The sequence below is a fragment of the Telopea speciosissima genome, chromosome 6, assembly GCF_018873765.1.
Source record: "Telopea speciosissima isolate NSW1024214 ecotype Mountain lineage chromosome 6, Tspe_v1, whole genome shotgun sequence".
Lineage (NCBI taxonomy): Eukaryota > Viridiplantae > Streptophyta > Magnoliopsida > Proteales > Proteaceae > Telopea > Telopea speciosissima.
This window is the reverse complement of record NC_057921.1, coordinates 59,316,888-59,374,397: the sequence shown is the minus strand read 5'-3', so window position 1 is coordinate 59,374,397 and position 57,510 is coordinate 59,316,888. Positions and strand designations below refer to the sequence as shown.

General features: G+C 39.1%; 3 protein-coding genes across 5 annotated transcripts; all 3 read right to left on the bottom strand.

The window, feature by feature from the left end:
• Window positions 1-943: 943 nt before the first annotated feature.
• Window positions 944-32,748, bottom strand: LOC122664361 (DNA mismatch repair protein MSH3). Of its 2 annotated transcripts, XM_043860139.1 has the most exons (12): window positions 31,727-32,748; window positions 30,967-31,158; window positions 30,627-30,791; window positions 27,440-27,538; window positions 27,117-27,365; window positions 20,998-21,252; window positions 20,750-20,881; window positions 14,810-15,070; window positions 14,621-14,692; window positions 6,292-6,441; window positions 5,175-5,669; window positions 944-1,303 (listed from the first exon to the last, which is right to left on the bottom strand). In XM_043860139.1, exons 1-12 carry the CDS (start codon window positions 32,714-32,716, stop codon window positions 965-967), a joined length of 3,399 nt encoding a protein of 1,132 aa, XP_043716074.1. In that variant the 5' UTR covers window positions 32,717-32,748; the 3' UTR covers window positions 944-964. The 2 variants fall into 2 exon arrangements, with proteins under 2 accessions (XP_043716074.1, XP_043716075.1); XM_043860140.1 differs by lacking the exon at window positions 27,117-27,365.
• An 816-nt stretch (window positions 32,749-33,564) lies between these two features.
• On the bottom strand, window positions 33,565-35,532 carry LOC122664363 (LIM domain-containing protein WLIM2b-like). Its single transcript, XM_043860141.1, has 5 exons — window positions 35,379-35,532; window positions 35,180-35,279; window positions 35,046-35,071; window positions 34,717-34,806; window positions 33,565-34,053 (listed from the first exon to the last, which is right to left on the bottom strand). The coding sequence occupies exons 1-5, from the start codon at window positions 35,514-35,516 to the stop codon at window positions 33,769-33,771; spliced, it is 639 nt and encodes a 212-aa protein (XP_043716076.1). The 5' UTR covers window positions 35,517-35,532; the 3' UTR covers window positions 33,565-33,768.
• Window positions 35,533-51,238: 15,706 nt separating this feature from the next.
• On the bottom strand, window positions 51,239-55,426 carry LOC122664364 (pre-mRNA cleavage factor Im 25 kDa subunit 2). 2 transcript variants are annotated; one of them, XM_043860142.1, is made up of 7 exons: window positions 55,242-55,424; window positions 54,521-54,566; window positions 52,917-53,010; window positions 52,766-52,839; window positions 52,469-52,555; window positions 52,264-52,374; window positions 51,239-51,476 (listed from the first exon to the last, which is right to left on the bottom strand). In XM_043860142.1, the coding sequence occupies exons 1-7, from the start codon at window positions 55,364-55,366 to the stop codon at window positions 51,405-51,407; spliced, it is 609 nt and encodes a 202-aa protein (XP_043716077.1). In that variant the 5' UTR covers window positions 55,367-55,424; the 3' UTR covers window positions 51,239-51,404. The 2 variants fall into 2 exon arrangements, with proteins under 2 accessions (XP_043716077.1, XP_043716078.1); XM_043860143.1 differs by lacking the exon at window positions 52,469-52,555 and having other exon boundaries at window positions 55,242-55,426.
• Between the last annotated feature and the right edge of the window lie 2,084 nt (window positions 55,427-57,510).

Below are 57,510 nucleotides of genomic sequence, written 5' to 3'. Positions count from 1 at the left end.
CTTGTGAACTTGAAATTCTTATGTCAAAGAAAACCCTTCTGTTGAGCTTCCCAGCAAATGGCATACACACGTGAGACTCAACAAATCTCGTTTCGTTTCGGTGTTCCGGTTTGATCAAAATTTTCGAGATACCGAAATTTTGTCAAAATATGATATTTTTCTGTGGGTGTAAAATGCCAAAATGACCGAGATTTCCAAAATTTTCGAAACGAGATTACTGAAATTACCAAGATTTTTGAAATTTCCGAAACGAGATGACCGAAATTTCTGAAATATTCGAAATATTGCACATGACACTTTTGGTGATTTTTTCAATATCTCGCGATATATAGTGAATCCACGATATTTCGTCGATATCTCACGAGATATCGTCAAAATATGGTATTTTTTCATTTTGGATTGATATCGTATCTCGGACAGCTCGAAATATACGAAATTTGACGAAATATCACCGAAATTTTGCGAGATTTTGAACTATGATTATAAACGGGAGATTAGAACACACCACCTTTATGGAGAATTGGATGAGACACAATCATGAGTCAGTTTGACTACAACAAACACAAGTAAAAGAGATCAGTGCAACAAGATGGATAACATGGCACACAGGAATTTTCAACCACAACACATGGGGGACAACTAATAGGTTGGGCATGCTCTATGGTCCCCATAATTAACGGTCGACACAGTCCATAAGCCAGCCATACCAACTGTATGGCTATCATTTACCAACGAGCGGTTATTTCGGGCTGCAAACTTCTTCCTCACATCAAAAGTCTAAGATATTACTTTCTTGTTCTCATCTGGAAAAGGGTTTGAATCCATTGGAGCAAGCATTTCTTTAAACATTTTAATACATGATGCAATTTTTCTCTTAGAGAAATTCAGAGAAGGATGAATTGATTCCAGATTTCCAGATCCTTAGCAAGTAAAACCACTAACTATTCCGAGGAAAATAACAATTTTACCTGTTTAATATACTCAAAGCAATGATTCTAGCACGCTTCAAAGATTGGTAACAATTCTCAGAGGCCACCTCAGCTACCGCAGATTTCAATTCAATAAAGAATTTATGATAAAGATCAGCCAATTCTTCCAAGCCCTCCATCCCATCCATTGAAGAACAAGCAGAAAATCCATTTCCATTCGAACAGTAGTTGGATGCGAAGAAATTTTCATGTGCTACAAGTTCTTCATGAACAGATGGTGTGCCCAGCAACAATTTATGTGCCATTCGGGTGCTTACCACTTCTTCCAACTTTGCAGCCATGACAGCAGCTCGTGAGATACACAGATAAGGTAACTGCAGAAAGATAGCATACGGTAACTCAGAGTGTCAAAAAAATTTACAAGCAGACTTCCCCACATAACAGAGTTCAGGAAACGATAGGGCAACTAAATTGCTTAGAATAGGAAGATAAGTGGAACTTCGAAACACAAATATCTTGTGAGTACAAAACTAAGCATGCATCAGCAACTATTTTCCTAGAAAAGACAGTTTGAACCTGGGAGACATGGACATTGTCAGGTTGGCAATCAAAGTCTCATCATTGCTTTCTCTAATTTTACCTCCTTTTAAAGAAGAAGAAACTACTTTGTGTTTAATTAACCACTAACCAGTTAACTAATACCCGATTAAAATGAGAAAATTCAAATTCATGGCCTGACTACTGAGCAGATGCATACACATTAGCAGCAGTTTCCAGTGACACAGATGAAACATACATCTAGCATCATCGGAATAACAATTTAAAACATCAGATTCAAAAATAATTGATGGAATATTTCCTAGTACAGAAAAAAAAAAAGAAAAAAAAAGAGCTAAACCTTACCAACCTTGAGGTTGGGTTTGCAAAATCATGGATGGAGGTTTTATCATGTTGAAGGTGGCAGAAAATCTCAGCCAAATCTTGTTTACTCACACTGATTTGTGGACAATCTAACTGGATTCATGTTGCTGGCTCCAAATAAGGCTTCAATAGTGCAATGATTTAAATCCCCCCCCCCTCCTAAAAAAATAATAATAATAATGAAAAGATGCAGTTAATAGGTCACACTGTCAAAACTAATGGAGTAAAAGTTGAAATAACCCTCCCAGCAAGATAAATTAGTTAATTAAGAAGGAAGAAGCTGTCCCACAGAAGCATCAAAGATTGCACAGTCAATGTCATAAACCAAAACAATTGTCATATTAAAGTTGTAAATTACCAATTAACCAAATAAAGTAGTTAATGCAGTGCTAATCTCGAACCAGCAAGATCCAGTGAGAGATCAGCTTGTGATAGGATTGCAGGGAAATAGGACAACCCAGATTAGGAGATATTTAAACAACTCAAAGAGAATTGCTCAAATTGGTGATGTAGTTCTAGGTAGGAATAGTCCCACTAGGAGCCAGGGTAATAGGATCACTTAACAAGGCTGGCAGATTGGGACAGCTTAGGCTAAATAGGGCAGAAATTAGGGTTAGGGTTAACTAATGGTAATGGGGTTTATAGGGTTTTAATATGCAGGTTTTAAAGGTCTTAATGAACTAGGTTTGGTTAGATTTGAATAAGTTTTTAAATTTCAGAAATTTTAGGTTTTGGGTTTTGGGAATGAAGGGGGAGATGAGATTTAGGGTTTAGAGCTGGAATTAGGGTTGGAGCTTAAGGTCGAGTGTTAAGGGCAGTGTAGGGGTGTTTCGGTTGTAATACGGGGCAGATTTGGATGGTTGGATTGGTCTGGGTGATTTTTAGGGGTTTAGGTTTTAATGGAGAAGGAAGGGGATTAGGGTTTTGAGTTGTAAGTTGGGGCTGGAATGGCAGTCGAGTGGAGGGTCTACTGTGAGGGGGTTGTGGTCAGATTTTGGATGAAAATTAATGAAGGATGAGGGCTGGACTGGTTTAAGAATAATTAGGGTTTATGAGAATTGATTGGCAGAGTGTAGGTCTAGGTTAGAAGGTGAGAAACAGCAAGGTAGTTGCAGGAAAAATAAATAACTTACTTGTTTTGCAGGGGATCTGAAAACAGCAAGTAGAATCAGCTTGTAGAAGAAAAAGGACCTCCCAATCTACAAGATGCAAGGAGTCACCGGAGTCCACCAGCCCTCACCCTTGATATGACTCACAAGGGCTCCTTGATATTACCCACAAGGAACACTCTCAAAGAGCAAGCAACAGCATTCATGGCAGCAGCATAAAGAAACGATTTTTTTAAACAATAATAGGTGGGGGAGCCTCTCCCACGATTTCTTATTAAATAAGAGGCCAAAGGCCTTATTCCTAAATCTATTACAAATCAAATCTCTCATTTAAATCGTGGAGAGGTGGACCAATTTAAAAATAACTTAAAAACTTAAAAGCAAAAGACTTATCTACCCCTAATGACTTAAGACAACTTAAATAAAAGAAGATTCCCTACTAGCCAATAGGATATATGAACCTCTTAGCCAATAGGATCACTTCACTTAAATTAGACCAATTGAACCAATTGGATGCAACCAATTTAAGCCGGTTCAATTAAAAACACAAAATAAAAACTAAGTATAGAGCTGAAATAAACTAAACTAAGGCTCCTACTAAAACCCTAGGCTTAGGGTGGCTTCTTCAATTCGAGGAGGCTAGGATCTGCATCAATTGGTCTGGACTTCAATAGCTCAGTCTTTCAGGTAGAATCAGACTGTAAAGTATGATCCAGATCTAAGGCTCTAAAGATATGGGGTTTTCTTAATATAACAAGGAAATTAGAAAGCAACCAGAAAATTCAAAATCGTTACAGGGAATTCTGGAGATTGAAACAGAACTCCAAACTGAGCTTCAGAACTGATTATACCAAGGAATTAGTATTAAACTCTAAACAGGAATCAGAATGTAAAGAAACCAGTATTGAAGTAATTGTGTTGAAATAGGATTGTTAAGATATACCACAGGGGTTGTTAGTCATTAACCACGATAGGGGGAGTGTCTCTATCGTGGTGTGTGTTATGGTAGAGTTTTGTCTTATGTTTAGTTCTGCTCAGTTGTTGGTGTTAAGGCTCGTTAGACTTCTACTTCCACAAGGATTGTAATTGTCAGTTATATACAATGGAAGGGGACTGCCGATAGACATATTAAAACTGACAAACCAGCAAGCAAACAGAACTAGAAACAAGATAAAACAGAAATAGAGAGGAAGATATGATCAAGAATCCACCTGATCGGTAGCCCTACCAAGAATCCTACCAGGGTTCACTACTGAATCTTACAACAGTGAAACACTCTTGAATCCCACAAGAGTAAAGACACCTGAATCCCACAGATGCAAGGCTAAATCCACAAGACCAAACAAAGCAAATTCCTTTCATTAATTCATCAAAATTCGTGGGTAGATAGCCCTTATCTCCAAGATATGAGATGAGGTAACACCTCTTCATCTTTTCCTTTTCAGTGTACTTTATCAACAATTAACCATGTTTAAGGCACCATGTAAGCCAATGACTGCCTGCCTAGGGATTTCTTAGGCAAGACCAAGGCAAGCGCTATTGCTCTTTCAATGAAGGGTGCAAGTGAAAAACACATCAGGATATGTGGGAACAAGATAAGATAATAAAGCCAAGTATTAACATGTAAATAAGACAAACTTTATGAACATAATTATAAAAACATCTACATGTCTACTATCTCATTGCGAAGAGCCCAATCAGGGCTTCTGTTGGTCCAAGACAGGGGTATTTGAATGAGGAGCAGCAGGCAGTGGCAACCAGCTATGCACATTCTCCTTGTCTTCCTCCATATCTCCCCTCTTTTTCTTTTTCCTCTGCCTCCTCCTGTATCTTTCTTTCTTTCTTTTTTTATTTTATTTTTAAAGTGAAGGAGGCACCTTGACGAGAAAGCAACCAAGTGTTTTTTCCCCCTGAAAGAGGATAAGTAAGATTGTATTGATTAAAGGCAACCAGATGCCTTGAGCATCAGGGGGAGTTTTGCCGACTATGCGTCACCTTCAAACTATTATGCACCTAATTCTTTGGGAACTAAATGCTAATACTCTGCAACATCTCAGGAAATGCACCCTTTGTTAATAGTTCATTAGAGTGCTGGGAAAAATGTGTCAACGGGGTTTTCCAGAACTGTGCTGACTTGACAATTCTTGGTAGTAGGATATTAAGAGACTGCATGTTAAATGAACTGCAACATAATGTCTGTATAACAGTGACTAACCTGAGCGAGCCTGGCAACATTAAGACCAAAACTCTTGTCTGATGTGCCAGGTACAACCTTATAAAGGAAAGTGAGATTGCCTTGGTCAAGATCCTCAACGTTCTGATCTGATTTCGAATCTGCAATTTCCACTGTCTTCTGTGATGTTAGATATGAAACATGGCATGACCCAACTGAGCCTGGAAATTCATCCTTGATATCCACAATTTTAGGGTAGTGAGTCACAAAGAGGACCATGCATCTTTTCTGTGCCACAAGGTGGTGCAATATTGCATAAGCAATTGCAATGCCATCATGCGTACTTGTGCCTCGCCCAAGTTCATCAATGATCACCAGTGAACGTGATGTGCAATTGTGGAATATATAAGAAGCCTCACTCAGTTCCTCTAAAAAAGTGCTCCTTCCTTGCTGAATATTGTCAGATGCCCCCATTCGGGTGTAAATTCCGTCTAACACATGCAACTTTACTGACGACGCTGGTACAAAGGAACCAACCTAGAGGGAATCAGACGATACAATTTATAAAGCATTATCCAAAAGAATGCTTACTCTTTTTTTCTAATGAGGAAATGTTAAACAGCAACAGGAACAGTAGGGACTTCCTGAACACAATTTAAACGCTTGGATTGGTAATGAAAAATGAATTACAAAAAAAAGCGATTTTCCTGCTACCAAATGAAGGTAAAAAATCCATTCTGAAGAAAGAACTATGTGGGATATAACTTCACATTCAAGGAAAGGATTCATTATACAAATCATGCATGTTTCCAAAATCTACAACTTTTTTTTTTGGATAAATGTAGGGAGATGGTTTTCCTAGACGGAATATCCATCATGGAATCCATGGGCAGCAAAAATAGTTACCACATGGCATGTTGGATAAGGCTGAAATTTTATGGACAGATAGACCCCAAGGTCCCCTGGTCATCTGTCAACTTTCAGCCCAAATGAAGTTGGCCAGTGGCAATATCAAGCTTTCAAAATCCAGCAGAGAAGTGAAACTTAATCAAAGTATTGATGGCTAAACATACAGGAGTATGCCAATACTTGGGAGGGTAAGATTGAATTTGTCCAAAATTTTACACATGGCCAATCCAGAAGAGAGCTCAGATTTTACCTGAGCCATGATAGCTATGAGAGCAACCTGGCGGATATAACAACTCTTTCCACCCATGTTTGGACCAGTAACAATCTGACAATACTCTCTATCTGCATGCAAATCAGTGTCGTTCGGGACAAAATTATCTTGTAATATTGCCTCCAGAACCTGGAAAAATAATGCAAACACAACATAAACAATGATAAACACCCCATTAACCACCAAAAGTCAAAACCAACATTAAAGAATTTACAATTAATTGTGGACAATCTTAAGTTGCCTTAATCAGTGCAAGAAACCTCACAAAAGTGTGATAGGTCCCAACTTTGATTGAGTTAAGGCCTAGCTAAACCAAGTTCACTTTTGTCTCATGTTATTAAGAAAAGCTTTTGAACATTCTTCTGAAATTGAGGTTATCAGCTATAACAACCATTCCATTCCCAACACAAGGGAGAAAACGACCATTTTATATCCTTACCTGAGACAGTTAGCTTTAGTTTGCAATGTATCTTCATAGAATCCTCCAATTAAGGATGACAAATCAACCAATGCTTTGAGAATTTCAATGGGTAGAGTAAATGACTCCTAAATTTAGAGTCATATTCTTGAAAGAGAAATAATATTCCATATAGTAATAGGATAGAATAACTCCTCAAAGTCTGAAAGGGATCTGACGCAAGGATTAAAGTATCAGTATCGGGTATCGTATTAGAAGGGTGATTTTAACATACATATCAGATTGAATCAGAGATACGTATTGTACGTGACAGATACGCATGGAAATGGTCAAGATTCACATGTAAATACACTTTTGGAATAAAAAGACAATATAAATAAGCAATATATAACATGTATAATGCATAAACACTAAAATGGAGAACAATGTATAACGAGACAAGAGTCTTTCATCGATTTGAGTACAAATCCGTGCAAATGATCAAGTTTAATGCATCAACAAACTTAGTTTTACGTAAATCTATTGATTTATAGCAAAAAAATAGGATTAAAAACCATGATTTAAACACAAATTCTGTAAAATCTCCTTTTTCTATGAAATCTCCTTCAATCTTTGATCTAAACAAAAAAAATCATAGTCTGATAGTCACATGGGCCTTTAATGACCGTATCAACGTGTATCGGTTGGTATCGACTATACTGGTATCATAGTTATCAAGGCGTCGCCGCGTCCAGACACCTTGGTCGCCTTGCCACCATGGCAGTGTCGCCTTGATTTTTGCCCCTCCAAAACGCCATGGTCGCCTTCCCGCCTTGATAACTATGATTAGTATGTATCGGTCTGTATCGAGCCGTATCGGCCGATACATACCAATACATATTGATACTCTCATAAAACCTTTAACGTATGTATCATAAGTAAGTATTGGTACGTATCGGTCCGTATCGGCCAATACAATACAATACCAATCGAAACATACTATTTTTTATAAAAAACATATCGGTATCGACCAATACCGATACATATCGGTCTTATTGTTTCGGCCGATACTTTAAACCATGATCTGACGGTCAGATCTGGAGTTGCCAATAGGATTCAGATTTAGGGTTTCTAGAACAGTAGACAAAATCAGACTTTTAAGGATCCAAACCAGTAATCAACAGATGAACAGATTAGTAACAGATCTCAGCGATAGCAATAGAATATCAATCTGAAACCTGAACTGACATCAGAGATCAGATCTGTAGATTCCAAAAGTTTGACTAAAAATAGGACTCTAAGGAATCAATGTCAAAATCAGATTCTGAACAAAGCAATAGATCAAGAACCTAATCCGATTGATAGATGTGAAATCAGAATTAAAAACGAGGTTTGAAATTTGAAGTTTTCAAAAAATCTTACTAGGGATGGATTCCTTGAAATCAATGTAAAATTAGAGTTTAAAATAGTGATTTGAAAACAGATCTTAACAATGACCAACTGAACTCAAATCTGTAGAGTCAGAATCAACCAGAAGTAAAATATGATATAAGAACAGAAATAGAAGGTATGCGCATAAACCAGAAATTCCAGAATACCAATCTAATCCGACAGAGAAATAATGAAGAAGGAGATGTGGAGGGGGGTAGGTAGGATGAACCCTACATTCAGGGTAAACACCTCTTGAACAAGATCCCAGGTAAAACCAAATCCGAAAATCAACCCAAAAGTCAACAGTCTCAGATGAAGGTCAAACTTTGACAATCAATCACAAATAAGTAGTACGGATACCCTTTAGAAGATGGTAATGACTTAACAGTCAGATTGAAAGTAATTAGAAAATTTCCAGATCTGAAACTGAAATCCAGAAAATAGGAAATTTCTAATTAATCAAAATGAGGAACTCAAATCAAGGTCAATTCAAGTAGAGTTTCACTGTTAGGAGGTTTAATCAATTCCCAAAATATAAATCAAATCTAGAGGTCTGATTGAAAATAATTTGGAAAACTCAGTTCTGAAATTGATTCTAGGCTGAAAACAAGAGATTTTTAATAACTCCCAGAAATAAAACTCAGAACAGGGAGACACCCTGGTCGAAGAACCCTCTTGAGTGGTCCTTGAATGCCTCCAAACCTCAACCCCAACCGATGAAGCATTCTGTCTCAGGTGAAGAAACAATCCTGAATAAAAGTACACCACAAACAGGGGGTGCCCGCAGGTGATTAATCAAAGCTACTCCGATATAGATCGCTACCAAACAGAATACTAGGGTTAGTAATAGACTGGTGAAGGATGATTTAACACAAAACAGAGAATAAATAAATAAAAAAGCAGCAAGTTCAATTGATGGAGATTCAAAACAGTACCTTATATGCAGGAAAAAAAAAAACCTAAGTATAAGAAAAAGAGGAAGGATAATAATGGCTTCCTGCCAACTGGATCAAAATCCCACCGTCCAAGGTTTCTCACCAACAGGATCAGAATCTCACTGTCCAAGGCTTCTCACCATGACTGAATTGCACAGCACTCATGAAGAAAACTTCAACTTTTATTCATCATAAATCATCCCTGAGCCAATGGCTCTTACAAACTTTATATAGGAAAACTAAATCAAACTCCTAATCTGACTAGGAAAGTCAAATCCTATTGCTAATATCAAATATAAGTGAAATAGGAAACATAATCCCTAAAGAAAAACATCTAAAAACTTAAATTAAATAAAAGACTATCTAACTAACTAACTAATGAGGTAAATCCAGTACTCCTACCTTCTACTCATAGTTTAGGCCCATTACAATGAAAACACATGGGATCAAAGGCCCAACCCAAAGCCTATTTCCAATCAAATAAGCCCTCGGAATCTAGGTGACTTTGCATCAAGATGAATCAAGCTTCTACTTGATCCTAGACGGGAATCCCACCAGCCCTACCTTAGCATCTCACCAAGGTGCTACTGCATCTCACAGCAACCATTCTGAGTCACAAAGAACATTGGGGCAAATTGCAATTCTTTATTCATCTTAAAATCATGGGCTAGGGCTGTAGCCCTTACATCAATAACTAGAATCTGCAAGGGATGAGTCAAATTGGCTTTAAGAAAGCTATCATCCAATAGGAAACAACCTAGAAAATAAATAACTAAGACAAACTAGGATAAAACCCTCCAATCCACAAGCAATAGGAAGAGTTATAAACTGACTAGGACTTCTACTAAAAGACATTTAATAAGCTTAGAATTAAGATGGAGGTTTCCAGCCTTTACAGGGAATCAAATAAGTGATAAAATAATAGCAAACTAGTCCTAGGAAGATCCCCATGATCTAGGTCTGGGTGAACCAATAACACCCAAGCCATTAGGCCTGGACTGAACCAGAAACTGGTCAAGTTAAACCAAGACACATTCAAAGTGTAACAGCAGGTCCCTTTGTGGACTTGGTCTGGTTCCTCTTATGTTGGTACTTTTAGGAGTACCTATGATCTGCATCATTTTGTTTCTAATTTCTATGGAAGAGGATAATATGCTTAGTCCATAAGAAGTGGTACACAATAAATTTGGCATTCCCTACTGTTTACACTATCTATGCAACAGTGAGGAAATTAAGGAGGGCATTGAATCCATGTAAATGGATTGGAGTGCTCTCTAAAGCAGTTCAAATTAGACAGCATTTGGAAGGAATTGTCAATAATTTCTATGTAAGCAGATAAATATGCATAGTCCATAAGAATTGGTACACCACAAATTTGGAATTCCTTACTCTTTACACTATCTATGCAACAGTGAGGAAGTTCATACACTCCAGTTAACATACTGTGGGCCTCTATCCGTTGTGTTCCTTCTTTAGTCTTGCTTTGTCGTTCCATCATTAGGGATGGACATGGATTGGTTGGGTTTTGTCACTCTCCACTTCTTCTCGTGGCTATAAACTTTCTGGCATTCATTTATAAAATAAAATGGTAGTCAAAAAAAAAAAGCATTGGTCATGAGGACCAGATTCTACATCTTTTCCACATCCACAATCTTCAATGGGACAAGATAAGTGATATCATTAGGAATTGGTCCCACAACCACAATATCAATGGGATTTAAGCCTGTTAGAATATATGGGCCAGAATACCGTGGTGGAGAGAAGCGACCGTCATCAAGCAGGTACAACCCACTGTGCACTTTACCCAATCCAATCGTCTTCCCAAATTCCAGATCCTGAAACACACAATGAGAAGGAAAAAAAGTGACTTTGCAGTTAAGATCACGAGTAATACTACTAATTGAAAGAAAGTTAGTAGTAAAGTTAGGAATGTGCAAAACAGAAGACAAGGGAAGAGAGGAAGTACAGTTGATGATTCCTTTTCCAGATATGGAAGAAAGGGAACCATCAGCCACTTTGACCTTGTCTTTCCCAGAAATGGGAGAATATCTGTGAAACAGACTAGAGGAACCGGTCATATGATCTGTAGCTCCAGAATCTATGATCCAAGGATGGGAAGCTACAGAAGCACAATGACCTCCAAATGGAATACCTAACCGGGTAAAGTGTGAACCTGAAGGAGCAGAAGAATTGGCAGTAGCTGATGTAGTAGAGGCAGCAGCAGCGGAAGACCTTAGCATACGTAGGAGTGCCTGTAAATCATCCTGGGATAGACCAGTGTCAGTAGCAGGGGCTGCAGTAACAGTCTCAATCTGATGGACCTTGGTCTTTGTCTTGGCAGCCCTTTTAGCTTCAAAGTCAGCCGGTTTCCCATGAAGTTTCCAGTACTTCTCTTTGGTGTGATAGGGTTTGTGACAGTACTCACAAACAACAGTCCCTGTAGTAGAATCACCAAGAGAAGTAGTGCCACTAGGTGCAGGAGTGGCCAAGGCAGCAGCCTTGAGAGCTGATCTGTCAGTAATAGGAGGGTGCAACATGGCAGTCCTACGGTTCTCCTCAGAGGACACCAAGGCATCAGATTGTTCAAGTGTGGGAAAAGGTGTATGGCCCAACACTTGAACACGAATCTGATCATACTCCACATTTAAGCCAGCCAAAAAATCATATACCCTGATCTTGTCCACATGCTTCTTATAGGAAGCAATATCAGCAACTGTAGTCGGGTGAAAGTTAGAGAAGTGGTCCAATTGTTGCCACAGACTGCGTAGAGTAGCATAGTACTTCGAAACTGAAAGTTCTCCCTGAGTGGTATGAAGGACCTTCTTCCAAAGTTCATATACTTGGGCATCATTGCCAAGCTGCCCGTAGGTTTCCTTGCAAGCAGCCCAAATCTGTGCAGCTGTGTACAGAAGAAGAAAGTTATGCTGCAAATCTGAAGTCATAGATCCAATCAGGTAGGACATGAGAACACCATTATTGGCAAGCCACCTTTCCTGAGCAGGTGCTTGTTCAATGGGAATAACACTAGTGCCATTAATATGGCTGGTGAGACCATGGCCAACAATGGCAAAGGAGGCAGATTTGGACCATAGAAGGTAATTTGCGCCATCAAGTTTAATAGGATTGGGTGGAAAATTATGGTAGTCTGTCTTGCTGTGGCCATCATGAAGTGGCTGATCCGAAGTAGCTATAGAATTGGAAGAATCACCCATACTGGCAGCAAATAAGCCCAATAATTCCTTCAAGTTAATGGCTGTAATAAGTCTCCAAAAATCAGAAACAGCAGCCAAGTAGAAACTCTAGATCGATATTGTCATGGTTTTAAAAAAAAACCTTGAATTGCTGAAATCGATGAAGGGAATAAGTAGTCAAAAAAACTGCAGGGAAGTGGCTGGAACTGAAGTCGAGGGACCCTCTATGATGGAAGAAATACCCTACAAAAAATCAGAACCAATGGGCAGCAACAAGCAGCCCCACACCCAAAGTTGACAATTATCAGGGTTTTGAAAAAAACCTTGAAGATGGAGATCAATTGGGAGTGGGGGTCTGCAATCAATGAGAAAAAAGGCTGGACAGATGCTGGAAAGGGAGCTGAAGAAGTTCCAATAAGTAAAAAACAGCCTGCAATAATGGTAGGGGCTGATCTCCAAAAAAAAGAACTTGAAGGGTTCAATACGGCAAGTGATGTCCAGCAGCTATCGAGCAGGTATTAATTCATGAGAAAAAAAGGAAAAGAGGTAGGTAGGGGCAGCAACTAGATCATACGACCACCTCTTGTAGTGCTGCCCTTAGGGAAGAGGGAGAACCAAGGAGAAAAAAAGATAAAAAACGATGGAAGAGAGAAAAGAGGAGGGAAAAAATTCGTTGGGGGGTGTTCCCTAATTCGAAATCTGCTCTGATACCATGTAGAGAGATTTAAAATTAGAGTAAGGCTTGGATGATTAATTACCATCCCAAGCACATCTATTTATAACCATAATGAAACAAATAAGAGAATTACACGAGCAATGTGGGACTAAACCACATACAAGAAACATAAAAAAGACATAATAAAAGAAGGGAAAAAGTCCAGAATACCCCCACGGTATTCTGGCCCATATATTCTAACAGAATTGGTCATGAGGACCAGACTACATTTTTAAAATATGTTTGACGGTTTGACCTCCTCCCCTTGACTAAGCAGCATCGAAGCTGAATTTTAACAGTTGTTCCTTCGGCAATCTGGGACTCTCCATTATTGGGTGTGTTTCAAAGATAACGAAAGACAATTATCTTAATTTAGCAGTCCCATCTGGACTCGGGAGCAGTGGCCCTAACAAAGCAAACCCATTAACCATTCCTCAAGTATTGTAGCTTTCCAACAATCTAAAGCCAACCATTTGAGGATGCTAGATTTCCACTGAGAAGAAAGATAGAAGAAACCTTGTCATGGCATCATAGAAATCGGCATTCGCATCCATCTCATCCCCTTTCATATGAGAGGCAGACACTGATCTTGCAGATTTTCTTTCCAGGGGAGGAGTCATAGGGCAGGATGTGCTGAAATAATGTGCCCTGGTTTAAAGATTTTGGCTTATTCATTTCTCTCCCTCTTCTTTCTCTTTAAGGCCAGCTTTTAGGCTTATTTTTCTTTTTTCTGGTGCAAAGTTTTTAGGTTTATCACCTTCTGCTAAAGAACAGTTCTCTTCATTATGATACCAACCCCAGGTTCCAAAAACTCTACTTGGGACCACAATGGGTCCACGAGATCAATAGATAACTCAATTTAGGAGAATAGTGGTAAAACTTAAATAAATGGAAGTTCAGAATCCTTTTGAATTGGAGCAAACAGAATCAGTGGCAGAATAGTGATTAATTACAAAAGGAGGACTGATATCGTATTTCAATTTAGAGTAGGGCTCGAGTTGAATCACTTTGCAAATAAGGGCAATTCTTACTTGGTTGTAATTTCCCAAATCAGTCTTCTTCTTCAACCCACGATAGGACGAACAGAGCAACGGTAATTTCTCTGTATTTCGAATGACATAACTCAACCACATGGGCCGCCATCAAAGGGAAAATTCAGATCTAAGTTGCTACTCCACAGCCGTCAAGGAGAGGAGATAAGAGGAGAAGAAACAGCAGTACTTGAGCACCCACAGCTCTTGGCAACAACACCAGCAAAAACTTTCATTCCATTTCAACACTGAAATTAGATGGTTACATGCATCCAAAATAAAGACTCAAAACAATCCTAATCATATCGTGAAACTGAAATTGCATTGAACTCAAACTCTATCTCCTACACTCCTATCTTTGGCTAAAACAAGATTAAATATTAAATGGCAAAAATAACCCCTAATAACTAAATAGGCCCCTATTGAGGTCAGCCCACCCTTGCAGCTGCATAAAAAATAAACAGAAGCAATGTTTTTGAAAAGTTGTGTTCACTAAAGTAAATCCTCAATTTTTTTTAGGGCTGAAGAGTAAAGTAGTATAAGCAATATTTATTGAATATGGTTCAGCATATTTGAAATGCAGTTTTGTTCTGTTAGAATTTACATACTGGATGGCGACCAGAACGAATATGTATTTGGACAGGTTCGTCATCATCCACAAAAGTTGGACAGACATAATTCTGCAATATATGCTTAAAAGAATTAAAATATAATCAAAGTATCAAACAACTGACAAACTGAAGTGAAAAATAAGTATATTCCACTAAGGAATATAGATCAACTATTACAGAATTAACCTTATTTCTCGAAAGGATGGCAAGTGAATGCAGACAGTCCAAAGCAGCTAGGGCTTGTACAGCAGCTTGAAATTCAGGATAATATTTACCAAAACCCATTAAGAAACTATCCCATGCAGCCCGACAAGCAACAGCAAGTTCCTCTTTGGCAAGTGATAACCGGTCTAAAGCAGTCAAAACTTCAGGAGGGTGATAACGAACTGTCTTTTTAGTACTGTTGACCTTAATCCAATTTAATGGAACCTTTACATTTGACGGCAGCTGCAGTCAGAGCTGAATCAAGTTAACTTCCAATCGAACAAGAAAAATGATGAATAAAATACACAGAAATTTAAGGAAATTTACTACATAACCAACACGCATTGAAAATTTGAAACCATGAGCCCTTGCCAAATTGACATGAATGGCCTGAAATAACTAGGACTGAAACAATACTATTTAACTAATAATAATATTATCTAACCAGCAAAGAAAGCAAGAAAGTCCTTCTTCAAAAAAGATAATATTATAATGAATAAGTAAAAATAAAAAGATAAAGCAAATATAATTAACAAAGCGAAAAAGCAGAACTTCTGCTGAACAAAATCATCTACTATCTTCAGTCAAAACATTGGGAAGGAAAATTCACAAATAAAAAATAGTGAACAATTCTACCACCGTAGGAGTCCAAATCCCCACCCCTAAAACAGTTCCATGAAAATCGGGCATAAAAAGAAGAAAACAGTCATGTATTTATAGATACTATTAAAGACTGTTCACAATGGAGGGGAGTGTCCACATCGTGCAGTGAGTTGAGTCTTAGAGTTAGAGTTGTTTTGGTTTTTATTTCTTTTTTTATTGAATTGTAATTAGGAGTTGGCAAGGTTCTAAATCTCGGTTTCGGCCAGCCCCGAAACCGAAATATGCCAGGTTTCAACCACGATATAGTCAAAACCTGGTACTTACTCCAAGCTAACTCGAAACCTTGGTTTCGAGTCCCAAAAATATATTTTTTTCCTGATTTTTGTTATGCTGCCTATTTTTGACATTTTGAACCCAATCCATGCATTAGTTTCGCATAAAGAACACTCAAAATAGTACTTGTGGTTTTGACCCAAGCTTGCTAGTGTAAACTGTTCTTGGAAATGGTATCGAACCAGAATTGAAACACCTTATTTATGTCAAACATCATTTAAGTGTCATTTCATTTACTTAAGATATTATTCAAAAATAAGCAAATACTCCCCATTTGAATCCAATAAAATAGTTAGAAAATCAAATTCCAAAATGATAAAAAGTCAACACCCCAGTTCAAGAACAAAAACTGAATTTGTTGGCAGTAGGTGAAATTTTCAACTTTCTAATGCTGAAATTTTTCTCAAATCTGTAGATCCATAAATCTTAATATGATAAAACATTGCTAAAAACCAAGGAGAGGTAAAATAATCATTGTTTTGATACCTAAAAAAATATTTTCATTCAAAGCGATTCCAACAAGTCTAAGATTGCCTAAATCCAATTTATATTGAAGGAGCAATGTTCCGGTCAAATTTTTTTTGTTGTGCGCGAATGCTATCAACAGATTGTTTCCAACTGCATGTCTGTTTCACGTATTGAAAGTAAAGCTTGTGAGTTTGGCAAGCATCACCGTTCTTTTCCTTGTGAACTTCAGATAGTATGTCCTGGTTTTCATTGGTTCATTCTGATATTTGAGGTTCGTGTCGAGTTAATAGTAGGTCTGGTTTTCATTATTTTACTACTTTTGTGGATGACCACTCCAGTGACTTGATTGTATAAGTTTAAGGACCGTTCTGAATTTTTGTCAGTCTTTTTTAAACAATTTTCTGGAAACAGCCTCTCTGCGGAAGCAGGGGTAAGACTGCATACATTATGACCCTCCCCAGACCCCGTAGTGGTGGGAGCCTCGTGCACTGGATACGCCCTTTTTTTCTTTTTTAAACAATTTTATATTGAAATAATAACTCAATTTGGTATCTGCTTACAGGTTTTCCGTTCGAACAATGCTCTAGAGTATACTCAACGTGAGACTTCTTCATTTTGTTTTAAAGATGGCATTATTCACCAAACTAGTTGTTTATATACCCCTCAACAGAATGGTGTTGCAAAAAGAAAAAATCGGCATTTATTGGAGATTGCTAAGTCATTTATTGTTCCATGTGAGTGTTCCTAAGATATTTTGGGGGGATGTTGTACTTACATGTTATCTCATTAATCGCATGCCCTCTTCTGTTCTTAAAAATCAGAATCTTGTATCTACTGTTTATTCTAACTCTTTGTTGTTTTCATTATCGCCCAAAGTTTTCGGGTGTACTTGTTTTGTTCATCATTTATGACCTGGAATTGATAACTTATCTTTGTTTCGTTAAATGTGTTTTTCTTAGTATTCTCATACTCAAGGCTTTAAGTATCTTAACATATTTGTCGAGACTAACTGATACGTATCTTATTTTAGGATACTGATACAATACGATACGATATGACACTGATACGATTAAAAAAAAAAAAAGTATCAACTATATGATACATGACCCAATATGGTTGATACTTATTGATACACTAGATACATCTCTTATAAACTATATAACTCAATCAATGACTCAAAACACTTGCCAAGAGCTCCTGTAAGCCATTATAATCAATTTTGTTTAGGCAAAATCAACTTGCTTCCTTGTTTCTATTGGAAAAAGCAATTCTAGTAATGTTGATTTCATCATCATTTGGTAATTAAACAACCCGCAATCAAGGATTGAAACCAGATTTGCACAAGAACAGTTTTCTATCAAAGCTTTGAACTTTTTGCTCAAATATTGGTTTTTTGTGTCTTTTTTTTTTTGGGCAATGGATAACTAGGTTAGTGAAAAACAACCTGAATGATTGCATCAAACTAGATTTTTGTTTTGCAATGAGGTGTGTATCTAAATCTTCCCCAAACTACAAAAGACTTTTTTTTTTGTATTAGTACAAGTAAGAAACTTCATCCTTTATACATAATTAATTAAATGCACTTGTCTCGTCGTACTTTGTTCTCCTCTTTATACATGATATATTTTACATATTAGTTATTTATAGTGTTTTTATGCTTCAAAACTGTATTTCGCATGTATCCTAAACATTTCCATGTGTATCTTTAGTGTATCTTGCATCTCTCCGAAACATTACAATACGCCTCTTAAAATCACTTTTCTAATACGATACTTGATACCGATACTTTAAACCTTACTGATACTAAAAAAAGGTATCGATGTTATGGTCCTATTTAACGGCGACAATTTGTTAGCGTCGATGTTACTTTCTTTAAGAGTACTTTGTATTTTTCTAACAAAGGTCGTCTCTTCGTAAAAGATTTTTTTTTAATTCTTCTTCTATTGTATCGCCTCCTATTCCTTTGTTAATTCCATTGCAGATGTCCCATCTCTGTATAGCTCCAAACCTCTTCAAGTGTTCAAGCGTTGTCCTAAAGTGCATCCTGATGCTCCATCCTTATCGCCCTCTCCGTTGTCAAAATCCTTCTCTGGAGCATCTCCATCATCTTCATCCAACATTAACTTACTTGTTGCTCTCTAGAAAGGTATTCGTTCGTACACTCAAAAATCTTTTCCCATTGCTCAATTACCTCTGTTTCTCACCTTCCTCCTTCACTTCGGAATTTTGCTTTGTCTTTATCTGAGCAATCTGTTCCCATTACTTATCAAGAGGCTCTTTCTCATCCAGGGTAGAAAATGGCTATGGATGTGGAAATTTATGCTTTGCTTAACCGTCAGACACGGGACTTGGTTTATTTGCCTATAGGTAAGGAGCTTGTGAAGTGTTGTTGGGTGTACGCCATCAACTATAACCCTAATAGCACTATTGAGAAGCTCAAAGCTCAGTTAGTTGCCAAAAGCTACACTAAGACCTATGAAGTCGACTGTTTAGAAACGTTTTCGTATGTTGCACGGCTTAACTCTGTGCGTGATCTTGTTTCTCCAACAGTCGATCTTAACTGAACCTCGCATCATCTTGACATTAAAAATGCTTTTTATATGGTGATTTGCGTGAAGTTTACATGGAGCAACCTCATGGGTATGATGCCCAGAGAGAGATGGCATAAAAGGTGTGTAAAACTTCATAAGGGTATTTATGATTTGAAGAGGTACTACAAAGCCTGGTTTGACAAGTTTAGCAAGATTGTTACTGGTTATGCGTTCACACAGTGCTATGCTAACCATAGTGCTTTTCTTCGTCGCCAAGGTTCCATCTAATAGCATTTTTATGTTGATGACATTATCATCTTTTGTAACGATTCAGCAGGTATGAAACATGTCAAAGCTTATTTGTAGCAACATTTTTAGATGAAGGATTTGGGCACTCTCATATACTTTCTTGGAATTTAAGTAGTTCGTAACAGGAAGGGTTTTAGCTTATCTCAGAGGAAGTACATGTTAGATCCTACTAAGACTGGCATGTTAGGCTCTAAGCTTGTTGATATTCCTATGTATCCTCATCTGAAACTTAGGGGTTGTATGATGATAAGGATTTTACTGATAAACATCGGTATAGAAAGTTGGTTGGTAAACTCATCTACCTTACTGTTACTAAACTTGACATATTATTTGCAGTTAGTGTAATTAGTCAGTTCATGGAGAGTCCTGGTTCACTGGGAGGTAGGATGTCACATCTTTAGATATCTTAACGGTGTTCCAAGAAAAGGTCTTATTTATAAACCTCATTAAGCATATTGGTATTGTTGTTATTCTGATGCTGACTAGGCAAGAGTTAAAGGTCATCGGAGGTCTATGACTAGTTAGTAGTTACTGTACTTATGTTGGTGATAATCTACTAATCTAATCACTTGAAGGAGTAAAAACAAACTACAATGACTAGGTCTAGTGCAAACGTTGAGTATAGACCCACGGTTCATACTACAATTGAATTGATGTGGTTGAAATCACTTATCCAGAAATTTGGGTTTTCAGTTGACAAGCTTATTGATATGTTCAATGACAATCAAGCTCCAATTTACATTGCCAATGATCAGGTTTTTCAAGAGAGTACCGAGCATCTATAGGTTGATTGTAATTTTGTTCGAGATGTTGTGATACGGAAGCTGATTGGTTCTTCTGATCAACTTGGTGATAGGTTTACCAAGGCTTTATTTCGGAATGTTTTTCTTCAAAGGTTGTTCTAAGCTGGGCATGGGTGATACTTATGCTCCAACTTGAGGAGTGTTAAGAACTGCAAGGGGCGTTATAATGTGTCTTTCTTATTTAAGGGCTTATGTAGTTATGTGTATTTAGCTCCAACTTGTGGAGTGTTAAGAACTGCAAGGGGTTTTTAAATATGTTTCCTTCTTATTCAAGGGCTTATGTGTAAATACACATAAGTTGAGGCCTTATATTGTAATTATTAAAACTTGGTATTATAAATAGATCTCATAGAGGACCGACCTCGGCGCAACGATAAGGTTGCTCCATTAGGACCTAGTGGTCGTGGGTTCGAGTCAGGAAACAGCCTCTCCATGAAGTGGGGGTAAGACTGCGTACATTATGACCCTCCCCAAACCCCTTAGTGGCGGGAGCCTTGTGCACTGGGTACACCCTTTAATTATAAATAGATCTCTTAGCAGCTGGTTAGGGTACTTTCTTTTCTCAATCGGTCTTCTCTCTTCTCCCTCCATATTCTTTCGTTTCCTATTTTTCTCTCTCTTCTTCTCTTGTGCAAATTAGGTATTGGTTATTCTTGATCTGATTCTGTCACACTGACACATTGCACACAAAATTAAGGTATGGACAACAGAAAAGTGATGTATTGAAATAAAGCAAAGGCATGCAGACTATTTAATTTTACTGTCCTCCATTTCTTGATTTAACCACTCAATTATAAAGTCTAGCAAGTCACTGATCCACGACAACTTGACTCCATAAATTTTTCTTTCCCCCAATTCAATGCTAATGAAATTACCTCTACTAGGTGCGTGGATCCTGACACACTCATGAATTCCAAATTGTGCATCCCAAGCTGTTTCCGGTAAAGACCAATTAATAAATCCAACTTCTCCTTTGCAATTTGAAATGACGTCTGGGCTCTGGTGACCTGTACATAAGTTAGGTACCTTAGATAAGCAGAGAAAACAAATTAAGAAGATACAAAAAAAAAAAGAGTAGAAAGCAGATCACGGATGGGAAACTATCTGCCGATTCTGCACACACCTCTGGGAATTGTCCATTAGAAACATTAAATAAGTTCTCCAAATCCCCTTGATCAGCTGCATCTTTGTTAAGAACAGCAAGAAGCTTAGCAGCATGACCAATAACAGTGGATGATGAGACTGTCAAAATCAACCTTCTCAATAGAGCTGAATGCACAGCCTGCTCCTCCACTCTCCCGTTGTAGTCCTCTTCTTCAATATTGAGTTGCTGAAATTGTTTTCCAGCATCTAAAATAGCATGCATGACTGAAACAAACTGTAGCATTTTGGCACAGGAAACGTCAGCATACAGGGACCAGATGACAAACTGATAGTATTGAGCTATAGAAGTAACTCAGCAAAAAAGCAAGGTTCAGAATGCTAGGAAACATGTGTAGGACTTCATGAAATGATTGAAGTGAGAGAGAGAGAGTAATTCAATTTTCCTAACATATACAATCATTTGATGTAAGAAAAACAAGATAAACTGGCAAAGTACATTTGATGCACATCTAAGGCAGTGTTTGGCAGTACTAACTTGATCAGAAAATAGCTTAATGCATTTGAACAAGTAGTTTTACCAAGTTTTAGCCATATGAGCGCAGATGGCTAATACCGAGAATAGATGTGAGAGGGTAGATAGGTAGTTTTAGGTGTTTAAGTTATTTCTTTTAATTTTTATTTGTTTTCCTGTTTTACCCTTAAGTGGACAGATATATATTTGAAGTTTAGAGGAGAGACACACATATCCTGTGGCTCCCCAAGTCACATTCTCGACTTTTCTCTTCTCTCTCGTTTCCTCTTCTTCTTCTTCTTCTTTTTCTCCATTAATTCACATGGTATCAGAGCTGTAAGGTCTGCTACAACCTTCGAAGATTTTTGCTTCTATTATCTGCAACATTCAATTGCAGATTTATTATTTTTTTTAGGGTTTAAAGACCTGCGGTTTCTTCTATTTTCTGCTTGAAGGGGTGCAGCACCCTATGCTGTATTTTGGAGTTGTTTGTGGGACTGTTTAGAGACTAGTTCATGATTTAAATTAAGAACTAGGTCTATCTCGTTGTCTGAAGAATATTTGAAGGGGTTTTTCGATGAAGTGAAGGGTTTGTCAGGGTTTTGATTGAAGGTTCGATTGCTGCTGTCTCTGCTATTTGTATTGACTGTGTCAGGGATTTCTTTGAGGGGATCGATTATAATTTTTTTTTTGCTGCATATTTTGGGGAGATTCATTGCAGCCCTTGCTGCCTTTGTCGATATTTATCAGAGTTTTCTATCCCTTATCGATTTCTGTCCCTGCTGCCAATATTTTTTATTCTTTTCATCCTTCACTTCATCCCGCATACAATGGGTGATGAAATAAAGTCTGCCGAAGGTTCCAAATCAGTCACAACTGAAATCTGTTCTTCCTCTTCAAATCGGATTACCGAGAAGAAGTTGGAAGGAGTAACAAATTTTTTACAATGGAAGAAAATTGTTAAGCTAGTATTGACTGGCCGTGATCAGCATCAACAACTCTTCAAAACTAAGCCTAAGAATGACTCTTCTTGGGAGACAGTTGATGCACGTATCTTGGGACAGATGTTGAATTCCATGGATCACCAAATTGTTGATTTGGTAACACACATTGATACAGTGAAAGAATTGTGGGAGTATCTTCATGTTTTGTACTCTGGCCAAAACAATCTGTCCCGCATTTATGACTTGTCCCAGGAGTTCTACAGGGTTGATCGAAAAGGGTCGTTCTTTGACCCAATACTTTGCTGATTTTAAGAGGATGTATGAAGAGCTCAATTCATTACTTCCTATCACTGCTGATGTGGAACAGATGCAGAACCAGCCTGAAGGTAAAACAGTGAAGATGTCTGATGATGAATATGCCCGATATACCCAATTTCAGATTTCTCAGTCCGCCCAGTCTCCAACTTCGACATTTGTTCAGACAGGTAATGCCACTGCATGCCTTTCAACTGTCTCTTCCCGTCCCTGGATTATTGATTCAGGGGCCTCCGAGCACATGACTGGCGTTTCAGGTATCCTTTCTTCCTTTCAAAAGTCCTCTTCAAGTGTCACTTTAGCCAATGGTTCCTTGGCTAAGGTGACTGGTACTGGTACTGTACATATTACACCTTCTCTTTCTTTGCCTTCTGTTCTTTATGTCCCTGATTTTCCTTTTAATCTTTTATCTGTAAGTCGGTTCATTAAAACCCATAACTGTTCTGTAACCTTTTCTTCTGACTCTTGTGTCTTTCAGGATCTTTCGTCGAAGAGGATGATTGGTAGGGGTCGTGCATCAGGGGGCCCTTACATACTTGAGGACACTTCATCTATGGCGTGTACCGGTGTGGCGTCACCCCACCAGATTCATTGTCGTTTGGGTCATCCTCGTTGAAGAGTTTGAAGCTTCTTGATGGTCGTTTTCGGTCAATTTCTAGTTTTAACTGTAAGTCGTGTCAGTTTGGGAAACTCCACCGTGCGAGTTATCCTCCTAGAGTCAATAAACGGTCTGACCAACCGCTTTCTTTAGTTCATTCAGATGTTTGGGGTCCGTGTCCTGTCGTTTCCACTTTGGGTTTTCGTTACTTCGTAACTTTTGTTGATGACTATTCCAGGGTTACCTGGATCTACTTAATGAAACAGCGTTCTGAGTTATTTTCTATTTTCTGTGCATTTGTGAATGAAGTGAATAATCAATTTTCAAATCCTTTGCGTGTCCTTCGTAGTGATAATGCTAAAGAATACTTTTCTACTCCTTTTGCTGAATTTATGACTCAGCGTGGCATTATTCATCAATCCTCTTGTGCTACACCCCACAACAAAATGGTGTGGCCGAGAGGAAAAATAGACATTTGATGGAGGTTACTCGTTGTTTATTGTTTGAAATGAAAGTAGCTAAATTTTTTTGGGTTGATGCTGTTTTAATCTCATGCTATCTCATTAATCGTATGCCTTCTTCGGTTTTACGTGGTGGTATTCCCTTTTCTTTGTTGTTTCCTTCTGCACCATTGTTTGTTTTGCCACCTCGTGTGTTTGGTAGTGTTTGCTTTATTCATGATCATCGTCCTGGTGTCTCCAAGTTGGATCCCAAGGCTCTCAAATGCATGTTCGTTGGTTATTCTTGCACTCAAAAGGGTTACCGCTGTTATTCTTTTGACTTGCAAAAATACTTTGTTACCGCTGATGTTTCTTTCTTTGAGTCTACACCGTTTGTTCATTCTTCCCATGTTGTGTCTGACTTGGATGATGATATTCCTATTACTATTGTTCGGTCTACTGTTCACCATGCTCCGCAGGTTGCCTCATTACCGGCACCTCAACCCAGTGTGTTTCAACGTCACCAATGGAAAGTATGTGCTTGGTCCCCTGCGACATCGACTCCTACACCATCTCCTTCTTTGCTGGCAGATCCTGCAATAGGTACTCTTCCTCCTCCTTTGGAATCTTCTTCTGATCTTGATATTCCTATTGCTCGTCGTAAAGGGGTTAGGGCTTGTACCCAACACCCTATTTCTAACTTTGTTTCTTATGATGGTTTATCTTCCACTTTTTCTTCTTGTTTACATACCGTTGAGAACCATCCTGTTCCTAAGTCTGTCGCAGAGGCAATGTCTAGTCTAGGTTGGAAGGCTGCTATGGATGAGGAATTATTGGCATTAGATGAAAATCAGACTTGGGATCTTGTTCCCTTACCTTCAGGGAAGACTACTATTGGTTGTCGCTGGGTGTATGTGGTAAAGGTGAATCCTGATGGATCTTTGGCTCGCTTGAAAGCGCGCCTAGTAGCCAAGGGTTATGCCCAGGTGTATGGTGTGGATTACTTGGATACTTTTTCACCTGTGGCAAAACTTACTTCTGTTCGGAATTTGATCTCCCTGGCTGTCACTTGTCACTGGCCTCTCTATCAGCTTGATGTCAAGAATGCCTTCTTGCATGGTGACTTGCAAGAAGAGGTTTATATGGAGCAACCTCCTGGGTTTGTTGCTCAGGGGGAGTCTGGCTTGGTGTGTAAATTGAAGAAGTCTCTATATAGGCTGAAACAGTCCCCTAGAGCCTAGTTTGGCAGATTCACTGAAGTTGTGTTAGAGTTTGGGCTGACACGGTGTGATAGTGATCATTCTGTATTTTTCCGTTGCTCTGAGGTTGGAAAATTGTTTCTTGTGGTGTATGTTGATGATATAGTTATTACAGGAGATGATGTTTCTGGGATTGATAAATTGAAGACACACTTGCAGTAGAAATTTCAGACCAAGGACCTGGGAAAGTTGAAATATTTTTTGGGTGTGGAAGTTGCTCAATCAAAGAAAGGGATTTCGCTCTCACAGCGGAAGTATGTTCTTGATCTTTTGTTAGAGACAGGAATGCTAGGTTCTAAACCTTTAGATACTCCTATGGATCCCAATTTAAAACTTGTTGCAGAGGATGGTGAAATCTTAGGTGATCCAGAGAAGTATCGAAGGCTTGTTGGAAAATTGAACTATCTCACAGTGACCAGACCTGACATAGCATTTCCTGTTAGTGTGGTGAGCCAGTTCTTGTCTGCTCCTCGGACATCTCATTGGGAGGTTATTATGCATATTTTACGCTATCTTAAAAAGGCTCCTGGACGTGGTCTTCTCTACAGTGATCATGGTCATGGGCGGATAGCAGGTTTTTCAGATGCTGACTGGGTTGGGTCTCCAATTGATAGACGATCCACTACAGGTTACTGTGTATTTGTTGGTGGAAATTTGATGTCCTGGAAGAGTAAGAAACAGACAGTTGTTGCTCGGTCCAGTGCAGAATCAGAGTACAGGGCTATGGCACATGTTACTTGTGAGTTGATGTGGGTAAAGCAATTAATGACTGAACTTGGTTTTGTTGATGATGCTCCAATGAAATTGTGGTGTGATAATCAGGCTGCTGTCCATATTGCTTCAAATCCAGCGTTTCATGAAAGGACGAAACACATTGAGGTTAACTGCCATTTTATTCGAGAAAAGTTACAACAAGGTGCAATTTCTCCTGGTCATGTTCGTACAGGAGAACAACTTGCAGATGTGGTCACAAAGTCTTTGGGAAGTGCAACAGTGGATTATATTTGTAACAAGCTAGGCATGATTGACATATATGCCCCAACTTGAGGGGGAGTGTTATCGTGACTTGGTATTAGCACAGATGGCTAATACCGAGAATAGATGTGAGAGGGTAGATTGGTAGTTTTAGGTGTTTAAGTTATTTCTTTTAATTTTTATTTGTTTTCCTGTTTTACACTTAAGTGGACAGATATATATTTGAAGTTTAGAGGAGAGACACACATATCGTGTGGCTCCCCAAGTCAAATTCTCGACTTCTCTCTTCTCTCTCGTTTCCTCTTCTTCTTCTTCTTTTTTTCTCCATTAATTCACACAACTGATCTCATTAGGACACAAAATAAGCACAAACAGGCTTATTGCTTCCCAGTGAACTTGACAAACCATCAACAAAGCCCAAGGGGCTTTTTTTCCCTTTTGTTGGTTTTAGCCGGGGGGGGGGGGGAACCAAGTTTGCACTGTACCTAGTTAACACCAAAAATACACTTTGTTAAAGTTGGAATTAAGCACCTTAAGTAGGTATGCTATTCATATGTCTACAGAACACAGAAGGAAAATAAGCAGCATTTAATATAGGCACCTATTGATGATATTAGCTTCATGAAACAGTGAGCAATGTCATTAACATAACAAAAAGATCAAACTATCACATCACCTCTCAAGCAAAACACTACAATAATTGTCTATCAGCTGATAACTAGTCTTTCTCCAAGTCTCATTTGGGTTTTGGCAGGACACTTGTTTATGGATGATAATTTAAGCCACGGACAAGAGATGTAATCCACTTTGATTTCCAGAATGATCAGAGTGAAAGTGGCATTACTTGAATTCAGTTCATTCACATCTAACAAGACTTCCAACTGCTTTGGAAGATCAGCAAGATAAGATTTACAGTTGATCACACCAGCACACAATGCCTATTTGTTATTTTCATTTTAACAGCTATTTTAATTTTAGATGAATAGATAGACAGCAGAAGGCTTGAATTTATGAGCAAACAATTTCATGAGCAGCATGCAAGAAGTCTGTTTCTCATGTAATATTACAATATATCCTGGGAAAGGCTGTTTAGTACCTCAGATGCAGTGGCAGTCTGATGGAAAATTCTTGTAATCCCACGCTGAATATCAGGTGACCTTCCTAAAGTTGTTAAAACTGAAGATAACAAATAGATAACCTTACATCGTGCAGTCACACATGAATCTTTCTCATAAGGTCCATCAAAACTCTCTGGAGCTCTACACAGTCCTATTGAGTCTGCAATCTCAGAAACAGCATTTAGACGTGCATATATTGAGCTTCTATCACACAAAGGATGGGTTACCTGCATCATGCAGTAAATCTGTGAAGTCAAATGAAATGCACGAAAAAACAAAAGCAGCATCTAGTACCTCATACCCAGTGTCTAAGAAGCCTTGAACCAAATATGGTAAGAGTGTGATTCATTAACTGTAGTAAAGATCCAGTCTCAGACCCATCAGAATTATTCTTCAACACCTAAAAGACCATTAACACAACTTATTAAACAGGAAACACAGGGGGAAAAAAAGGAAGAAAAGCAATTCAGCTAAATGAAGAGAATTGATAGACATCGAAATGGGAAGTCAGACCATTAAAACACATCAACCATGTAGCCTGGGCAACTGCCCTACCCCTTTGACTCAATCCCTTACTTCCCAAAAAAGAAGGGTGCAACATCAGCCGATACTTATATGTTAAATCATTTTAATTATGGATACTACTACTACTACAAAACCATCAACCTCTTTTTTCTTCTTTTTTTTTTGGGGGGGGGGGGAGGGGGGGGAGGGCTGAAAATTCTTGTGGCCAGTCCATTTCCTAAAACTTCGATAAAATCATCTTTCAGCATAAAATAGTAGGCCCCATGGTGGAACTTGACATCCTTTCTTCTTACTTCCTACAAAATAAACTCTATAATTAAAAACTTTACAGTCCCTTTTTTTTTATGCATGATTAAATATATTCAAGGAGCACAAAGAGAAGGAAAAAAATACATACAATCACCCACCACTCTCAATGAAAGTTCATATCCAGCGAGAACTGGATAGGAAGATCCCAAGAGAGGACAACATGCAGAGTCTTTTTTTAACTTCTGCCAGTTGTACTTCAAAACAAACAGAACCCTAAGGAAATCAATAACTTGCTTTCTATAAATTTTTTTTTTAAAAAAAAATCTATTTAATGAAAAAAGGGAGATAACCTTGTAAAAGAAAAGGCAATAGAAAAAACAAACCACAGCTTTAAACCACTCAGATTCAAGATAACTATGCCAGAAACAGGCCAAGCAAAAATAAAGGGCTCCATTACACCGGGAAAGAAGTACAGAGAAGGGTGTAAATAGGTTTCATCTACCTGATTACTCAATGAATCAAGCTCCAATTAGTATGTTCCAGGTCACTTCGGGTTCGGAATCATGTTTTGCGGGACTCCTTTACTTTAATTTCTGGTCAATTTGCGTGACCACTGGGAAGTGATTATTTGTAAACTACCAGGAAAGTAGGGTTCAACACATTATTATCAACATATTTTAAAAAAATTAGAAGTTCTAATGGTATTACTTCTACAATGTATTTCAAAATAAATCTTTTTACCATGAAGTCACAAGCTTTCTGATGCATCAACTTAGAGGTGTCAAACCCTTTCTATGTCAATCAACATCCCACTAAGCAACCAAGTGATCAAGCTCATCTCTGGTTCCCTTCTATGGCAGGTTATAATCCTTTTGAACATGCTATTAAAAAAATGTCAGATTTGGTATGATTTCTATTTCAATTTCGGATAGATTTTTGGTCAAGAAATTGAAAATGTTTTGGTTGTATCAATATGAAATATTTCAAGACTAAAAAAATCCATTTGGTAGTTCAATTTCTGAGAATAGATTTTATATATTTCTTTGGGAAGGATGGTGGTGGCGGGGATGGGGCACTGAGGCGGGGCTGGGAAGGGGGAGGTGGTGGTGGTGGTGGTGGTAGCGGTGGCGGGGGCAGTGGTGGAGTGGTGGCAATGGTCGCAATGGGGTGGTGGTGATGGCATGGTGATGGTGAAACTAGGGCTGCAACAGAGTCGGGTTGGGCCGGGCTTTTTACAACCCTAGCCCAACCCTGAGTCCCCTTAGCTAGGCCCAGGCCCGCCCTGACCCTGACTCAGGGCCTAAATACCTTGACCCTAACCCTGACCCTGACGGGCCAAGCCCAGCCCAAGCCCGCCCTGATTGGCCCTGGCCCTGCAATAATTAAATTAAAATAACAAGACTATGAAAGATGTGAGAGAGGAGGCTTGAACCCAATACCTTTTGGTAACAATTGGTTTTTATACAACACAAACTACCAAGTGAGCTAAGCACTTGATATATGAATAATAGCTTCTATTTTTTGATAAATAAAGAAATTTCTTCAAGGCCAAAATCAGGGTCAGGCTGACCCGAGGTCTCAACCCTGACCCGACCCGACCCTGACTCAGGGCCAGGAATTTCTGGCCCTAACCCGCCCTCAGGGCCAGAAATCTTAGCCCAGGCCCTATTCGGGCTCAGGGTGGGCCAGGGCGGGTTCGGGCTGACAGGGCCAAACTTGCAGCCCTAGGTGAAACCATGAGGAGAAGAAGGGTGGTGTTTTATTTTAAACATGAAATTACTACTTTGCCCATCAAATTAACCATGTGTTCATTAAAGAGCAAGAGTGAAATCAAATGACAAAGAAATTCTGAAACAGCTCCTCAGCTACTTCAGAATTTCTATTTCATTTGATTTCTATTTCACTGAAATGATGTGCAAAATCAAACCAAACAATTTCCGAAATAGAAATCATACCAAATCAGTATTAAAACATGACTTCCAGAGACTTTTCATATGGTGTTAATGCCACTGCCATTGAAAATAAAAACAACTGGTTTTACCTTGTCATATCTACCAAACTATAGTTCCTAGCTTTGGGCATGCCTAGAACTAGGTTAGCATTACCTTGTATAGTCTACCAAACTACAGTTGCTACCTTAGGACATGCCTGGAACCAGGTTAGCATCCTCCATCCTGGATCCAATAGGATTTGTAACAGGGAAATGTAGAAAGGATCTAGGAATAACTATACCCCACTCGTTCACACTACAGGGTAGAGGAATATATTCTGAAGTATTTAAGGATAGCTGAGCCCTACCAACAACCCCCCCCCCTACACTCCAAAGGACAAAAAGGAAGAGAGAGAAGATGCAAAAAAATCTTTCATGCTCTCAATTATGGAAACAGAGGAACTGGAATCGTTCTTAAAATTAAATAAAACAAATGGCAAAAACGTCACTGGTTCCAGCAGGGCTTCAAAATTCATTGTTATTGATATTTTTAGCTCAGGATTTAATGTATGGACAAACTACTATAAACTAATTCTATTCATTGTCATGCATTTACCAGTCTGATCTAGCAGCCATACATTGAATTTCGCAGCCATGAACTTTTTAACACTTTCAACTCATTATGGATTACTAAAAAAAACCATGAAAAATTAATCATCATAAAAAACTGTTGCAGGTTAATAAAACTCCCCATACTGCATCATGAAGGAGTCTCCAGCACTACCTCTAGTTGTTGGAGGGCATTGGCCGATAGAGACATTTCCATGTTAGTAGAGAAAGGCCGAAATGAAGCACCCAGGCACAGAATCCTTTCTAAACCAAATTGCTTTAGATGACGAATGGTTAAGGCCAATGCTTGGACAGCCAACTCTGGCATTGAAATGATTCCCTAAACAGAGCCACAAAATTTATTTAAAAAAAATATGTAAATAATTAGATGAAGTTCAATTAAACAAGCTAATCAATAAGGCAGCAAGACGTGCAGTAAATAACCAAATATGAATGTTCAAAATTAGTAGCTTGTGCAAATCTGCACTCAAAGAAGACCGCATAATTAAGTGTACCTCAATCCCCAGCCAATTATTTTCCCGTTCTGTAGCGTCTGAATTTTGCTCTTGATAATCCACTGTAGCATCGTCCCCTGTCTTCTCATATAAAGACATGACCTCAGCGAGTGCCCCACCATCACAGAAGCAGTTGCGTGATGCACGCTCAACTCGAACATTGGATGCAGGCCCAGCATAAGCCAACAGCAACTAGAGTTCCACAAAAGGACAATTAGAAAATGGCAAACAAATGATATTTAAGAGAATGGCCTAAGATTGAAGATAGATGTAAGCCGGTTTAGTTTCTGTTGCAAAGGACATTTAAAGCATGACAAGAATCTGAACCTGTAAAAGCACACTGGAGTTTACCGTCCTTGGCATATTTCTCAGAGGCTCTGGTAAATAGTCTTAGTGTTTAAGTTTTATGGTTCTAAATTCTCTGCTCTGTTTCTTCACCCCTTCCCCAGAAAAAATAAAAAACAAGGGGATTAAAAAGAACGTGAGTTTTGACAACCATTAATTTCTTCTTTTTCACCCATTTACAGCATGTGTTGCATCCCTCAATCCATGAATAACACTTCATGGCATTCAATCCCAGCGTTGCCATTCATGCGTGCTGATATAAAGATTTTATTATCTCCAATAGTCCAGTTATGTTGATCCCCCCCCCCCCCTTCCTTACCTGAAATAGTTATGTTGGCTAGAATTAGTTTTCGTTCCTCCAGTTAAGTCGGATTTACTTATTGCTTGGAAAGACATTTCAAGGGATACGGTATACCTTCTCTGTTTGTCTAGAAAGAGGATCCCCAATAAGTATCTCAGCAGGAGACAAGCTCAAAACCACAGATTCAAGCCCTGATCTCATAACATTATCGTTGAACTCCCCATGAACAACATCCCCAGTAGATATTTCCACAGCAATAAGCCCAATTCTGACATCAAAGCCACTCTCCACACCACAATCCTCGTTCTCAACCAAAACTCCCTTCTCAACAACGCAAAGCAAATAATTACTACTAGACCCACAACCCTCCTCGCCTCCGCCAACATCCTCTGCTGCTTCAATCGTCGCCTTCGTGTACAAAGCCGAAAGCCCACGACAGAAGGGCCCCAACCGATTAGTCCCGTGAGCCTTGATAGCTGCAGTCTCGGTCTGCTTAACTACACCGACTTTGTACCCAACACTGACAAGTCTCCTTACATGAACATTGAGCCGAAACGTTGGAATGCTCGCTGTCAAGAAATTATGATCAACATGTGCATAAATCCCCAGAACCCTAGCAGCAATCTCAGCATCTTCGCCGAAAAATCTGTACTTGTATCCGACTTCGATCATTAAGAGAACATCAGGATACTTGGCTTTAAGATCAACGACTTGCTGCTCTAAAGGAGTGTATTTGAGGTTGGGTGGAGGAGGTTTTGCTGTCTGCGGAGACGAAGTAGAGGGTTCAAGTAGCTTTTGGATGAATTTTTGGTGGAGGGATGGGTTAGGGAGAGGAGGGATAGGGTTTTGAGTGTGTGGAGAGAGTTTTGGCTTCTTGGAGGGGTTCTGTAGTTGAGAGTTTGTTAAGTTTTTGGGTGAAGCGAGTTTGGAAGATCGAATTCGTTTGGCGGGGGAGAAGGAGACTGTGGCGGAGACTTTAGGGGGAGGAGTTGGTGGGTTTGGGTTAGGGGAAGGAACAGAGGGTGAAGAAGAAGATGGAGAAGAAGCATTTTTCGGCTTGGGAGCGAAAAAGCGGGAAATGAACTGCTGCTTCTGCTTTCCCATGGACGTTCCGTTGCGTTCTCTTTCTTTTCACTTATTTTGGCGATTAGAGCGACTGACCCTGCCGGGATTATATATAGGCTACTGATTTCGCGCCTTGTGCAAAATCTTCTGGGCTTATGCAAAAGCCCAACTTCTTCCTTTTCTACTGAACACAATCTACTTTTTGTTCCGCATTAGAATGTATTCTACACCTAAAATCTGTCGTGAGAATGCAAACCAAACACAGCCCATCAAGGGATCGACTTATTTGACTCTCCTGATTTGCATATTGTGCCAAACAAACACACACTCATTTGAAGATTGGGTCACTAATTGGCCTCGTTGGGCCAGGCCACAGTAAACGAGAGCCCATTCCGATCCTGTCTTCTTTTACTAAGGACCCAAGCCTGGCCTGTAACTCCACAAGTAATGTGCCAGGCTCAGAAGTTTGTCTTTCTTTTTTTCTATTTGGTCCTAATCTGGAGGTCCTGTGCACAAGGTTTGGCTTCAGGCGAGGGATTAAAAGCTCGGCAACGTTCGATTGATCCCTCTTGCATTAGGTGTGTTTGTGCTCTCGAAACTAACGACCATTTATTGATTGATTGCCCCTTTGCAAGGGCTACTTGGTTCGGCAGTGCACTCTCGTTTATTTCCCCTAATGGCAATCCAAAGCTGGTTTTGTTTTTGGTAAACAGCAATCCAAAGCTGGTTGAGTGGATCCAAGGTTGGGATCATCTCTTCTCCCAGGACAAAAAAACGAGCTAAGGAAATCCTAAGCCTGTGGTCATTCATCTGCTTTTATTTTTTTTTTTTTTTTTTGACAAAAACATGAAAAACTACTTGCATTCACATTGATTATGGACGAGATATAGAACAACTGATATTTGCTCACAAATTCAAAACAACTATTCAACAACAGTTAGAAAAGAATTCCCAGATGGGGAGAGAATAAGATTGAATGAGTCAAAACCCAATTTTAGACAGTTTAGTCTGATTCGAGAAGAAACTGTGACCACAAATGGGGAAAATGGAAAACGTGAAAATAAGCAAGTAATCATTGTCATGGCACCCCTTTATGATTGCTCTTGTGTCTGGTCTTCTTCTGGTGCCTTTTCTGGTTCTGGTTCTGGTGCCTTTTCTGGTTCTGGTTCTGGTGCTGGTGTTGGTAGACCATTTCTCTTAATTGAGGCAACCTTGATGAGATGGTTATAGCTTCCCTTCTCCTTAAACAACTGAGCAAAATGGTGCTTGCAGTACAGAATTCCATCAAGAGCAGCATAGGATGAAGGTGTTAGGGAGCAACCCCCATGAGAACACTTGAAACATGACTTGTGGTAAGATTCTCCCTCTACAGTCACCTGTGGCAGAGGTTTGTTTCATTAATAACAATCCATTTGTTTCAATCTTTGATCTTATAATGTAAACATATACTATGAGTAGACCTGTGGTAGCATCCCAATGCACGAGGCTCCCGAGAGGTTTCCAAGTTTTAAACCCGCAATCAACAGGTTGCAATAGCGCAACTTAACTGTCAAAAGCTCCCTCACTTTGAATTGGGTTAAATCATTTAAAATTGTTATTGGCCTTCATTATAAAGTAAGGGAAAAGATCCCTACATTGTCCGCTCAACGTACACCCTTTCACAGGGATTTACTTGTTCATTTTCTCTCTCTTTAATGACCATTGTGGTCTCTATTGACGATACCATCATGCACACTGTCATTGGTGTGGCGTGGATATTACTCCTACACCAGCAGTATGGGAACCCTCCCCCATAAAGTAAATAAAAATAGGAAGAGGGTTCTCTGAGCAAGAGGCTAGGCATAGAGGAGATCACCAATGAGGTGCAACAAAATGATTTCGTACATAAGATTGTAGGAAGGTCATTTCATGTAATGAGGGGAGAGAAAAAGAAAGAGGGTGCTAGCGTACTCTCCCCTGGCATCTCAGAGAACCTCCCCATCAGAAAATATAATGTTGAACAGAGGTAAAGAAGATCAAAAGGGCTTGAAAGAGCAAACCTTCTCCAATGGATATGCTGTTTTTTTACAAGTGGCACATTTGTCTTGAGTCCCAGAGAAAAGGGAGGAGAGCTTGCTAGGAGTCTTAGTCTGTATAAGAATAAAAAGAAGATTTTCAGACTTAGAAAATCCTAAAAAAAAAAAAACTAGGGTTGATGTTTTCTGTGCTGCAGTGCAGCCTGCATTCAGATACACGGGCCTGCCATACAGGGGGCAGGGGCATAGCCTACGCCCCTGCCACAGAGAACATTTAACTTCTTTTTTTGTTTCTTCTTCAAATTCAACTCTATGAACAAGAAACAAAGATAAAATAAAGAATCATGGATTACCAGCTCATTTGGCTTCTCAGATTTTCCTGTTGAACATCCATCCATAATAGAACAACAAACAATTAGCCCAACAAAGAGAGGCAGACAAAAACAGATACAAACACACAATCAGAGACAGAGAGAGACTCAGAGACCTGTTTGGAAGTTCTTAGTAAAACTGCCAGTCTCCTTGAAAAGTTGCTCAAAGTGAGGCTTGCAGTAAAGGACTCCATCCATGGAAGAGTAATTACTCATCTGCAACACAAAATGGTGAGGAAAATTAACCAAAAAGCTTCAAAACCAGGAAACTAACTGGAAAGTGAAGTTATTAGATGATTAACGACATATATATACCACAAGAGTTCCTTTGCAGTGGCTGCATTTGAAGCAGGACTTATGATAATCAACTCCATCTGCTGTCAACAAATCAACCACATAAACAGTCTTATCACAAGCCTTGCATTTCTGCAAAGTACCACTGAATGCTGCCATCCTTTTCTCTTTCAACAAGATTTGGATCTTGAGAATTGAAAGAAGTTTTTTTTTTTTTTTTTTTTTTTTTGGTCTGAAAGTAGAGAATTCAATGGGAAAGCATGGAAGTTCTTTTCTCTACCCTCAGAAAATGGGAGATAGAAGGAACTCTTCTATGCAAGCCAAAAAGAAGATCGCTTTAAATCAGATTTTAACGGATTTACCTGTCCTTGCAATGATGCAAGGTAGGTTAAAGGCCAAAAGTGGATGGATTAATGGGTGGAGAAGATGAATTCGACCTGTAGATTATGAACACGTAATCGAAATTGCGATTGCCTAGGAAATAAAATGGAAATTGACAACTCAATTATAGAGTTAAATCCAACTAAATTGGGGACGCATGAGAATGACAGGATTCTGACTGAGTCTTACATATATGTCTGGAGCTATTGCTATTCTTGTGTTGGTAGTTAGGTTCGTTTTTTCCATGGTTACTATAGAGAGAACGCCACCCGAACGTGCAGCCCACACGGTCCTGCACCCTGACATCGGGGTGCGTGAAATGACCATCTCATTCCTGGTTATCTTTAGTGTTCCAAGGGTATGGCAGTCATTTTGCACACCCTTGTGTCAAGATACACGACGACGTGTCTGGTACAATAGGGTGGCATTCTTTTTCCCATTTCTTTTTTTTAAATATTAGAAGGGAAAAAAATATACCTTCATGGATTGAGGTATCAGTATCCTATCCGATTGTCCATATCTGTATTGTTGAATACTGATCCTGATACCTGACCACTGGCATATCATTGAAACAGTATGGATTAGGGGTAAAACTGTCAAAATATCTATTTTTTTAATAAAATCAAGAACAAAACTGTCTACTATGGGTTGATCCGTATCAATGTCGTATCGATTTTCAAGATGGCCTATGATACCCGATTAGATACCGTGCACTAAATCCATGAGATATGCCTTATCCATCTGTGGGTCTTATTGACCAGTTGGCAGGTTTCTAGTTATTTAATTCATCGAATTATTCGCGAATTATTTGGCCGAATCGAACTATTCCGAATAATACGATTAGTTCTTGGCGAATCCTAATTAAAAATATAAATCGAAAAAAATCGCGCCTTATTAGAACTATTTAAAAAAACGCGTTTTATTCGGACGAACCGAATTATACACGAATAATTCGGTTGGTTAAAAAATACAAAAAAAAACAAAAACAAAAACACTCCCTTAATCCCATATTCCCATTCCCGTAACCCGTTACGTATTCCCTTAACTACTTTATCCCTTATTCCCTAATTCCTTAGGTTTCACTTTCACCCCTTTAATCCTCCTTCTACAGTTTTACCGTGAGTCCTTGAGACTTTGAGAGAGACAAAGAGTCAAAAACTCAAAAACCAAGTCTGCCGTTGGGTTGTTTCTTCTTGTCCAACTCCGACCACCGCTGCAAGCAGCAACTTGCTACCTGCAAGGCTGCAACTACTGTCTCGTACTCTCGTGACTCTCGTCCCACATTCCATCTACCTCCTTCAGAGATTTCACACTCCATCTGAAGCTATTGAGCTTCTGCCCCCTTCTTCTTTTCCGTCTCTACTCGGCCAGCGAGACTGTCTCTCGTCTCCATCTTCCTCTGGAAGTATTTTCTCAGCCATCTCTGTTTGCTTGTATTCATGGGTTTTTTTTTTTTAATTAAATTTATCAGTGTTATTGATGGTTTATAGAATTTCAGAATCTATGATTTTAATATTAAAGAGGAACTGGAATGGTTCAAAGTTCAAACCTGTAAATCTCATCTGGTATTCTGGTCACGGACTCACGATTGCCAATTTCTTTATTCGAATCAAAGCTTTTGGTGGAGTTCGATAGATTTCAGGGAGAATCAAATTTATCAAAACCCATACTTTCTTTTCCATTGTTTAGAGTTGAAATATATACAATAATAATAAATGGGGAGGCTCGAGTGCTCCACTTAGGGGTGTCAATACCCAACTCAAACCGATGAAACCGGCCCGAACCAGCCCGAATGAGCCCGGACCACATCGGACCGAACTCTTAATGGTTCGGTTCGGTTCGGTTTGTGGATCCAAAAAGGCAAACGGTTTGGTTTGATTTGGGTTAGTCCGACGGTGCATCGGTAGCCCTAACTGTTAGGCCCGAACCGACCTAACCCGATAAATGAGTAAATCAGTAAATGCCTAATACCCCATTGCCCCCTAAATGTGTTGTGATAGTTTCTCACTTTATCTCATATCCTTTGTTAGTGATTACCCAACCAATTGTATCCATAGGCCATAAGACCAATTGTATCCATAGGCCATAAGACATAGGATACAAAGATGCATTGTATTTGAAATATTTTATGTACTTAAAAGAAAAATTAGCACTAACCGGACCTTACTAGTTATATAAAACCGATATCAAACCGAATCCAAACCGATATCAACCTGTTATCATAAACCAAAACCGACACGAAACCGACACGAAACCAAACCGCACCGAAACCGAATATTTCTCAATGGTTTGGTTTTGGTTTCTATAAAAGTCACATCGAAACCGAAAAGCCCGAACCGAAACTGGCCCAAACCGGCCCGTTGACACCCCCAGCTCCACTTCTCAACTGTACAAGAAAAAACTAATAAAGTACTGAAACCCACTCAAATCAAATCCACTCATAACTTCATAATTATAATAAACAAAAACAATTAATACAGAAACAATGATGGAATTAGTGGATTATAAATGCTTGTATTCCTAATTTTATGTTACTTGTATCTTATGCAGGCATGTTAATTGGTTGATAGTGATAAACAAATATTATAAAAATTAAAAATAATGTCCGAATTTTTTGCCCGACTTTTATTTTAGTAAACAAATAATTCTCGAATCCGAATCCAAATCAGAATTTTATTATGTCCACTTTTTTGACCGCTTTTTTGACCGAAATCTTAAATTAACCAAACGAATCATTCCGAAGAATTCTTAATTCGAATAATTCCCGAATCCGAATTTGCTAACTAGGGGCAGGTTAAGAGGGGCTCAATTTTTTGTTGACAGGTAGGATCCACCCTCCCCTAATTATTTTTGGTTTCAATCAATACAATATAAAATTTCTTTTCTTTTTTTTGGGTGAGGGCACAATATAAAATTTTAAACAAAGGAAAAACTACAATACAAGGTGGCCTCCATAATTATTAATTAGAACTCCAACAAAAAAATATGCTTGAAACATGTGAAAAAAGTTAGGGTGTGCAAGGATTTCATTCTCCATCAACGTTACCACACATATAGGTTTTTGCATTGTCCATTGTCATGACGCCTCCATTATCCAAAACAATTTAAAACGGTGTTTCTAGTTTTGATCACTATAAACGTGTTTTACCATTTTTTTTTGCTAAAGGTCAGCAAATTGTATTACGGTATGAAAAGATTAAAAGTTACAGTGAGTGACTGGAATCTATCAAAAGAAACTCACAGCCATCTGCCATCCAAAGCATAGCAAATTCTGGAATTCTTACAAATACAAATTTGGGAACATCCCAAACCACGATATAACTTATGTGAACCTGTAGTGGGGTCTGCCTAGAGCTTCCCAATTAACCACATGTGCGACAAAGCTTGGGGTGGTATTCCAAAAGGTAGAAGTCCTTTCCTTGGCTGCATGATTTGCTAAAGCGTCTGCAGCCGAGTTTGCCTCGCGAAAGCAATGAGTTATTCGCCACTGAATTGAGTCAAGATATACCATTTATTTCCCAATAACATGAGGAAAAAAGGACAAGCATTTGAACACAATGGCTTATTTAACAGCTTGCCATATATTTTTCTCCTAATCTTCGATTGATTTGCTTTTTTGTTGACTCAAAGGTTTATACTTCTCATGATATCACCTTCAACTCAAGTTCATAAATGGAACCCAAAATTGAGCTACAAACTTATGCATATATTGAAATGGGTTTCTAAAGCGATGACTCCCAAATCCAATTGAACATGCATCACTCTAGGAGTATGTTAGATTGTTTTAACAACAATAAAGAACACCATAGCCAAGGCACATTGCTCAATAGGACTTTTGTCAATGTTTTTTATTTTATTTTTTTTATTATGGTATATGAATTTGAAATTTAATATTGGATGATATATCTTAGAACTTATGATAGGTTCATTACTATTGAATGTTATAATTGTTTTGAACATTAGATGCAGGAGTTGATAACAGAGTCATACACACTAAGGTAATTACTAGTAATTCTCATCAATTTTTCCTAACTTGCGTGCATGGGGACCTTGTGCGCAATAGAAGACAAAGAGTTTGGGATCAAATCTCTGCGTATGGGAGTCATAGAAAAGATCACTGGCTGATTCTAGGGGACTTTAACTCCTTCATCTCTTGGAAGGAAAAATCTGGAGGCAAAAATGTTGGTTCCAGGGACGTTCGCGCCTTTCGTCAATTCACTGAGGACTGCCATCTCTCAGACCTTGGCTCTCACGGGCCATTCTTCACATGGAATAATAAAAGGATTGGTGATCAGAATATTCGAATTAGGTTCAACAGAGCCTTTGCAAATTCGGAATGGAGGAACAAATATGTTAACTCAGCTGTTCACACTCATCCTGCTATAGGCTCAGACCATTGCCCTCACATTGTTGATACAGAGGGTGGGAGAAGTAAAGGCAAGCATCCCTTCCGGTTTGAATCTATGTGGCTTCGCTACCTTGGTTGCAAAGAAACTTCTGAAACTGCCTGGAGCATCCCAAGTGGAGGTACAAAAGTTGAAGCTCTTCAAGCCAAGTTGGGAAATTGTAAAGAGGCGTTGATCGAGTGGAACCTCAAGAGTTTTGGTCATGTCTAGACGATTATTAAAAATCTCAGAGATGAAATTTCTACTGTCTAGTATGGCCCTCATACCCAAGAAATTAAAATGAAGGAGATTGAGCTTACCAGGCTTTTGACTGAGGAATTTAGTAGAGAAGAAGATTTGTGGCATCAAAAATCACGAGAGTTGTGGATCAGTAGTGGTGACCAGAACACGAAATACTTCCACTATTCAGAGACGTAATCAGAATAGAGTCCTTAAATTAAAATGCAGCAACAGGGAGTGGACCAACACCAAGGAGGAGCTTAAAGGTGAACTTAAGTCCCATTTCACTTCGGCCTTTTCTTCTGAAGGTATCTGTCCTATAGCCCTTCAACATACTCTAGATTGCATCGAAATTATTATTTCTGATGACACTAATGCTTCTCTCTGTCGCCCTCCTAAGTTAGAGGAAGTTCACAGGGCCCTTTTCTCTATGGCTCCCCTATAAGGTCCTGGTCCCGATGGTTTTCTCCCAACTTTCTACCAAAAGTTCTGGGATTTTTCTCATGCTAATCTTATGGATTTTATCTCTGAATTTTTTCAATTAGGTGCTCTCCTTCCAACTATGAACAGAACTTATCTCTGCCTGATTCCTAAAGTGAATTGCCCAGAGACAGCAAACCAGCTTAGACCGATCAGTCTCTGTAATGTTGCTATGAAGGTAGGCACTAAAGTGGTAACCTCTCGGTTAAAGGTCATCCTCCCGGAAGTTATTTCCCCTTCCCAATCGGCCTTTGTCCCAGGGCGATTAATTTCAGACAATATATACATGGCTCACGAGGTTTATCACTTCATTAAAGGGAGAAAGAAGGGGAAATAGAAGGTGATGGCTATGAAGCTTGTCATGTAGAAGGCATATGACCTCCTTGAGTGGGAATTTGTAGAAATACTCCTCCTTTGTATGGGGTTCTGTTCGAAATGGGTTCAACTCGTGATGAGTAGTATTGTCTCAGTTAACTATAAATTCTACACAATGGCAACGAAAGCTCTGAAATCTCCCCAAGCAGAGGAATCAGACAAGGTGATCCAATCTCCCCCGCCATTTTCATCCTCTGCTCGCACACCCTGAGTTGCATCCTATCGAAAGCCCAAGCTGAAGGAAAGATCAGTAGAATAAGAGTAAAGAACAAATCTGAGCCTCTAACGCACTTGTTATTTGCCGACGACAGTCTTTTGTTGTCCAAGGTTAATCTCAGTGAAGTGATGGCTTTAAAGGACTGCCTTCAGATGTATTGCAAGGCTAGCGGTCATATGATTAATGTTAAAAAGTCTCTCCTTACGTTCAGTCCAAATACCCCTCCCAAGTTCTCTAGATGGTTTTCACGGATTCTTAAAATCCCCTTTGGAGCCATCCCTAAAAAGTATCTGGGACTGCCAGTTGATCTTGGCCTCTCAAAGGTTCAAGTCTTCCATGATATAAATGATAAAACTCTGAAGAGATTGGATTCGTGGAAGCATCACCTTCTTTCTCCACCGGTAAAGAGACTCTCATTAAGGCTAAGGCTCTGTCAATGTCCACCTTTGTCTCTTCGCACTTTAAGCTTCCTTCCACTCACCATCAACGGCTGACCTCTGCTGCTGCAAACTTCTTTTGGGGTAACATTGATAATCATCATAAGATCCATTGGATCTCTTGGAAAAAGCTTTGTAGATCTAAGAGAAGTGGTGGCCTAGGGTTTAGAGATCCAAAACTCCATAATTAGGCTATGCTTACAAAATTTGCTTGGCGCCTTTGGAGGGAGCCCAATTCGAATTGGGGGAATCTTATGAAAGCTGTCTATTCCTTCTTCAGATTTCTTAAATTCTGGCTCAGGTACAAGACCTTCTTGGGCTTAGAGGAGTTTATTGGAAGGGAGGAAGTTTCTACAAATTGGCTTGATTTGGAAGGTTGAGAAGGGGGGTCGCATTAGGATTTGGGAGGACCAATGGGTTTCTTCTATCCCGGGGCTTGAACTTCGTCACCCAAAGCCTAACAATTGCTCTCTGATGTGGGTTTTTGATCTTATAGATGACGAAAATAGAACTTGGAGGAGAGATCTGGTGGACACATTTATTCATCAAGAGGATAGAGAGGTTGATCTAAGAATCCCTTTATCTTTATTTCCTCGAGAAGATTTCCAGATCTGGGGAGCTTCCAAAGACGGCAGATTCTCTGTAAAATCTGCATACCATCTCATATGTAATCTGGAGGACTCTAGTCAATCTTCTCCCCCTTCTTCCATCTCTTGGGCTCAAATTTGGAATTGCAAAACCCTCTTGAAAATCAAAAGCTTTTTATGGAGGACTACAGCAAGGGCTCTTGCTTCGAGCATTGCTCTTCTTAAACGAAAGATCCACCTGGATCCGACGTGTACTAGATGTGGCGAAACTCCTGAGTCGATAGAACATATCCTCCTCCACAGCCCATTTGCAAGGGCTATTTGGTTTGGATCCCCTCTCTCTCTCAAGCCCCCTGAAGCAGCAGACTCCTCCATTCACAACTGGTTCGATGGTTGGAGCAAGTTTTCTAGCCTGGGAAAAGATAAAACTTTAAAAGTTAGATCTCTTTGTAGCTTCATTTGTTGGGGAATTTGGCTTGTTCGTAATGGCCTGATGTTCCTAAGGAGGTTTAAAGATCCTATAGAGGTGATAAATAATGCTATGCAAGCCTGCTTCGAATTCCTTAGCATATGTCATTCCTCTTCTGGTAGCAGACCTCAATCCTCTATTCAGCAGCCTTCAACATGGCTCCCCCCTTCAGCCCCAGCTTTTAAACTGAACTGTGATACCTCCCTAATAGCCTCTAAATACAAAGGGGGTCTAGGCCTTATTATTAGAGATAATCTTGGCAAGCCGAGGTGTGCTGTCTCTGAGCCTATGTTCTTCAATTCTGTTATTTTGGGAGAGTGTTTGGCAATTAGGTCCGGCTTGCTCCTTGCCATTGGGGAGTGCATTGATCACCTAGTCGTTGAATCCGATAACTTGAAAGCAATTTCGTACTTTCTGAAGGACACTAGCTTCCCCCTGACGGACCTTATCCCTATTGTTAATGATATCCACCACCTCCGCTCCTACCTTCTGTCCACCACCTTCTCTTATGTTCCTAGAGATTGCAATTCTATTACAGATACTCTAGCTCAGAAAGCCCTATCCATTACGAGCAGGATAGATTGACCTATTTCCACCCTTTGGCTCCAAGAGGCTTGCCTTAAGGATTCCTCTGCTGTAGCTCGTTTTTCTCAATAAATTCTTGTTTACCAAAAAATATATATATATTAGATGCAGGTATTCAGGTAATAATTCTTCAATTATGAGTTACTATTTTTGAGGTCCCCATATTAATTCTACATGTTTAAAACCTGTACTGCCCTTTTTTTTTTTACTGTTCCCTCCCCAGACCCTACAATGGTAGGAGCCTCATGCACTCGTTTTTGCTAACTTTGGTTCTGATTCTTGAAGCATAAAATTGGATTATGGGTTGGACACAGAAAATTGTCTTTATATCGAATTCCTGAAGCAAAATCCACACCAGGATCCAAAGCCCAAGGAACAAATGGATCCTAAATGTGGATTAGATAAAAGCCAGGGTGGATACTAACATTTTAAGAATGTCCTCGTAACAAGCTAAGCGTAATTTGAGCCCGGTAGAGAACTAATGCAACCGATCCAAACTATTGCAGATGTGGGATACCATGTAAATTGCTCATGACAAGAGCTACAAAAACTTCTAGTGGAGTTGATATATGGGATACCATGTAAATTGCTCATATGCCAAGAGCTACATCAAGTTTTAGTGAAAGCAAACTCCATATAAGATCACTAGGTGTAGTTTTCCATTAGCCCGCCTACAAGCGTGGCCAATGTAAACATTGGTCTTGCACTGGAATCCTTTTGGGTTGGTCTCTTGGCATGATTCCATGACTTCAGTGAATTCAGTTGTTGTTTCCCATAGAACAGATTCATGTCCAACCTGAACGACAAGGCAAACCTTTTTTCATAATTTATTCAATAGGCATGATTTCAGTATAGAAGCTTAAACCTAAGAATATATCAAGTAGACCAGATTCAATTATTTACTTGGATCTCAACAAAATGAGGAATTAAAATATAGATGTTAATTTAAACAAATTAAGGGACGAGTTTAATTCATCTTTTACAGGTTCAAAAGTGACTTTTGAGTTGATCAAAACAGGAGAAACTTGATCTTGATAATAAATAAAAAAAAGAGCATCCCAGTGCACGAGGCTCCTGCAACTGCAAGGTCTGGGAGGGGCAAATGTACACAGCCTTAAACCCTTGCTTCACAGGAGAGGTTGTTTCCTAATTTTGAACCCACACAACCAACAGGATGCAATAGCACAACTTAACCGATGTACCAAGGAGAAACCTGATCTTGATCCCAGAATTTAATTATTTCCATAGCAGTTTAATATTAAATCAGGTACAATAGCCAAGTGGAGATATAAATAAAAATGAGTAAGCCATACCGGGGGTTTTTTTTTTTTTTTGGTTCTCTCAAGAATTCACTCTTTCTTACACCCTGTGCTGTGCTGCATTTAAGAACGAGCAAAATTGATGAAAAAGTTTGAAAAGAAAAACTACGAAAAATAGAATAAGATACCAGTGCACGAGACGACTACAGTAACAGTGTAGCACCAACACATGACAAAATGAAGGAAAGCTCATAGGGACAACCCAAAGTGCAACAACAGGGATTATGGTGCAAGTTGAAGGTGATGTGATATGACCACAATGCCCAAAATGAACGGTGTAACAGGTTGTATGGAAGAAGGAATCCTCAAGGATTAAAGAGTACAAGAACTTATACACGCGACACCAAGTAGTTGGGATATGGTTTCCCTTTCTGCAAATGGCATAACTTAGCTACAAAACAGACATCACTTGAACCTCAAACAGAAGCAGTACACAAGTTCACAATAATGCGCAAAAGAAGCAATGCAAACATCATATATTCTAGTAGTGATCCCTGTCTGTCATCCTTCTAACAGTTCTCAATTTTGCAAATATCCTATTAAATATGTTAAATATTGTATGGGGGTACATAAGTCATGGATATAGCTAGCCAGTCCATAAAGTTAAAATAGGTCAGCTGTAGTCTTATTTTGTCCTTATTTACTCTCCTTATTTCAGTTATTAGGTGTAATTCTGTTTCCTTAATTTAGGAAACATATTTAGAAAGATTATTCAATATATTCCCTGCGTGAGAGGAGCAGCTCTCACAACCGAGACTGCTTTATCTCTGGCAGGCTCTTCTCTCATCTTCTTCTTCTGATCAATTTTTTCCTTTTTATTTTATTACATGGTATCAGAGCTTGATTAAATCCAAGTTGTTCTTCCTACGATTCTGGTTTGATCAAGTTCGAAGTCCTCCTTCTTGTTGGCTGCAGCAACCTAGGCTGCCTATCTACATGATGTCCTAGTTGATGATTACGCAAGCAAACTAAGACTACACTGCTATCATATACTATGTCTGAAGATCATGTACTGTGTAAGGATTGATTCTGCACACATTCCCTACAATGGCTAACTGATGTTTTAAGGATCGAGTGAAGGATATCTTCTTGTGCAAAATTTTTGTGGATTTTTCAATTCTGGTTCTCTTCATTCCACCAGATGTACTGCTCCACCCTGGAGGGTTCTATTCAACTGCATATATGTGTCACTCGATCAGAGTTTTTGAGACCTTTTGAGTTCTCCTATTGCTGCTCCTGAAGGAGTACAGGTTTTGACCTGCGATACTCTATTTTTCCAAGATTTTCTAGGACTGCTATTTTCTCTATAATTGCTGAAGCTGTTGGCTTCTTGGTCTATGCTTCTGGGCTTTTATTTATCTTCCCAAAACCATTCTTTGATATCTATATCAAGTGATGTTATTCTAATTTTTATCAAAATCTGTTTTAACCCCTGTTTTGTGCTTCTCGATAGATATTTTACTGGCTGCCAGTTCTGCTATGTGTATTCTGCATATATACAACTTGTTGTGGATTCCATATTCCTATTGTTGGTCCTTCCCTTGCTGTTACTCCTTCACTGCCTGTTATTCTTTTTCTGGTTTAATATTATGGAAGAGATCAAAGCTACTATGGACCATATTCATCTACCTATTACTGGTGTTAAATTGACTGGGATTTCTAATTACACTCTATGGGTACAAGCTGAACAAACCTATCTGTATGCCAAGGATAAGGTCCAGCATCACACTAAAGATCCTCCTTCTTATATATGACTCTAAAGATAAGGCTTCCACTGCTGCGTACACTACTTGGATGCGTGATAACTCCACTATTAAAATCTGGTTATGGAATAGTATGGAACTAGCCATTGCTTCTAATGTTATGTATCACTCCACAGCCAAAGGAGTATGGACTGATCTTCGTGAGACATATTCCCAGGCCAAGAATGTGTCTCGCGTTTATGAAATATATGAGAACCTGTTTACACATAAACAAGGGGATAGGTCTCTCAGTGAATTCTTTGGCAATTTTAAGGGACTTATTGAGGAACTTCAAGTGTACCAGCCATTTACTACTGATGTTGAGGTATTAAAACAACAAAAAAATCTGACCTTCATGTGGCATTATTTATGGCTAACCTTCATCCTCAATATCAGTCCGTAAAGAGTCAGTTACTTAATGGAGAACAGGTGCCTTCCTTGAATGAAACATTTGGTCATCTTCAACGCCTATCTTCACCCAAGAATGATTCACCCTCCGAAAAGGATTCTTCTGCATTTGTTGCTGGCTGTGGCAGAGGGTCCTTCTCTTCTGGTAAGGGTCGTGGCCAGGGCTGTGGTCATGGCCGAGGGAATAGTGGTCATGGATCTATTGGTTAGTTTGTTGATAAAGCTGCCCATCATTGTACATTTTGCAATAAGCCCAACCATACTATTGATACTTATTGGGTTAAGCACGGTCGTCCGGATTGGGCAAATGAGGTTGCCAATGTTGCTATTGATCAAGCTTCCGCTTCTATGGTACCTAGTGAGGCATCTTCCTCGTCTTTACCTAGGGCTCCTCCCACCATTTTTGTGTCTCAAAACGATTATCATCAACTTCTCAAGTGTGTGCAATTGCTTGAGACATCTAGTTCTCCATCCAAAGCTACCGTAGCCATCATAGGTACATCTGCTCTTTTTTCTTCCACATCAATTTCTACCCCCTGGATTATTGATTCAGGGGCCTCCTCCCATATGACTGATAAGTCTGGTATGTTTTTTTCTTTGTCCACACTTACTAATTCCACCCTTATTCTTCTTGCTAATGGCTCTTCTACTGCTGTTAGTGGTCATGGTACAGTTTCTCCCACTCCTAACATCACTTTATCATCTGTCTTGCATGTTCCTCAATTACCATTAAGTTTATTAGCTGTGAGTCAACTTACCAAACACCTTAACTATTCTATAACCTTCTATCCATCTTATTGTGAGTTTCAGGATCTTCAGACCGGGTCAACGTTTGGTGGCGGGCTTGAGCAGGCTGGCCTCTACTATTTGGATGGAACTGGACCCTCCACTGCTGCTACTGCATCTACTCATCCCACATCTCTTCAGTGGCATGTTCGGGTAGGCCATCTGTCCTTACCTAAGCTGAAAATTATGGTCCCAAGTTGTTCCTCTTTGACTCATCTTTCCTGTGAAGCATGTGAATTGGAGAAGCATCATCACACTTCTTTTCCACCTCGTACTGAGCCTAGGAGTAGTTCTTTATTTTCTTTAGTTCATTATGATATTTGGGGTCCCTGTCGTGTCAAAAATAGGTTAGGTGTTTTATATTTTGTTATTTTTGTGGATGACCACTCTCGTTTAATTTGGGTTTATTTATTAAAAGATCGGTATGAATTTGTATCTGTCTTTCACAATTATGTTAATGAAATTCAAAATCAGTTTGATGTTCGTATTAAGGTATTTTGGTCTGATAATGCTTTAGAATATATGCAAAATGAGATTTCTACCTTGTGTTCTGAACATGGGATTATTCATCAAACCAGTTGTTCCTACACCCTCCAGCAAAACTGGGTGACTGAACGAAAAAATAGGCATTTGTTGGAAGTCGCACGTTCTCTTATGATTCATATGCATGTGCCTAAGTATTTTTGGTGTGATGCAGTTCTTACTGCTTGTTTTCCTATTAACCAAATGCCTTCTTCTGTCCTGTCCAATAAAATCCATTTTTCTATTTTATTTTCTACCAAATCCTTGTTTCCTCTTTTACTGCGTGTCTTTGGGAGTGTTTGTTTTGTTCATATTTGCACCAAAATATTGACAAATTATCTCCTCGTGCTATCAAGTGTGTTTTTCTTGGTTATTCCAGGACTCATAAAGGTTACCGGTGTTATGACCCCATTTCTCATAGGCACTTTGTTAGCGTTGATGTTACTTTCTTTGAGAGTACTCCTTATTACTCTCCTCCTCCCTCACCCAGTGAGGCTATATTTCCTAACCCCACTCCACCTATTCCATTTGTGGTTCCTCTTCCTATTTTGGATCCTGCAGCCACACCTCCTTTACAGGTTTACAAATGGCGCAAGGCTACAGTTCCATCTGCTGCAGTACAGGCTCCTGCTCTACCTTCCACCGATGTTGTACCGACTAAAGTTCCGACTGAAGTTCCTTCACCAGACTTACCCATTGCTAAACGGAAAGGTACTCGTTCTTGTACTACTCGTCCTGTCTATCCTATTGAGGACTATGTTGGAATTTCTCACCTTCCCTTGCCTTTTCGTAATGTTGCTTTCTCCTTGTCCTCATCTTTTGTGCCCAAAACTCACAAGGAGGCACTTTCTCATCCTTGTTGGAAGGATGCTATGGATGTGGAAATGGATGCTCTATTGTCCCGTCAGACATGGACATTGGTGGATTTGCCTCCAGGTACGATTTGGTCCGTTTCGCTAGGTATACACTATCAAATATAATCCAGATGGATCGGTTGAGTGTCTCAAGGCTCGTCTTGTTGCTAAAAGCTATACCTAGACCTATGGGGTTGACTACTTTGAGACCTTCTCTCCCATGGCTCGTCTCAATTCTGTTCGAGTTCTTATATCTATTGTTGTTAATCTGAATTGGCCTCTTTATCAAATGGATATCAAGAATGCATTCCTCTATGGTGATCTCCAGGAGGAAGTTTATATGGAGCAACCTCTGGGGTATGTTGCTCAGGGGGAGACTGTTGCATGCGTATGCAAGTTGGCAAAGGCTATCTATGATTTAAAGCAGTCCCCAAGGGCATGGTTTGACAAATTTAGCAGTGTTATGACACAATGTGGTTTTTCCCAATGTTATTCGGATCATTCAGTTTTTATCCGTCGCCAAGGTTCCTAGCTGGTGGTACTTGTGGTGTATGTTGATGACATTATCATATCTGGTAATGATGAGTCTAGCATTGCAGATGTCAAATCCTATCTACACAAGTAGTTTCAGATGAAGGATCTGAGTCACCTTAGTTATTTTCTTGGCATTGAAGTCCTCCGGAGTAAAAAGGGTATCAGTCTATCACAACAAAAGTATGTGTTAGACCTAGTATCTGATACTAACATGTTAGCTTCTAAACCAGTCGATACTCCCATGGATCCTCATCAGAAGTTTGGCAAAGATGATGGGGATAACTTTGATAACATACACCAATATAGAAGACTTGTTGGGAAGCTTATTTATTTGTCTGTCACTCGCCCTGACATTTCCTTTGCTGTTGGAGTAGTTAGCCAGTTTATGCATGCTCCAAAGCAAATACATTGGGAGGCAGCCTGTCGCATCTTGAGGTATTTAAAGGGTGCTGCAGGGAAAGTCTTATTTATCGGCCACGTAACAGTGTTGATCTTGTTGGATTTTCTGATGCTGATTGGGCTGGTTCTAACAGTGACCGGCGTTCTACTACTAGATATTGTACTTTTGTTGGAGGAAATCTAATAACTTGGCGGAGTAAGAAGCAGGCTACTGTATCTAAGTCGAGTGCAGAAGTTGAATATAGAGCAATGGCTCATACCAATACCGAGTTAATGTGGCTTCGTAATCTCCTTCAGGAGATGGGTTTTTTAGTTTCTCCTATGAAGATGTTTTGTGATAATCAAACTGCTATCTACATAGCCAAGAATCCAGTGTTTCATGAACATACAAAGCACATTGAAGTGGATTGCCATTTTGTTAGAGATGCGGTTATGAAGAAGCTGATTACTACTCCATTTACTTCTTTTGCAAATCAATTGAATGATATATTTACAAAGCCATTGTTTGGACCTACCTTTCAAAACAATCTTAGTAAGTTGGGCTTGGGTGATTTGTATGCTCCAGGTTGAGGGGGAGTATTAAATATGTTAAATGTTGTATGAGGGTCCATGACTTAATGTATCATGGAGGTACCCATGGTACATTAAGTCACGGCTACAGCTAGCCAGTCCATAAAGTTAGAATAGGCCAACTATAGTCTTATTTTGTCCTTATTTACTTTCCTTATTTCAGTTATTAGGCTCTCACAACCTAGACTGCTCCATCTCTAGCAGGCTCTTCTCTCATCTTCCCTCTTCTTCATCTTCTTCTTCTTATCAGTTTTTTCCTTTTTATTTTATTACATATCCTAATTCCAAGCTCATATGAGAAGCCTCCATAATCAATAAGATGACAACTGAATAGTGAAACTGAAGCTGAAAGAACAAAAATTCAACATAAATAATGTCAAACATTTTTTTTTCCAGAAGGGGGGGAACCAATTGAGCTGCTTACAATTTCCCAAGGGTAGTATCAGCCACAAAAATATCCCACCTGTTTACAATTTCCCAAGGGTAGTGCCAGCCACAAAACTATCCTACCACATATAGCCTTTCAATAAACATGGACGGAGTTGAACTCCTAAGAGATTCAGAACCTAAATATCATACCAATTCATCAACTCAAACAAGATGAACCAGTTCATCAGGAAAAGGATGAATACAAATCCTTATAAGGACCAAGTATACAACGGCTGAGCAGAATAGGTCAACTTCGATTACTTTCAATTGTATGTCCATCTGCAAAACTGTCCTCACTCAAAACCTAAATAAGTTCTACTCTGCTTCTTCATGCATTGATCATGTTGAACTGGAATCTGGACAGCTGCTGTGGGATGGTGGAGATAACTGGTCCATATCTCTGCAAGAAAAAGAAATTGGGCATGTAAAAAGGAAGGTCGAAAATATATATTATGATTATGGTAAAAGCTTTTCTCGACAGACCAGCAGGTCTAGAGAGTTTCTCTAGACAGATACCAAGTTTTATAGGTGAGGTGGGAGGAAAAAAAGAAAACTGCTCACATATGTCTTGAGGTCACTAAACCTCTACAGTCCACACACTACTATTGACAATAGCAGTTTTGGTAATTCTATTCCCAAGTATATAATTAATGGGAAAGAGAACACAACCTGGTCGCGCATCGCATGCCGCCCCTGTGCCCTGACACAGGGGCACGCAAAATGACCGCCACACTCCTGGTTGCGCAACCCTGTGTCAGGGCATAGGGGCAGTGTGTTTAGCACGACCGGGTGGCATTCTCCCATAATTAATATTCTTCAGAGGGAAAAAAAAAAGATCTCTCTAGAGGCAGGACGAAGGGAAAAGGTTTGGAGCAACACTGCCTGAGGTTTAACATATCAGAAACATAAAAATCTACCAAGTTTATAATATGTCCATAACAGATACACTACAGTAGCAGATCAATATTTTATCAGCTCACAACAACACACATTCTTCTGTGAGAGCATTTGGTCACTTTATTATCTGATGCACTACAATCCATTATTTTTCTGGAGAAAATCCCAATATCATTTTCTTTATTGCAGATGAATATGTCAGTGTTAGTCTATTGATTCTTCTTAAAGCTACACCCAGTACGGGAACAACTAACAGATGATGACGAGAAAGGGCTATATTGTCATTTTACCTGAACATTATCATAGAGCTCAAACAGTGGGACAGCTAGTAGTTTCAAGTTTTTTGGAACTGCAAAGTACTCCCTCTCAGACAAGTGAACAAGGAAAAGCTTCTTACATTCCTGTATCACAAACCCTTCTAGACTCAGCCCAAATCCAAAAGATCACAACATGAGAAACGTTGCCATAATTTTTCAGGTTTGAACATCTCTTTACCTTTGGTTTGGTGATATGGGGAGGGCAGTAAGGGTACATTATGGTTTCAAAGTTTGGCCTCCACCAGACAGCGACACATTCCCCAATCTGCAACACAGTTGAACCAGTTTATAAAAAAAGACCTCCACTGCATAGTGGCAGTTTATTATTGTCTTTTTGAGCAACTTTGTCCATATGAATCCCAACTCTAACAAGATTCAAATTCCAGACTCCATCAAGAATCTAAAGTCAGGAGAAATAAGCTTGGTGATTAAAGAAATGATGGATTTGAATCCACAAAAAATTACGAAAAAATACCTGCCAATCTGGCTGAAGAGCTGTAGAATTGGCGGCAAGTTTGCTAGAGAGTTTCCGTTTCAAGCCCTCAATTTCTGCGGAGTTAATACATGAGCATCACTAGACAAAGGAGATACATAAACTCAAAACCAGAGAGAGAGTACTGTATTACCATTCTCTCCAGGCTTTAGACGCCCACCAGGAAGCTTGCAGAAGGTGTTTCCAATCTGCAGAAGCAGTATATGAGGATGGTTATGCTCCTGTACCTGATAGAAGTCAGCCAGGTACAACAAAGAAAGGAATTAAGTGTCTGTTTGCAATAAAGTAGCTCAAAATCTGATAATTCTGTCCATCTCCAAGGAATCACAAAATTTAATTGCAAGCAGAACTATACAAGAAAGAAGTGGCATAAGTGAACTGGCATGCTCATTGACCTGATCAATATTTATTGGTAAGTGAACTTACCCAAAAAAAAAAACTTATTGGTAAGTGAAGGCTGGATAAAACACCTTTACCCTTCTGAGATAACAAATCTAGGAAATCCTTTTCCTATTCCCTCAAATAAGAAGCTTCAACAACATTTGCAAAAAGGTGGATGAAGAGAGAAAATCTAAGAGCAGTTTTCTCTTTCGTGTTCAATGATAAATGTGCAAGGTAAGTATCACACTAAGGTTCCCCCCTCCCCAGTCCACATTGCCACAATGTGATAGAAGCCAACAGCTGGAATTTGCCAAGTCATATGCAATGTGGCTTCATTTAGCCATCAATTTGCCATATAAAAATAATATTTATAGTAAACTCAAAACTGTACTAGTAATTGCAAGTTTACTCCCAAATTTGACAATATTATGACCTTCATTGCAATCTCAAAGTATTCACCCAAACCAATTTGCCCATTCTAATCCAAGCAATCATAAATACCTAAGCTTGAGTTCCTCAACCCTAACTAATTTTACAATAATATCTATAGCTTATCCTTCAGTGCCTGAATTTCAGGTTTTGACACCATCAACCCCTATGATATGTCTCAACATGGGCTTGGAGGATAGCTAGTCCCATTCTAATATGTTCCAAATACCTTTTACTCCAATAATGGCAGCAACTAACATAACCACAACATTAATACTATGTATTCATATAAACAAAGGAAACAAGGGAACCCTAAATTTTAAGTTCAACCTAACCTAAAAGACTACCAGTGCTTAGGAATACTTGGGCCTAGTCACAACTCATAGCGCAGAGCTTATTTCCAAATAAAACTTAAGCCTTCTAGGTAGCCAGACTATGAAACCAACTAGAGCTTTTATCTAAGAGAAATAGAAAGATAAATACACAATACCCCAGTGACAACAACTGGCCCTTCAAATTAAGTGCCCACAAGGGGAAAATTTGAATTAAGAACTAAATTTCTTTGGAAGAGGTCATTAGTATATGAGTTAATACAAGCAACGTTGATGAACTCAAATCAAAACAGAAAGTCCACTACAAATTAGTAGAAAGTAGTTGTTCATCCATTCCAAACCAGTTCATGCATTGTAACTTGGAAGAAAGTGATCGAGTTTTCAATGTATCATAATCAAACAAGCCTGCTTTGGATAGCTTTAAATAATAGCATTGACGAATTGGCTTATAACAACACATATAGTCAGCATTATTATGATGAAATTTCATAAAAGAAATACAAACATAACCAAATAAAAGGGGGACAGAAGAGAAACTCCAACTACGAAATGCACAACACAGTGCATAACTTTGGTAGGGATGGCACGTACTGACCAGTAGAATTGCTTCGACACTTGTCCGCATGCCTTCTTTCATGTAGCTGTTAAACCAGTAAGGAGTAAGACTAGTCAAGAAACTAATCGAAACACAATATCATAATACAAGTAATATTCACTGTCAGGTCAATTACACTGCAACGATTGTAACCGAAATTGATTAGGTCTAGTCCCAAAAACAATTCTTTCATATCCTTGTAAAATTACTATGAAATTGAAGATAAAACATTTAAGTCCTTAGCCAGCATACAGAAAAATTATCCGAATTTCTGCCAATAATGCTTATAAGAAAGCTTCCTCAAGCGCTAAAGTAGCGAGAGGCTTCAACGTAACATTGAGTATCCTCCGCAGCACCAGCCACACAGAAATTACCGACTTTAAACCCCCTAGGCAGAAGCAAATGGAGAAAACCACAGAGATGGCTACGGGCTTTAAGCAATTCTAAATTTTCAATTTTTTTTAACGTGAGTATTCAGTTTTCTTGGATATAATCTTGATTAGAACCTCAAACCACAAAATAAACCCCTAGGCAGAAGCAAATGGAGAAAGATAAAACCCTACAGAAGGAGATGGAATCTAGGGGTTCCAGTATAACGGCCACATAATTGCAGTAAAGGGTTCCCTAGGGTTTTTCACTTTCCTACTCTTCAAATCTTCTTTATTTTCATTTTAAAAAGTAGTAATAAATTTCCATATATTCAAGAAGCATGAATGCTTACTTGACTTTCATTCGCGCAAGACGATCTGCAACTGAAGTATCTTTCTCCATCTTTGGCTCCTTCGTTCCGAAAGTGTAGCTCGAGAGAGGGTATGTATTCACTATCGGCGTCGTACTCGAAACCATCTTTCTTGGTCTCCCTCTGTGCTGCTTCCTCTTCCAGTTCCAGAATCCAGAGTTCCACCTCGTGGTTCTAAGCTACGACTCAAAACCAACTTTTTCCATCAATTCGCCTTTCCACGAGAAAACTGCTAAGAAAGTTAGATTGTAAACCGACCAGAGTCCGTTAATTCGGTATCTTTCCTTTATTTTATCCTTTATAAAACGTTCAATTGGAATCTTTATCGTAGTAGTTCCTTGAATGCCTCAATCATCCGTTAAATGGATATTATGATCATATTTGTATATGTTGTAAGAATTGCTTAACACTTTAAATTCCTCTCAGCTTCTTTTTGTTTGTTTTTTTGGTGAAAATTCCTCTCAGCTTCAAACCAACAGAAAATTTTCCTTACCGTGGGTAGGGTATAAATTTAGCACGGAATAGAAAATCGAAAAATAAAATCAACCGTTTAAAATGAAATCGAAACAAATAAAAACAGTGGAGTGCGGAAGCCACACGCTGCCATCTTGGGGGTGGGGCGATCATTTCGCCCCCACTGTGTTTGGACATGCCTCCCATAGCGAACTTTTCCCTAATACAAAAAAGGGAAAATGAATGTTAACTAGTCACGTGGTTAGTGTGCCTCTTGCGCTTAGACACAAACCAATGTCTTTGTACGCGAAAGGGGCCATTCAGCATTTAGTGAAATAAAAAATCGCATATGAACCAATGTCTTTGTGCACAATTTCCATTGACTATCGTGCTGGCTCAAGAGCTGAACAACCGGTTAGTGTTCTCTTGCCAAAGAAAAAAAAACTTTCATTTTAAAAAGTATCAATCGAATCGAATACAATGTAATTCACACAAATCGGATCGAACCTAACTACACCATACTAAACTTTACAATCATGTGTCTTTGTTGAAAGATATCATATTTGACATTGTTAACCTATGGTAGTGTTCGGTATGCATTCTTGAAATACGTTCCAAGTTGATTTCGCATTCGCAAATAACAAAAATAGTTGTTTTTATCGCTTGAGAATGTGAAATCAACTTATAATGCATACCAAACACAACATATATCTTCCTCAGGTTGTAATTTTCTTCCCAACTCTACCTGTTTCAGCATGTTTTATTATTTTTTTATTTTTTATTTTTTTTTTCTGTTTTTTGGGAACTGGAGGTGTCTGGCCTTCGGCTAACTAAATCCCCCAAGGCTCATGCACGACCCTGCAACATACACGTACCAGGAGATACTGGAATTTTTTTCCTCTCAGGTTCCCAACCCGGTACGGTTGTCCGGTTCCTCTCATAGGGGGTGGAAATGACGACTTAACCTCAATCGGGCAGGGGGTTAGGTCATCATTTCCACCCCCTATGAGAGGAACCGGACAACTATACCGGACAGGGAACCTAAGAGGATAATGATCCAAGATACTGGGGTCCCCATGTTCACCAGAGAGTTTCCTCTCAGGCAGGTGGCCCCCAAGGGGGGAGGCGGAGTCACCTTCAGCATGTTGTTACAGTTGATTCAAGTCATCTCTGGTGGGCTTGTTAGATTGGGCCTTACGTTGCCTTTTGTGTACCCAATATAGACTTGGGTCTGGAAAGCCCATCTTAGAGTGTGCCGGGCTTGTCAAACCTAGCCAGATTTTGGCTCGACCCATTTCTATTAAAGTGGTGGGACTTTAGCAATGCGTTTGAACATGCTTGTAGATTGGTCTGCATGAACTTTACCAAAAAAAAAAAAAGATTGGTCTACATGAATTTTGGGTGGATAAGTGATGTTTACATAAATAAATTTAATTTAATATTATGAGGTGTTTTATGAAATTTGAAATGAAAATTAGGAGACCTAACCATCTTAATTAGTGAAAAATTGGGGGAACTCTAATTTTCCCTTTTCCCCCCATAATTTGGAGTTAAGTTAATTTCAGGGAAAATCATGGCAGCAACGGCATGCGGTGGTATTCCGGGGCTTGGGCTAGGAGGGTATCTCGCCCATGGCCATGGGCCCATGATAATGATGTTCTATTTGCCTTTGCGGGTGCGATGATTTCTAGCTCCTTCTCTGTTGTTAATAAAATTTCTCCTTTATTCTCAAGAAAAATAGAATGGTTTTATTCAAGTGTAACAGGCAAGGGATTTTCTTTAGGCTGACAGAACTATA

Excerpts from the sequence above, each read along its gene's own strand:
- LOC122664361 (XM_043860139.1), bottom strand. The coding sequence starts at position 32,716 with ATGGGAAAGCAGAAGCAGCAGTTCATTTCCCGCTTTTTCGCTCCCAAG. Across the intron at positions 27,366-27,439 it reads CAAGGCTTCTTAGACACTGG|GTAACCCATCCTTTGTGTGA; the intron begins GTATGAGGTACT and ends TGCATGATGCAG. Across the intron at positions 20,882-20,997 it reads CTAATGGACAATTCCCAGAG|GTCACCAGAGCCCAGACGTC; the intron begins GTGTGTGCAGAA and ends ACTTATGTACAG.
- LOC122664363 (XM_043860141.1), bottom strand. The coding sequence starts at position 35,516 with ATGGCAGCATTCAGTGGTACTTTGCAGAAATGCAAGGCTTGTGATAAG. Across the intron at positions 35,280-35,378 it reads ACTGCAAAGGAACTCTTGTG|ATGAGTAATTACTCTTCCAT; the intron begins GTATATATATGT and ends TTTGTGTTGCAG. Across the intron at positions 35,072-35,179 it reads TACTAAGAACTTCCAAACAG|GAAAATCTGAGAAGCCAAAT; the intron begins GTCTCTGAGTCT and ends GATGTTCAACAG.
- LOC122664364 (XM_043860142.1), bottom strand. The coding sequence starts at position 55,366 with ATGGTTTCGAGTACGACGCCGATAGTGAATACATACCCTCTCTCGAGC. Across the intron at positions 53,011-54,520 it reads GTGTCGAAGCAATTCTACTG|GTACAGGAGCATAACCATCC; the intron begins GTCAGTACGTGC and ends GACTTCTATCAG. Across the intron at positions 51,477-52,263 it reads AGCTCTATGATAATGTTCAG|AGATATGGACCAGTTATCTC; the intron begins GTAAAATGACAA and ends TTTTTCTTGCAG.